Source organism: Taudactylus pleione, unplaced genomic scaffold, assembly GCF_031769625.1.
Source record: "Taudactylus pleione unplaced genomic scaffold, aTauple2 ptg000032l, whole genome shotgun sequence".
NCBI lineage: Eukaryota > Metazoa > Chordata > Amphibia > Anura > Myobatrachidae > Taudactylus > Taudactylus pleione.
In genome coordinates this window covers 49250072-49322160 of record NW_028284434.1, presented here as the reverse complement: position 1 = coordinate 49322160, position 72089 = coordinate 49250072, and positions in this window count along the sequence as shown.

Sequence of the window (72089 nt, the reverse complement as noted above, 5' to 3'; positions counted from 1 at the left end):
GGGAAATGTGAGTGCAATGCTGTTTAGTACTTTGACACCCAAGCCCAATATCTACATAAAAACAGGAAGAGTGAACCCATTAAATATCCTGCACAGAAAAAGAGACAGAAAGGAACTAATGACACTAAAAAATAAAGGCAAATCACTGCTGCCCACTAGAAAAAAACATGGTATTTCAAAAAAAGAAAGTTACACACACATATGTAATTATACAGACATATACACAGACACAAATATACAGTTACAGAAACCTATATACACATACACATTTGTACAGTTACACAGAAACAAATATAGGTACACAGACATACAGTATATACAGTTACATAAAAACATGTACAAACACATATACAGTTACACAAACACATATACAGACAGATATTTACAGTTACACAGACACATATAAACTGTAGGTACACAGAAACATTTATCCAGTGACAGGCACATACACAGATATATATATACTGTATATATATATAATCCTTAGACAAAAAACCTTACTGTTTCACATGTCCCATTAAGGCTTCCTAGATATGATCTGAAATTTCACAAAACCTACTGAATTTGTGCCACTCAAACTAAAAAAAAGGAATGACATTCCGATCACCTTAATAGAAGTGTTCCTTGCACAAAAAAAACATGGTATGCCATCACACCCTGTGGTTAACTGCAGATTCAGCACTCTCACAGAGTGAAATTGCTGTCACTCACAAAATGGTGGAGCTGCTAATTCACAAAATTGTGTGCTCATTGGAATACACACATGCAGTCTATGCAGCGAATTTAGACTTGGGGTTTGTTTTATTAGGTAGCTATTGTTCAGGGTATGCCCCCCCCAAAAAAAAAACAACAAGCACTGGGCTTTGGAGACCCAGTACTGGTTGTGCTAAATACAGGGGACAAATGACTTAAGGGTCCCCCATATTAAGCACAACCAGCACCAGGCTTTTCAGAACCAGTCCTGGTTGCCAAAATACAGGGGACAATTGATGTAGGGGTCCCCCATGTTGAGCGTAACCAGCACTGGGCTTTGAGCCGGTCCAGGAAATACAGGGGAAAAACATGCATAGGGTCCCCAAGTATTTACCAGAACCAGCACCGGAATTTTTGTAGCGGGGGGGTTAATGCCACAGCCAGGAAAGCCCTTTCACTGGGCTCCCTGGCCGAAGCATCAACCCTGACCGCTAGTCAGCCCAGGCTGGGTATTCCTGGGGACTCCCCCCAATAAAGCGGTCCCCCTCTCCAGAGCACCCCAAGCCCAGGCTGGTGGGTGCTGAGTTGATTATGTAATGTTTAGTGCATAATAAAGACCTAATTTATTGTCTTTTGCAGAAGCACTACAGGCCCCAGCAAGCCTTCCCCACATGCTGGTACTTGGAGAACCACAAGTACCAACAAGCAAGGCATAAAGCGCTCTGCTGATAGCTATAGTACTTCTGTAAAAGAAATTTATAGAAAAAACACAGACACTGATTGTTTTAAAATTTAATTTTTCAGTACCATCACCAGTGGGACAGCAGCCTTTAAGCTCTTTTTCATGGCTGCAGCTTCCCCCAGGACTTCTCCGGCATCATCACATGGAGGGCGGCGGCTGTTAAGCTCTTTTTCATGGCCGCCACCCATCCAGGACTTCCCTGGCATCTTCTTTCTTTGGCAGGTCTTCTCTGCTGCCAAAGGGCTCCCCTGGCTATGGCATTAGCCCCCTCTAGAAAGGGTCCAGTGCTGGTTCTGGTAAATATAGCAGGACCTTACGCCTTTTCCACCCCCAGTATTTACAGAACCAGAACCGACTCAGAGCCCTGTGCTGGTTACGCTGAATATGAGGGACCCCTTCATCATTTGTCCCCTGTACTTTGGCAACCAGGACTGGTTCTGGAAAAGCATGGTGCTGGTTGTGCTTAATATGGAGGACCCCTACATTGTTTGTCCCCTGTATTGATTAGCACAACCAGTAGTGGGTTTCCAAAGCCCGGTGCTGGTTGTTGTTTTTTTTTTGGAGGGGGGGAAGGGGGCATGCCATATTTTTTTTACATAGGTTTTCTTTTTTCTTTTTAAACAAAGAAGCACAGACAGGTCTCACGGATCCCGTCTGTGCTTCTGTGTTTGTTTATTTATACACAAATGCAGGTATCATGGATCTTTCAGATCCGAGCCTGCATCTGTCTGCTGCTAGCTCCCCCAGGTCCTGCCACATGCACCACCGCAGCCCGCACTGCCGCTGCACTTCTGCCACTAATACCCGCTACCGTCCCTGGGTCCCAACCGCAGCTAACGACTGCTACTCCGCCTCCCCTGAGTCCAGGCTGCAGCTAGCGGCCACTTTCTTCCCCCAAGCCCACAGCCGCTACCGCCCGCACTGGCCAGCCATCTTGGTGCACCCAAGTGAAGCCACAGGGAGTACACCTGCTGGAGGCTCCTTCTAAGGCTGCAGAACAAGTTGAAACTCCCTATCTCTACAATGGCGGATTCGTGAGGTAATACGGTAACTTTCTCATTTACCTAAACCCCAAAAGCACCTACTCTGGAACTAAAGCTATTTAATAAAACAAACCCAAGTCTAAATTCACCCCCTACCCTGAGTTATGCCTTCCCGAAAATTCCCCATAGAGAATAGCAGAAAAGTGGTCCTAATTAAGAGTATCAGAAAAAACTGACATTTGGGAATTTAGGCCCTCATTCAGAGCCGTACGCTCTGAGCAGAGCGCACGCTTTGAATGAGGGCCGGGCTCCATTTTCATGGAGCGTCCTCCTGGACGCTCGTATAGCTGTGGGTCACCACCCACAGCCTATACGAGCGTGCTTTGTGATGGCCGCGATGGTCGAGACCATCGCGACCATCGAAATTGCGAGCCGGAGCCTGCGGTTGAGGTTTTCAACCGCAAGCTCCGGAGTGATTTTGGCTCTATCAGAGCCAAAATCACTCCCACTGACATCACTAGTGATGTCAGTGGGCCGGCTTCTGACGGGAGGCGTTCCCGTGGGAACGCCCCCATCAGGGAGGCACGCCCCCGGCACGCCCACCAAAGGGGGCGTGCTGTCAATCAACATTGACAGCACGCCCCCTTTGATCGGACACAACGAGCGAAGGACTTTCCTTTGCTCGTCGCGTCTGGCGCATGCGCACGACGGAGCTCCCTCCGTCGTGCGCATGCTCAGTGCATAACATCGACCCACTTGCGAGCGGACAGCCGCTCACGAGTGGGTCTGAATCAGGCCCTTAGGTCACTTCAAAATCCCTATTTTTATGTTTTTGCCCTGAAATTTTGAATGCAGCACTGAGCGACAGTTCTACCCGCCCATGCCAAATTTCAGCACAGTACCTCCAATAGCTTTTGAGGTGTAGCCCCTTAAACACCATGCCCTCCCTCGGTTCCATTTTTTGAAATTCAGCCTTAATATAAGGGCATGACTGTGCCCTTATAATATACATAGTGACATGGAAACGTATACACAGACAGATATATACAGTTACAAAGACATATATAGGTACATAGAACATATATAGTTACACAGACACATGTATGCAGTTACAGACAGATATAGTTACAGTGATACATACAGTATATACAGACACATTTATATATATACAGTAACTCAGACATATATTGTTACAGACACATAACTACAGTTACACAGATACATATAAACAGTTACATAGATACATATATATAAATACACCAGTTTGTGGAGGGTAGCCTCCACTCTTCTGATTCTGCTGCCCTCAGCCAGACTGCTGCTGCATAATCACACTCAGGTGAAGGTTTAGCATGTGTTCCTGGCATACCTTTACTCAGTCTGTCTCAGTCTCTGGTCTATGACTACCTGTACAATTACCTGCCTCAGGTTACTATACTGCCCGTTGCTTCTCCAGCTTAACTCTCTGCGGCCACCTTGTTTCTTACTTAAGCTCCTACTATCTTGAGTTTAAGTCTTGGGGGGCATCTAAGTACTTGTGAGAATATAAATCTCTATGGGAATGGCAGCTGCTATAGGTGAAGACCTCTAGCTTGATCCTAGGAGTTCATGTGGTTTCCTAGGTGAGCCCTAACAGTATGAATGTATAGCAGTAACATATTATCACACCTCTGCAGGTCTAGAACAAGGGTCCAGCCTGGGAGTTACCAGTAATTAATAAAAATTAATTACCTGTCCTGTGTCTTCTACTCTTGTGCTTCTCATTCAGGTCCAAGCTTTGCTCCTGTGGTGTCAGCAGAGGCAGGTGACTCAACTTGTTTCTTTAGTATATGTTTTGTGGTAAAGATGACCTCACAGTTGTCCCAAGTAGACGTTTGGACTGAAGGTGACCTTCTAATAGTCCAGCAATGTAGTATGCTTGGCTGTTGACTCCACATTTTGTTTCATGGAGAAGGCCCACCTGGAAAAAGATAGAGGTGTGATAATATGTTCCTGCTATACACTATACATGCACATATACAGGTAGTTTTGCCTAAGTAAAAATGTCCATACCTAACATAAATATTTTACTTCACCCTATCTTGAGTAACCATTTTGTGGTAAAGACAACTTCACAGTTGTCCTAAAGTGAAATTACGGGTGAATAATCCATAAATGAATATTGCTGGGCTGTTGACCTCACTTATTAATGGATGGAATGGTCCCATTTGGAGAAACCTAGAGTTTTAATAATGTTCCTGCGATGCAGTAAAATGCATATATATCACATTACACCTCTCTCTGTTTGCAGGTTGATTTAATACCGATACTGGAAGTAGACAAAATAGATTTTGTACTATAAGATTGGGGACAAACCGCCAAATCACAAATAGCCACATTTCCCACCTCAATCCACAAGTGTCTTTAAACACCCACAGGTCTCATGGTTGGGAAATGTGAGTGCAATGCTGTTTAGTACTTTGACACCCAAGCCCAATATCTACATAAAAACAGGGAGAGTGAACCCATTAAATATCCTGCACAGAAAAAAAGAGACAGAAAGGAACTAATGACACTAAAAAATAAAGGCAAATCACTGCTGCCCACTAGAAAAAAACATGGTATTTCAAAAAAAGAAAGTTACACACACATATGTAATTATACAGACATATACACAGACACAAATATACAGTTACAGAAACCTATATACACATACACATTTGTACAGTTACACAGAAACAAATATAGGTACACAGACATACAGTATATACAGTTACATAAAAACATGTACAAACACATATACAGTTACACAAAAACATATACAGACAGATATTTACAGTTACACAGACACATATAAACTGTAGGTACACAGAAACATTTATCCAGTGACAGGCACATACACAGATATATATATACTGTATATATATATATAATCCTTAGACAAAAAACCTTACTGTTTCACATGTCCCATTAAGGCTTCCTAGATATGATCTGAAATTTCACAAAACCTACTGAATTTGTGCCACTCAAACTAAAAAAAAGGAATGACATTCCGATCACCTTAATAGAAGTGTTCCTTGCACAAAAAAAACATGGTATGCCATCACACCCTGTGGTTAACTGCAGATTCAGCACTCTCACAGAGTGAAATTGCTGTCACTCACAAAATGGTGGAGCTGCTAATTCACAAAATTGTGTGCTCATTGGAATACACACATGCAGTCTATGCAGCGAATTTAGACTTGGGGTTTGTTTTATTAGGTAGCTATTGTTCAGGGTATGCCCCCCCCCCAATAAAAACAACAAGCACTGGGCTTTGGAGACCCAGTACTGGTTGTGCTAAATACAGGGGACAAACGACTTAAGGGTCCCCCATATTAAGCACAACCAGCACCAGGCTTTTCAGAACCAGTCCTGGTTGCCAAAATACAGGGGACAATTGATGTAGGGGTCCCCCATGTTGAGCGTTACCAGCACTGGGCTTTGAGCCGGTCCAGGAAATACAGGGGAAAAACATGCGTAGGGTCCCCAAGTATTTACCAGAACCAGCACCGGAATTTTTGTAGCGGGGGGGTTAATGCCACAGCCAGGAAAGCCCTTTCACTGGGCTCCCTGGCCGAAGCATCAACCCTGACCGCTAGTCAGCCCAGGCTGGGTATTCCTGGGGACTCCCCCCAATAAAGCGGTCCCCCTCTCCAGAGCACCCCAAGCCCAGGCTGGTGGGTGCTGAGTTGATTATGTAATGTTTAGTGCATAATAAAGACCTAATTTATTGTCTTTTGCAGAAGCACTACAGGCCCCAGCAAGCCTTCCCCACATGCTGGTACTTGGAGAACCACAAGTACCAACAAGCAAGGCATAAAGCGCTCTGCTGATAGCTATAGTACTTCTGTAAAAGAAATTTATAGAAAAAACACAGACACTGATTGTTTTAAAATTTAATTTTTCAGTACCATCACCAGTGGGACAGCAGCCTTTAAGCTCTTTTTCATGGCTGCAGCTTCCCCCAGGACTTCTCCGGCATCATCACATGGAGGGCGGCGGCTGTTAAGCTCTTTTTCATGGCCGCCACCCATCCAGGACTTCCCTGGCATCTTCTTTCTTTGGCAGGTCTTCTCTGCTGCCAAAGGGCTCCCCTGGCTATGGCATTAGCCCCCTCTAGAAAGGGTCCAGTGCTGGTTCTGGTAAATATAGCAGGACCTTACACCTTTTCCACCCCCAGTATTTACAGAACCAGAACCGACTCAGAGCCCTGTGCTGGTTACGCTGAATATGAGGGACCCCTTCATCATTTGTCCCCTGTACTTTGGCAACCAGGACTGGTTCTGGAAAAGCATGGTGCTGGTTGTGCTTAATATGGAGGACCCCTACATTGTTTGTCCCCTGTATTGATTAGCACAACCAGTAGTGGGTTTCCAAAGCCCGGTGCTGGTTGTTGTTTTTTTTTTGGAGGGGGGGAAGGGGGCATGCCATATTTTTTTTACATAGGTTTTCTTTTTTCTTTTTAAACAAAGAAGCACAGACAGGTCTCACGGATCCCGTCTGTGCTTCTGTGTTTGTTTATTTATACACAAATGCAGGTATCATGGATCTTTCAGATCCGAGCCTGCATCTGTCTGCTGCTAGCTCCCCCAGGTCCTGCCGCATGCACCACCGCAGCCCGCACTGCCGCTGCACTTCTGCCACTAATACCCGCTACCGTCCCTGGGTCCCAACCGCAGCTAACAACTGCTACTCCGCCTCCCCTGAGTCCAGGCTGCAGCTAGCGGCCACTTTCTTCCCCCAAGCCCACAGCCGCTACCGCCCGCACTGGCCAGCCATCTTGGTGCACCCAAGTGAAGCCACAGGGAGTACACCTGCTGGAGGCTCCTTCTAAGGCTGCAGAACAAGTTGAAACTCCCTATCTCTACAATGGCGGATTCGTGAGGTAATACGGTAACTTTCTCATTTACCTAAACCCCAAAAGCACCTACTCTGGAACTAAAGCTATTTAATAAAACAAACCCAAGTCTAAATTCACCCCCTACCCTGAGTTATGCCTTCCCGAAAATTCCCCATAGAGAATAGCAGAAAAGTGGTCCTAATTAAGAGTATCAGAAAAAACTGACATTTGGGAATTTAGGCCCTCATTCAGAGCCGTACGCTCTGAGCAGAGCGCACGCTCTGAATGAGGGCCGGGCTCCATTTTCATGGAGCGTCCTCCTGGACGCTCGTATAGCTGTGGGTCACCACCCACAGCCTATACGAGCGTGCTTTGTGATGGCCGCGATGGTCGAGACCATCGCGACCATCGAAATTGCGAGCCGGAGCCTGCGGTTGAGGTTTTCAACCGCAAGCTCCGGAGTGATTTTGGCTCTATCAGAGCCAAAATCACTCCCACTGACATCACTAGTGATGTCAGTGGGCCGGCTTCTGACGGGAGGCGTTCCCGTGGGAACGCCCCCATCAGGGAGGCACGCCCCCGGCACGCCCACCAAAGGGGGTGTGCTGTCAATCAACATTGACAGCACGCCCCCTTTGATCGGACACAATGAGCGAAGGACTTTCCTTCGCTCGTCGCGTCTGGCGCATGCGCACGACGGAGCTCCCTCCGTCGTGCGCATGCTCAGTGCATAACATCGACCCACTTGCGAGCGGACAGCCGCTCGCGAGTGGGTCTGAATCAGGCCCTTAGGTCACTTCAAAATCCCTATTTTTATGTTTTTGCCCTGAAATTTTGAATGCAGCACTGAGCGACAGTTCTACCCGCCCATGCCAAATTTCAGCACAGTACCTCCAATAGCTTTTGAGGTGTAGCCCCTTAAACACCATGCCCTCCCTCGGTTCCATTTTTTGAAATTCAGCCTTAATATAAGGGCATGACTGTGCCCTTATAATATACATAGTGACATGGAAACGTATACACAGACAGATATATACAGTTACAAAGACATATATAGGTACATAGAACATATATAGTTACACAGACACATGTATGCAGTTACAGACAGATATAGTTACAGTGATACATACAGTATATACAGACACATTTATATATATACAGTAACTCAGACATATATTGTTACAGACACATAACTACAGTTACACAGATACATATAAACAGTTACATAGATACATATATATAAATACACCAGTTTGTGGAGGGTAGCCTCCACTCTTCTGATTCTGCTGCCCTCAGCCAGACTGCTGCTGCATAATCACACTCAGGTGAAGGTTTAGCATGTGTTCCTGGCATACCTTTACTCAGTCTGTCTCAGTCTCTGGTCTATGACTACCTGTACAATTACCTGCCTCAGGTTACTATACTGCCCGTTGCTACTCCAGCTTAACTCTCTGCGGCCACCTTGTTTCTTACTTAAGCTCCTACTATCTTGAGTTTAAGTCTTGGGGGGCATCTAAGTACTTGTGAGAATATAAATCTCTATGGGAATGGCAGCTGCTATAGGTGAAGACCTCTAGCTTGATTCTAGGAGTTCATGTGGTTTCCTAGGTGAGCCCTAACAGTATGAATGTATAGCAGTAACATATTATCACACCTCTGCAGGTCTAGCACAAGGGTCCAGCCTGGGAGTTACCAGTAATTAATAAAAATTAATTACCTGTCCTGTGTCTTCTACTCTTGTGCTTCTCATTCAGGTCCAAGCTTTGCTCCTGTGGTGTCAGCAGAGGCAGGTAACTCAACTTGTTTCTTTAGTATATGTTTTGTGGTAAAGATGACCTCACAGTTGTCCCAAGTAGACGTTTGGACTGAAGGTGACCTTCTAATAGTCCAGCAATGTAGTATGCTTGGCTGTTGACTCCACATTTTGTTTCATGGAGAAGGCCCACCTGGAAAAAGATAGAGGTGTGATAATATGTTCCTGCTATACACTATACATGCACATATACAGGTAGTTTTGCCTAAGTAAAAATGTCCATACCTAACATAAATATTTTACTTCACCCTATCTTGAGTAACCATTTTGTGGTAAAGACAACTTCACAGTTGTCCTAAAGTGAAATTACGGGTGAATAATCCATAAATGAATATTGCTGGGCTGTTGACCTCACTTATTAATGGATGGAATGGTCCCACTTGGAGAAACCTAGAGTTTTAATAATGTTCCTGCGATGCAGTAAAATGCATATATATCACATTACACCTCTCTCTGTTTGCAGGTTGATTTAATACCGATACTGGAAGTAGACAAAATAGATTTTGTACTATAAGATTGGGGACAAACCGCCAAATCACAAATAGCCACATTTCCCACCTCAATCCACAAGTGTCTTTAAACACCCACAGGTCTCATGGTTGGGAAATGTGAGTGCAATGCTGTTTAGTACTTTGACACCCAAGCCCAATATCTACATAAAAACAGGGAGAGTGAACCCATTAAATATCCTGCACAGAAAAAAAGAGACAGAAAGGAACTAATGACACTAAAAAATAAAGGCAAATCACTGCTGCCCACTAGAAAAAAACATGGTATTTCAAAAAAAGAAAGTTACACACACATATGTAATTATACAGACATATACACAGACACAAATATACAGTTACAGAAACCTATATACACATACACATTTGTACAGTTACACAGAAACAAATATAGGTACACAGACATACAGTATATACAGTTACATAAAAACATGTACAAACACATATACAGTTACACAAAAACATATACAGACAGATATTTACAGTTACACAGACACATATAAACTGTAGGTACACAGAAACATTTATCCAGTGACAGGCACATACACAGATATATATATACTGTATATATATATATAATCCTTAGACAAAAAACCTTACTGTTTCACATGTCCCATTAAGGCTTCCTAGATATGATCTGAAATTTCACAAAACCTACTGAATTTGTGCCACTCAAACTAAAAAAAAGGAATGACATTCCGATCACCTTAATAGAAGTGTTCCTTGCACAAAAAAAACATGGTATGCCATCACACCCTGTGGTTAACTGCAGATTCAGCACTCTCACAGAGTGAAATTGCTGTCACTCACAAAATGGTGGAGCTGCTAATTCACAAAATTGTGTGCTCATTGGAATACACACATGCAGTCTATGCAGCGAATTTAGACTTGGGGTTTGTTTTATTAGGTAGCTATTGTTCAGGGTATGCCCCCCCCCAATAAAAACAACAAGCACTGGGCTTTGGAGACCCAGTACTGGTTGTGCTAAATACAGGGGACAAACGACTTAAGGGTCCCCCATATTAAGCACAACCAGCACCAGGCTTTTCAGAACCAGTCCTGGTTGCCAAAATACAGGGGACAATTGATGTAGGGGTCCCCCATGTTGAGCGTAACCAGCACTGGGCTTTGAGCCGGTCCAGGAAATACAGGGGAAAAACATGCGTAGGGTCCCCAAGTATTTACCAGAACCAGCACCGGAATTTTTGTAGTGGGGGGGTTAATGCCACAGCCAGGAAAGCCCTTTCACTGGGCTCCCTGGCCGAAGCATCAACCCTGACCGCTAGTCAGCCCAGGCTGGGTATTCCTGGGGACTCCCCCCAATAAAGCGGTCCCCCTCTCCAGAGCACCCCAAGCCCAGGCTGGTGGGTGCTGAGTTGATTATGTAATGTTTAGTGCATAATAAAGACCTAATTTATTGTCTTTTGCAGAAGCACTACAGGCCCCAGCAAGCCTTCCCCACATGCTGGTACTTGGAGAACCACAAGTACCAACAAGCAAGGCATAAAGCGCTCTGCTGATAGCTATAGTACTTCTGTAAAAGAAATTTATAGAAAAAACACAGACACTGATTGTTTTAAAATTTAATTTTTCAGTACCATCACCAGTGGGACAGCAGCCTTTAAGCTCTTTTTCATGGCTGCAGCTTCCCCCAGGACTTCTCCGGCATCATCACATGGAGGGTGGCGGCTGTTAAGCTCTTTTTCATGGCCGCCACCCATCCAGGACTTCCCTGGCGTCTTCTTTCTTTGGCAGGTCTTCTCTGCTGCCAAAGGGCTCCCCTGGCTATGGCATTAGCCCCCTCTAGAAAGGGTCCAGTGCTGGTTCTGGTAAATATAGCAGGACCTTACGCCTTTTCCACCCCCAGTATTTACAGAACCAGAACCGACTCAGAGCCCTGTGCTGGTTACGCTGAATATGAGGGACCCCTTCATCATTTGTCCCCTGTACTTTGGCAACCAGGACTGGTTCTGGAAAAGCATGGTGCTGGTTGTGCTTAATATGGAGGACCCCTACATTGTTTGTCCCCTGTATTGATTAGCACAACCAGTAGTGGGTTTCCAAAGCCCGGTGCTGGTTGTTGTTTTTTTTTTGGAGGGGGGAAGGGGGGATGCCATATTTTTTTTACATAGGTTTTCTTTTTTCTTTTTAAACAAAGAAGCACAGACAGGTCTCACGGATCCCGTCTGTGCTTCTGTGTTTGTTTATTTATACACAAATGCAGGTATCATGGATCTTTCAGATCCGAGCCTGCATCTGTCTGCTGCTAGCTCCCCCAGGTCCTGCCGCATGCACCACCGCAGCCCGCACTGCCGCTGCACTTCTGCCACTAATACCCGCTACCGTCCCTGGGTCCCAACCGCAGCTAACGACTGCTACTCTGCCTCCCCTGAGTCCAGGCTGCAGCTAGCGGCCACTTTCTTCCCCCAAGCCCACAGCCGCTACCGCCCGCACTGGCCAGCCATCTTGGTGCACCCAAGTGAAGCCACAGGGAGTACACCTGCTGGAGGCTCCTTCTAAGGCTGCAGAACAAGTTGAAACTCCCTATCTCTACAATGGCGGATTCGTGAGGTAATACGGTAACTTTCTCATTTACCTAAACCCCAAAAGCACCTACTCTGGAACTAAAGCTATTTAATAAAACAAACCCAAGTCTAAATTCACCCCCTACCCTGAGTTATGCCTTCCCGAAAATTCCCCATAGAGAATAGCAGAAAAGTGGTCCTAATTAAGAGTATCAGAAAAAACTGACATTTGGGAATTTAGGCCCTCATTCAGAGCCGTACGCTCTGAGCAGAGCGCACGCTCTGAATGAGGGCCGGGCTCCATTTTCATGGAGCGTCCTCCTGGACGCTCGTATAGCTGTGGGTCACCACCCACAGCCTATACGAGCGTGCTTTGTGATGGCCGCGATGGTCGAGACCATCGCGACCATCGAAATTGCGAGCCGGAGCCTGCGGTTGAGGTTTTCAACCGCAAGCTCCGGAGTGATTTTGGCTCTATCAGAGCCAAAATCACTCCCACTGACATCACTAGTGATGTCAGTGGGCCGGCTTCTGACGGGAGGCGTTCCCGTGGGAACGCCCCCATCAGGGAGGCACGCCCCCGGCACACCCACCAAAGGGGGTGTGCTGTCAATCAACATTGACAGCACGCCCCCTTTGATCGGACACAACGAGCGAAGGACTTTCCTTCGCTCGTCGCGTCTGGCGCATGCGCACGACGGAGCTCCCTCCGTCGTGCGCATGCTCAGTGCATAACATCGACCCACTTGCGAGCGGACAGCCGCTCGCGAGTGGGTCTGAATCAGGCCCTTAGGTCACTTCAAAATCCCTATTTTTATGTTTTTGCCCTGAAATTTTGAATGCAGCACTGAGCGACAGTTCTACCCGCCCATGCCAAATTTCAGCACAGTACCTCCAATAGCTTTTGAGGTGTAGCCCCTTAAACACCATGCCCTCCCTCGGTTCCATTTTTTGAAATTCAGCCTTAATATAAGGGCATGACTGTGCCCTTATAATATACATAGTGACATGGAAACGTATACACAGACAGATATATACAGTTACAAAGACATATATAGGTACATAGAACATATATAGTTACACAGACACATGTATGCAGTTACAGACAGATATAGTTACAGTGATACATACAGTATATACAGACACATTTATATATATACAGTAACTCAGACATATATTGTTACAGACACATAACTACAGTTACACAGATACATATAAACAGTTACATAGATACATATATATAAATACACCAGTTTGTGGAGGGTAGCCTCCACTCTTCTGATTCTGCTGCCCTCAGCCAGACTGCTGCTGCATAATCACACTCAGGTGAAGGTTTAGCATGTGTTCCTGGCATACCTTTACTCAGTCTGTCTCAGTCTCTGGTCTATGACTACCTGTACAATTACCTGCCTCAGGTTACTATACTGCCCGTTGCTACTCCAGCTTAACTCTCTGCGGCCACCTTGTTTCTTACTTAAGCTCCTACTATCTTGAGTTTAAGTCTTGGGGGGCATCTAAGTACTTGTGAGAATATAAATCTCTATGGGAATGGCAGCTGCTATAGGTGAAGACCTCTAGCTTGATTCTAGGAGTTCATGTGGTTTCCTAGGTGAGCCCTAACAGTATGAATGTATAGCAGTAACATATTATCACACCTCTGCAGGTCTAGAACAAGGGTCCAGCCTGGGAGTTACCAGTAATTAATAAAAATTAATTACCTGTCCTGTGTCTTCTACTCTTGTGCTTCTCATTCAGGTCCAAGCTTTGCTCCTGTGGTGTCAGCAGAGGCAGGTAACTCAACTTGTTTCTTTAGTATATGTTTTGTGGTAAAGATGACCTCACAGTTGTCCCAAGTAGACGTTTGGACTGAAGGTGACCTTCTAATAGTCCAGCAATGTAGTATGCTTGGCTGTTGACTCCACATTTTGTTTCATGGAGAAGGCCCACCTGGAAAAAGATAGAGGTGTGATAATATGTTCCTGCTATACACTATACATGCACATATACAGGTAGTTTTGCCTAAGTAAAAATGTCCATACCTAACATAAATATTTTACTTCACCCTATCTTGAGTAACCATTTTGTGGTAAAGACAACTTCACAGTTGTCCTAAAGTGAAATTACGGGTGAATAATCCATAAATGAATATTGCTGGGCTGTTGACCTCACTTATTAATGGATGGAATGGTCCCACTTGGAGAAACCTAGAGTTTTAATAATGTTCCTGCGATGCAGTAAAATGCATATATATCACATTACACCTCTCTCTGTTTGCAGGTTGATTTAATACCGATACTGGAAGTAGACAAAATAGATTTTGTACTATAAGATTGGGGACAAACCGCCAAATCACAAATAGCCACATTTCCCACCTCAATCCACAAGTGTCTTTAAACACCCACAGGTCTCATGGTTGGGAAATGTGAGTGCAATGCTGTTTAGTACTTTGACACCCAAGCCCAATATCTACATAAAAACAGGGAGAGTGAACCCATTAAATATCCTGCACAGAAAAAAAGAGACAGAAAGGAACTAATGACACTAAAAAATAAAGGCAAATCACTGCTGCCCACTAGAAAAAAACATGGTATTTCAAAAAAAGAAAGTTACACACACATATGTAATTATACAGACATATACACAGACACAAATATACAGTTACAGAAACCTATATACACATACACATTTGTACAGTTACACAGAAACAAATATAGGTACACAGACATACAGTATATACAGTTACATAAAAACATGTACAAACACATATACAGTTACACAAAAACATATACAGACAGATATTTACAGTTACACAGACACATATAAACTGTAGGTACACAGAAACATTTATCCAGTGACAGGCACATACACAGATATATATATACTGTATATATATATATAATCCTTAGACAAAAAACCTTACTGTTTCACATGTCCCATTAAGGCTTCCTAGATATGATCTGAAATTTCACAAAACCTACTGAATTTGTGCCACTCAAACTAAAAAAAAGGAATGACATTCCGATCACCTTAATAGAAGTGTTCCTTGCACAAAAAAAACATGGTATGCCATCACACCCTGTGGTTAACTGCAGATTCAGCACTCTCACAGAGTGAAATTGCTGTCACTCACAAAATGGTGGAGCTGCTAATTCACAAAATTGTGTGCTCATTGGAATACACACATGCAGTCTATGCAGCGAATTTAGACTTGGGGTTTGTTTTATTAGGTAGCTATTGTTCAGGGTATGCCCCCCCCCCCAATAAAAACAACAAGCACTGGGCTTTGGAGACCCAGTACTGGTTGTGCTAAATACAGGGGACAAACGACTTAAGGGTCCCCCATATTAAGCACAACCAGCACCAGGCTTTTCAGAACCAGTCCTGGTTGCCAAAATACAGGGGACAATTGATGTAGGGGTCCCCCATGTTGAGCGTAACCAGCACTGGGCTTTGAGCCGGTCCAGGAAATACAGGGGAAAAACATGCGTAGGGTCCCCAAGTATTTACCAGAACCAGCACCGGAATTTTTGTAGTGGGGGGGTTAATGCCACAGCCAGGAAAGCCCTTTCACTGGGCTCCCTGGCCGAAGCATCAACCCTGACCGCTAGTCAGCCCAGGCTGGGTATTCCTGGGGACTCCCCCCAATAAAGCGGTCCCCCTCTCCAGAGCACCCCAAGCCCAGGCTGGTGGGTGCTGAGTTGATTATGTAATGTTTAGTGCATAATAAAGACCTAATTTATTGTCTTTTGCAGAAGCACTACAGGCCCCAGCAAGCCTTCCCCACATGCTGGTACTTGGAGAACCACAAGTACCAACAAGCAAGGCATAAAGCGCTCTGCTGATAGCTATAGTACTTCTGTAAAAGAAATTTATAGAAAAAACACAGACACTGATTGTTTTAAAATTTAATTTTTCAGTACCATCACCAGTGGGACAGCAGCCTTTAAGCTCTTTTTCATGGCTGCAGCTTCCCCCAGGACTTCTCCGGCATCATCACATGGAGGGTGGCGGCTGTTAAGCTCTTTTTCATGGCCGCCACCCATCCAGGACTTCCCTGGCGTCTTCTTTCTTTGGCAGGTCTTCTCTGCTGCCAAAGGGCTCCCCTGGCTATGGCATTAGCCCCCTCTAGAAAGGGTCCAGTGCTGGTTCTGGTAAATATAGCAGGACCTTACGCCTTTTCCACCCCCAGTATTTACAGAACCAGAACCGACTCAGAGCCCTGTGCTGGTTACGCTGAATATGAGGGACCCCTTCATCATTTGTCCCCTGTACTTTGGCAACCAGGACTGGTTCTGGAAAAGCATGGTGCTGGTTGTGCTTAATATGGAGGACCCCTACATTGTTTGTCCCCTGTATTGATTAGCACAACCAGTAGTGGGTTTCCAAAGCCCGGTGCTGGTTGTTGTTTTTTTTTTGGAGGGGGGAAGGGGGGATGCCATATTTTTTTTACATAGGTTTTCTTTTTTCTTTTTAAACAAAGAAGCACAGACAGGTCTCACGGATCCCGTCTGTGCTTCTGTGTTTGTTTATTTATACACAAATGCAGGTATCATGGATCTTTCAGATCCGAGCCTGCATCTGTCTGCTGCTAGCTCCCCCAGGTCCTGCCGCATGCACCACCGCAGCCCGCACTGCCGCTGCACTTCTGCCACTAATACCCGCTACCGTCCCTGGGTCCCAACCGCAGCTAACGACTGCTACTCTGCCTCCCCTGAGTCCAGGCTGCAGCTAGCGGCCACTTTCTTCCCCCAAGCCCACAGCCGCTACCGCCCGCACTGGCCAGCCATCTTGGTGCACCCAAGTGAAGCCACAGGGAGTACACCTGCTGGAGGCTCCTTCTAAGGCTGCAGAACAAGTTGAAACTCCCTATCTCTACAATGGCGGATTCGTGAGGTAATACGGTAACTTTCTCATTTACCTAAACCCCAAAAGCACCTACTCTGGAACTAAAGCTATTTAATAAAACAAACCCAAGTCTAAATTCACCCCCTACCCTGAGTTATGCCTTCCCGAAAATTCCCCATAGAGAATAGCAGAAAAGTGGTCCTAATTAAGAGTATCAGAAAAAACTGACATTTGGGAATTTAGGCCCTCATTCAGAGCCGTACGCTCTGAGCAGAGCGCACGCTCTGAATGAGGGCCGGGCTCCATTTTCATGGAGCGTCCTCCTGGACGCTCGTATAGCTGTGGGTCACCACCCACAGCCTATACGAGCGTGCTTTGTGATGGCCGCGATGGTCGAGACCATCGCGACCATCGAAATTGCGAGCCGGAGCCTGCGGTTGAGGTTTTCAACCGCAAGCTCCGGAGTGATTTTGGCTCTATCAGAGCCAAAATCACTCCCACTGACATCACTAGTGATGTCAGTGGGCCGGCTTCTGACGGGAGGCGTTCCCGTGGGAACGCCCCCATCAGGGAGGCACGCCCCCGGCACGCCCACCAAAGGGGGTGTGCTGTCAATCAACATTGACAGCACGCCCCCTTTGATCGGACACAACGAGCGAAGGACTTTCCTTCGCTCGTCGCGTCTGGCGCATGCGCACGACGGAGCTCCCTCCGTCGTGCGCATGCTCAGTGCATAACATCGACCCACTTGCGAGCGGACAGCCGCTCGCGAGTGGGTCTGAATCAGGCCCTTAGGTCACTTCAAAATCCCTATTTTTATGTTTTTGCCCTGAAATTTTGAATGCAGCACTGAGCGACAGTTCTACCCGCCCATGCCAAATTTCAGCACAGTACCTCCAATAGCTTTTGAGGTGTAGCCCCTTAAACACCATGCCCTCCCTCGGTTCCATTTTTTGAAATTCAGCCTTAATATAAGGGCATGACTGTGCCCTTATAATATACATAGTGACATGGAAACGTATACACAGACAGATATATACAGTTACAAAGACATATATAGGTACATAGAACATATATAGTTACACAGACACATGTATGCAGTTACAGACAGATATAGTTACAGTGATACATACAGTATATACAGACACATTTATATATATACAGTAACTCAGACATATATTGTTACAGACACATAACTACAGTTACACAGATACATATAAACAGTTACATAGATACATATATATAAATACACCAGTTTGTGGAGGGTAGCCTCCACTCTTCTGATTCTGCTGCCCTCAGCCAGACTGCTGCTGCATAATCACACTCAGGTGAAGGTTTAGCATGTGTTCCTGGCATACCTTTACTCAGTCTGTCTCAGTCTCTGGTCTATGACTACCTGTACAATTACCTGCCTCAGGTTACTATACTGCCCGTTGCTACTCCAGCTTAACTCTCTGCGGCCACCTTGTTTCTTACTTAAGCTCCTACTATCTTGAGTTTAAGTCTTGGGGGGCATCTAAGTACTTGTGAGAATATAAATCTCTATGGGAATGGCAGCTGCTATAGGTGAAGACCTCTAGCTTGATTCTAGGAGTTCATGTGGTTTCCTAGGTGAGCCCTAACAGTATGAATGTATAGCAGTAACATATTATCACACCTCTGCAGGTCTAGAACAAGGGTCCAGCCTGGGAGTTACCAGTAATTAATAAAAATTAATTACCTGTCCTGTGTCTTCTACTCTTGTGCTTCTCATTCAGGTCCAAGCTTTGCTCCTGTGGTGTCAGCAGAGGCAGGTAACTCAACTTGTTTCTTTAGTATATGTTTTGTGGTAAAGATGACCTCACAGTTGTCCCAAGTAGACGTTTGGACTGAAGGTGACCTTCTAATAGTCCAGCAATGTAGTATGCTTGGCTGTTGACTCCACATTTTGTTTCATGGAGAAGGCCCACCTGGAAAAAGATAGAGGTGTGATAATATGTTCCTGCTATACACTATACATGCACATATACAGGTAGTTTTGCCTAAGTAAAAATGTCCATACCTAACATAAATATTTTACTTCACCCTATCTTGAGTAACCATTTTGTGGTAAAGACAACTTCACAGTTGTCCTAAAGTGAAATTACGGGTGAATAATCCATAAATGAATATTGCTGGGCTGTTGACCTCACTTATTAATGGATGGAATGGTCCCACTTGGAGAAACCTAGAGTTTTAATAATGTTCCTGCGATGCAGTAAAATGCATATATATCACATTACACCTCTCTCTGTTTGCAGGTTGATTTAATACCGATACTGGAAGTAGACAAAATAGATTTTGTACTATAAGATTGGGGACAAACCGCCAAATCACAAATAGCCACATTTCCCACCTCAATCCACAAGTGTCTTTAAACACCCACAGGTCTCATGGTTGGGAAATGTGAGTGCAATGCTGTTTAGTACTTTGACACCCAAGCCCAATATCTACATAAAAACAGGGAGAGTGAACCCATTAAATATCCTGCACAGAAAAAAAGAGACAGAAAGGAACTAATGACACTAAAAAATAAAGGCAAATCACTGCTGCCCACTAGAAAAAAACATGGTATTTCAAAAAAAGAAAGTTACACACACATATGTAATTATACAGACATATACACAGACACAAATATACAGTTACAGAAACCTATATACACATACACATTTGTACAGTTACACAGAAACAAATATAGGTACACAGACATACAGTATATACAGTTACATAAAAACATGTACAAACACATATACAGTTACACAAAAACATATACAGACAGATATTTACAGTTACACAGACACATATAAACTGTAGGTACACAGAAACATTTATCCAGTGACAGGCACATACACAGATATATATATACTGTATATATATATATAATCCTTAGACAAAAAACCTTACTGTTTCACATGTCCCATTAAGGCTTCCTAGATATGATCTGAAATTTCACAAAACCTACTGAATTTGTGCCACTCAAACTAAAAAAAAGGAATGACATTCCGATCACCTTAATAGAAGTGTTCCTTGCACAAAAAAAACATGGTATGCCATCACACCCTGTGGTTAACTGCAGATTCAGCACTCTCACAGAGTGAAATTGCTGTCACTCACAAAATGGTGGAGCTGCTAATTCACAAAATTGTGTGCTCATTGGAATACACACATGCAGTCTATGCAGCGAATTTAGACTTGGGGTTTGTTTTATTAGGTAGCTATTGTTCAGGGTATGCCCCCCCCCCAATAAAAACAACAAGCACTGGGCTTTGGAGACCCAGTACTGGTTGTGCTAAATACAGGGGACAAACGACTTAAGGGTCCCCCATATTAAGCACAACCAGCACCAGGCTTTTCAGAACCAGTCCTGGTTGCCAAAATACAGGGGACAATTGATGTAGGGGTCCCCCATGTTGAGCGTAACCAGCACTGGGCTTTGAGCCGGTCCAGGAAATACAGGGGAAAAACATGCGTAGGGTCCCCAAGTATTTACCAGAACCAGCACCGGAATTTTTGTAGTGGGGGGGTTAATGCCACAGCCAGGAAAGCCCTTTCACTGGGCTCCCTGGCCGAAGCATCAACCCTGACCGCTAGTCAGCCCAGGCTGGGTATTCCTGGGGACTCCCCCCAATAAAGCGGTCCCCCTCTCCAGAGCACCCCAAGCCCAGGCTGGTGGGTGCTGAGTTGATTATGTAATGTTTAGTGCATAATAAAGACCTAATTTATTGTCTTTTGCAGAAGCACTACAGGCCCCAGCAAGCCTTCCCCACATGCTGGTACTTGGAGAACCACAAGTACCAACAAGCAAGGCATAAAGCGCTCTGCTGATAGCTATAGTACTTCTGTAAAAGAAATTTATAGAAAAAACACAGACACTGATTGTTTTAAAATTTAATTTTTCAGTACCATCACCAGTGGGACAGCAGCCTTTAAGCTCTTTTTCATGGCTGCAGCTTCCCCCAGGACTTCTCCGGCATCATCACATGGAGGGTGGCGGCTGTTAAGCTCTTTTTCATGGCCGCCACCCATCCAGGACTTCCCTGGCGTCTTCTTTCTTTGGCAGGTCTTCTCTGCTGCCAAAGGGCTCCCCTGGCTATGGCATTAGCCCCCTCTAGAAAGGGTCCAGTGCTGGTTCTGGTAAATATAGCAGGACCTTACGCCTTTTCCACCCCCAGTATTTACAGAACCAGAACCGACTCAGAGCCCTGTGCTGGTTACGCTGAATATGAGGGACCCCTTCATCATTTGTCCCCTGTACTTTGGCAACCAGGACTGGTTCTGGAAAAGCATGGTGCTGGTTGTGCTTAATATGGAGGACCCCTACATTGTTTGTCCCCTGTATTGATTAGCACAACCAGTAGTGGGTTTCCAAAGCCCGGTGCTGGTTGTTGTTTTTTTTTTGGAGGGGGGAAGGGGGGATGCCATATTTTTTTTACATAGGTTTTCTTTTTTCTTTTTAAACAAAGAAGCACAGACAGGTCTCACGGATCCCGTCTGTGCTTCTGTGTTTGTTTATTTATACACAAATGCAGGTATCATGGATCTTTCAGATCCGAGCCTGCATCTGTCTGCTGCTAGCTCCCCCAGGTCCTGCCACATGCACCACCGCAGCCCGCACTGCCGCTGCACTTCTGCCACTAATACCCGCTACCGTCCCTGGGTCCCAACCGCAGCTAACGACTGCTACTCTGCCTCCCCTGAGTCCAGGCTGCAGCTAGCGGCCACTTTCTTCCCCCAAGCCCACAGCCGCTACCGCCCGCACTGGCCAGCCATCTTGGTGCACCCAAGTGAAGCCACAGGGAGTACACCTGCTGGAGGCTCCTTCTAAGGCTGCAGAACAAGTTGAAACTCCCTATCTCTACAATGGCGGATTCGTGAGGTAATACGGTAACTTTCTCATTTACCTAAACCCCAAAAGCACCTACTCTGGAACTAAAGCTATTTAATAAAACAAACCCAAGTCTAAATTCACCCCCTACCCTGAGTTATGCCTTCCCGAAAATTCCCCATAGAGAATAGCAGAAAAGTGGTCCTAATTAAGAGTATCAGAAAAAACTGACATTTGGGAATTTAGGCCCTCATTCAGAGCCGTACGCTCTGAGCAGAGCGCACGCTCTGAATGAGGGCCGGGCTCCATTTTCATGGAGCGTCCTCCTGGACGCTCGTATAGCTGTGGGTCACCACCCACAGCCTATACGAGCGTGCTTTGTGATGGCCGCGATGGTCGAGACCATCGCGACCATCGAAATTGCGAGCCGGAGCCTGCGGTTGAGGTTTTCAACCGCAAGCTCCGGAGTGATTTTGGCTCTATCAGAGCCAAAATCACTCCCACTGACATCACTAGTGATGTCAGTGGGCCGGCTTCTGACGGGAGGCGTTCCCGTGGGAACGCCCCCATCAGGGAGGCACGCCCCCGGCACGCCCACCAAAGGGGGCGTGCTGTCAATCAACATTGACAGCACGCCCCCTTTGATCGGACACAACGAGCGAAGGACTTTCCTTCGCTCGTCGCGTCTGGCGCATGCGCACGACGGAGCTCCCTCCGTCGTGCGCATGCTCAGTGCATAACATCGACCCACTTGCGAGCGGACAGCCGCTCGCGAGTGGGTCTGAATCAGGCCCTTAGGTCACTTCAAAATCCCTATTTTTATGTTTTTGCCCTGAAATTTTGAATGCAGCACTGAGCGACAGTTCTACCCGCCCATGCCAAATTTCAGCACAGTACCTCCAATAGCTTTTGAGGTGTAGCCCCTTAAACACCATGCCCTCCCTCGGTTCCATTTTTTGAAATTCAGCCTTAATATAAGGGCATGACTGTGCCCTTATAATATACATAGTGACATGGAAACGTATACACAGACAGATATATACAGTTACAAAGACATATATAGGTACATAGAACATATATAGTTACACAGACACATGTATGCAGTTACAGACAGATATAGTTACAGTGATACATACAGTATATACAGACACATTTATATATATACAGTAACTCAGACATATATTGTTACAGACACATAACTACAGTTACACAGATACATATAAACAGTTACATAGATACATATATATAAATACACCAGTTTGTGGAGGGTAGCCTCCACTCTTCTGATTCTGCTGCCCTCAGCCAGACTGCTGCTGCATAATCACACTCAGGTGAAGGTTTAGCATGTGTTCCTGGCATACCTTTACTCAGTCTGTCTCAGTCTCTGGTCTATGACTACCTGTACAATTACCTGCCTCAGGTTACTATACTGCCCGTTGCTACTCCAGCTTAACTCTCTGCGGCCACCTTGTTTCTTACTTAAGCTCCTACTATCTTGAGTTTAAGTCTTGGGGGGCATCTAAGTACTTGTGAGAATATAAATCTCTATGGGAATGGCAGCTGCTATAGGTGAAGACCTCTAGCTTGATTCTAGGAGTTCATGTGGTTTCCTAGGTGAGCCCTAACAGTATGAATGTATAGCAGTAACATATTATCACACCTCTGCAGGTCTAGCACAAGGGTCCAGCCTGGGAGTTACCAGTAATTAATAAAAATTAATTACCTGTCCTGTGTTTTCTACTCTTGTGCTTCTCATTCAGGTCCAAGCTTTGCTCCTGTGGTGTCAGCAGAGGCAGGTGACTCAACTTGTTTCTTTAGTATATGTTTTGTGGTAAAGATGACCTCACAGTTGTCCCAAGTAGACGTTTGGACTGAAGGTAACCTTCTAATAGTCCAGCAATGTAGTATGCTTGGCTGTTGACCTCACATTTTGTTTCATGGAGAAGGCCCACCTGGAAAAAGTTAGAGGTGTGATAATATGTTCCTGCTATACACTATACATGCACATATACAGGTAGTTTTGCCTAAGTAAAAATGTCCATACCTAACATAAATATTTTACTTCACCCTATCTTGAGTAACCATTTTGTGGTAAAGACAACTTCACAGTTGTCCTAAAGTGAAATTACGGGTGAATAATCCATAAATGAATATTGCTGGGCTGTTGACCTCACATATTAATGGATGGAATGGTCCCACTTGGAGAAACCTAGAGTTTTAATAATGTTCCTGCGATGCAGTAAAATGCATATATATCACATTACAACTCTCTCTGTTTGCAGGTTGATTTAATACCGATACTGGAAGTAGACAAAATAGATTTTGTACTATAAGATTGGGGACAAACCACCAAATCACAAATAGCCACATTTCCCACCTCAATCCACAAGTGTCTTTAAACACCCACAGGTCTCATGGTTGGGAAATGTGAGTGCAATGCTGTTTAGTACTTTGACACCCAAGCCCAATATCTACATAAAAACAGGGAGAGTGAACCCATTAAATATCCTGCACAGAAAAAAAGAGACAGAAAGGAACTAATGACACTAAAAAATAAAGGCAAATCACTGCTGCCCACTAGAAAAAAAACATGGTATTTCAAAAAAGAAAGTTACACACACATATGTAATTATACAGACATATACACAGACACAAATATACAGTTACAGAAACCTATATACACATACACATTTGTACAGTTACACAGAAACAAATATAGGTACACAGACATACAGTATATACAGTTACATAAAAACATGTACAAACACATATACAGTTACACAAAAACATATACAGACAGATATTTACAGTTACACAGACACATATAAACTGTAGGTACACAGAAACATTTATCCAGTGACAGGCACATACACAGATATATATATACTGTATATATATATATAATCCTTAGACAAAAAACCTTACTGTTTCACATGTCCCATTAAGGCTTCCTAGATATGATCTGAAATTTCACAAAACCTACTGAATTTGTGCCACTCAAACTAAAAAAAAGGAATGACATTCCGATCACCTTAATAGAAGTGTTCCTTGCACAAAAAAAACATGGTATGCCATCACACCCTGTGGTTAACTGCAGATTCAGCACTCTCACAGAGTGAAATTGCTGTCACTCACAAAATGGTGGAGCTGCTAGTTCACAAAATTGTGTGCTCATTGGAATACACACATGCAATCTATGCAGCGAATTTAGACTTGGGGTTTGTTTTATTAGGTAGCTATTGTTCAGGGTATGCCCCCCCCAAAAAAAAAACAACAACTAGCACTGGGCTTTGGAGACCCAGTACTGGTTGTGCTAAATACAGGGGACAAACGACTTAAGGGTCCCCCATATTAAGCACAACCAGCACCAGGCTTTTCAGAACCAGTCCTGGTTGCCAAAATACAGGGGACAATTGATGTAGGGGTCCCCCATGTTGAGCGTAATCAGCACTGGGCTTTGAGCCGGTCCAGGAAATACAGGGGAAAAACATGCGTAGGGTCCCCAAGTATTTACCAGAACCAGCACCGGAATTTTTGTAGCGGGGGGTTAATGCCACAGCCAGGAAAGCCCTTTCACTGGGCTCCCCGGCCGAAGCATCAACCCTGACCGCTAGTCAGCCCAGGCTGGGTATTCCTGGGGACTCCCCCCAATAAAGCGGTCCCCCTCTCCAGAGCACCCCAAGCCCAGGCTGGTGGGTGCTGAGTTGATTATGTAATGTTTAGTGCATAATAAAGACCTAATTTATTGTCTTTTGCAGAAGCACTACAGGCCCCAGCAAGCCTTCCCCACATGCTGGTACTTGGAGAACCACAAGTACCAACAAGCAAGGCATAAAGCGCTCTGCTGATAGCTATAGTACTTCTGTAAAAGAAATTTATAGAAAAAACACAGACACTGATTGTTTTAAAATTTAATTTTTCAGTACCATCACCAGTGGGACAGCAGCCTTTAAGCTCTTTTTCATGGCTGCAGCTTCCCCCAGGACTTCTCCGGCATCATCACATGGAGGGTGGCGGCTGTTAAGCTCTTTTTCATGGCCGCCACCCATCCAGGACTTCCCTGGCGTCTTCTTTCTTTGGCAGGTCTTCTCTGCTGCCAAAGGGCTCCCCTGGCTATGGCATTAGCCCCCTCTAGAAAGGGTCCAGTGCTGGTTCTGGTAAATATAGCAGGACCTTACGCCTTTTCCACCCCCAGTATTTACAGAACCAGAACCGACTCAGAGCCCTGTGCTGGTTACGCTGAATATGAGGGACCCCTTCATCATTTGTCCCCTGTACTTTGGCAACCAGGACTGGTTCTGGAAAAGCATGGTGCTGGTTGTGCTTAATATGGAGGACCCCTACATTGTTTGTCCCCTGTATTGATTAGCACAACCAGTAGTGGGTTTCCAAAGCCCGGTGCTGGTTGTTGTTTTTTTTTTGGAGGGGGGAAGGGGGATGCCATATTTTTTTTACATAGGTTTTCTTTTTTCTTTTTAAACAAAGAAGCACAGACAGGTCTCACGGATCCCGTCTGTGCTTCTGTGTTTGTTTATTTATACACAAATGCAGGTATCATGGATCTTTCAGATCCGAGCCTGCATCTGTCTGCTGCTAGCTCCCCCAGGTCCTGCCACATGCACCACCGCAGCCCGCACTGCCGCTGCACTTCTGCCACTAATACCCGCTACCGTCCCTGGGTCCCAACCGCAGCTAACGACTGCTACTCTGCCTCCCCTGAGTCCAGGCTGCAGCTAGCGGCCACTTTCTTCCCCCAAGCCCACAGCCGCTACCGCCCGCACTGGCCAGCCATCTTGGTGCACCCAAGTGAAGCCACAGGGAGTACACCTGCTGGAGGCTCCTTCTAAGGCTGCAGAACAAGTTGAAACTCCCTATCTCTACAATGGCGGATTCGTGAGGTAATACGGTAACTTTCTCATTTACCTAAACCCCAAAAGCACCTACTCTGGAACTAAAGCTATTTAATAAAACAAACCCAAGTCTAAATTCACCCCCTACCCTGAGTTATGCCTTCCCGAAAATTCCCCATAGAGAATAGCAGAAAAGTGGTCCTAATTAAGAGTATCAGAAAAAACTGACATTTGGGAATTTAGGCCCTCATTCAGAGCCGTACGCTCTGAGCAGAGCGCACGCTCTGAATGAGGGCCGGGCTCCATTTTCATGGAGCGTCCTCCTGGACGCTCGTATAGCTGTGGGTCACCACCCACAGCCTATACGAGCGTGCTTTGTGATGGCCGCGATGGTCGAGACCATCGCGACCATCGAAATTGCGAGCCGGAGCCTGCGGTTGAGGTTTTCAACCGCAAGCTCCGGAGTGATTTTGGCTCTATCAGAGCCAAAATCACTCCCACTGACATCACTAGTGATGTCAGTGGGCCGGCTTCTGACGGGAGGCGTTCCCGTGGGAATGCCCCCATCAGGGAGGCACGCCCCCGGCACGCCCACCAAAGGGGGCGTGCTGTCAATCAACATTGACAGCACGCCCCCTTTGATCGGACACAACGAGCGAAGGACTTTCCTTCGCTCGTCGCGTCTGGCGCATGCGCACGACGGAGCTCCCTCCGTCGTGCGCATGCTCAGTGCATAACATCGACCCACTTGCGAGCGGACAGCCGCTCGCGAGTGGGTCTGAATCAGGCCCTTAGGTCACTTCAAAATCCCTATTTTTATGTTTTTGCCCTGAAATTTTGAATGCAGCACTGAGCGACAGTTCTACCCGCCCATGCCAAATTTCAGCACAGTACCTCCAATAGCTTTTGAGGTGTAGCCCCTTAAACACCATGCCCTCCCTCGGTTCCATTTTTTGAAATTCAGCCTTAATATAAGGGCATGACTGTGCCCTTATAATATACATAGTGACATGGAAACGTATACACAGACAGATATATACAGTTACAAAGACATATATAGGTACATAGAACATATATAGTTACACAGACACATGTATGCAGTTACAGACAGATATAGTTACAGTGATACATACAGTATATACAGACACATTTATATATATACAGTAACTCAGACATATATTGTTACAGACACATAACTACAGTTACACAGATACATATAAACAGTTACATAGATACATATATATAAATACACCAGTTTGTGGAGGGTAGCCTCCACTCTTCTGATTCTGCTGCCCTCAGCCAGACTGCTGCTGCATAATCACACTCAGGTGAAGGTTTAGCATGTGTTCCTGGCATACCTTTACTCAGTCTGTCTCAGTCTCTGGTCTATGACTACCTGTACAATTACCTGCCTCAGGTTACTATACTGCCCGTTGCTACTCCAGCTTAACTCTCTGCGGCCACCTTGTTTCTTACTTAAGCTCCTACTATCTTGAGTTTAAGTCTTGGGGGGCATCTAAGTACTTGTGAGAATATAAATCTCTATGGGAATGGCAGCTGCTATAGGTGAAGACCTCTAGCTTGATTCTAGGAGTTCATGTGGTTTCCTAGGTGAGCCCTAACAGTATGAATGTATAGCAGTAACATATTATCACACCTCTGCAGGTCTAGCACAAGGGTCCAGCCTGGGAGTTACCAGTAATTAATAAAAATTAATTACCTGTCCTGTGTCTTCTACTCTTGTGCTTCTCATTCAGGTCCAAGCTTTGCTCTTGTGGTGTCAGCAGAGGCAGGTGACTCAACTTGTTTCTTTAGTATATGTTTTGTGGTAAAGATGACCTCACAGTTGTCCCAAGTAGACGTTTGGACTGAAGGTAACCTTCTAATAGTCCAGCAATGTAGTATGCTTGGCTGTTGACCTCACATTTTGTTTCATGGAGAAGGCCCACCTGGAAAAAGTTAGAGGTGTGATAATATGTTCCTGCTATACACTATACATGCACATATACAGGTAGTTTTGCCTAAGTAAAAATGTCCATACCTAACATAAATATTTTACTTCACCCTATCTTGAGTAACCATTTTGTGGTAAAGACAACTTCACAGTTGTCCTAAAGTGAAATTACGGGTGAATAATCCATAAATGAATATTGCTGGCTGTTGACCTCACATATTAATGGATGGAATGGTCCCACTTGGAGAAACCTAGAGTTTTAATAATGTTCCTGCGATGCAGTAAAATGCATATATATCACATTACAACTCTCTCTGTTTGCAGGTTGATTTAATACCGATACTGGAAGTAGACAAAATAGATTTTGTACTATAAGATTGGGGACAAACCACCAAATCACAAATAGCCACATTTCCCACCTCAATCCACAAGTGTCTTTAAACACCCACAGGTCTCATGGTTGGGAAATGTGAGTGCAATGCTGTTTAGTACTTTGACACCCAAGCCCAATATCTACATAAAAACAGGGAGAGTGAACCCATTAAATATCCTGCACAGAAAAAAAGAGACAGAAAGGAACTAATGACACTAAAAAATAAAGGCAAATCACTGCTGCCCACTAGAAAAAAAACATGGTATTTCAAAAAAGAAAGTTACACACACATATGTAATTATACAGACATATACACAGACACAAATATACAGTTACAGAAACCTATATACACATACACATTTGTACAGTTACACAGAAACAAATATAGGTACACAGACATACAGTATATACAGTTACATAAAAACATGTACAAACACATATACAGTTACACAAAAACATATACAGACAGATATTTACAGTTACACAGACACATATAAACTGTAGGTACACAGAAACATTTATCCAGTGACAGGCACATACACAGATATATATATACTGTATATATATATATAATCCTTAGACAAAAAACCTTACTGTTTCACATGTCCCATTAAGGCTTCCTAGATATGATCTGAAATTTCTCAAAACCTACTGAATTTGTGCCACTCAAACTAAAAAAAAGGAATGACATTCCGATCACCTTAATAGAAGTGTTCCTTGCACAAAAAAAACATGGTATGCCATCACACCCTGTGGTTAACTGCAGATTCAGCACTCTCACAGAGTGAAATTGCTGTCACTCACAAAATGGTGGAGCTGCTAATTCACAAAATTGTGTGCTCATTGGAATACACATGCAATCTATGCAGCGAATTTAGACTTGGGGTTTGTTTTATTAGGTAGCTATTGTTCAGGGTATGCCCCCCCCCAAAAAAAAACAACAACTAGCACTGGGCTTTGGAGACCCAGTACTGGTTGTGCTAAATACAGGGGACAAACGACTTAAGGGTCCCCCATATTAAGCACAACCAGCACCAGGCTTTTCAGAACCAGTCCTGGTTGCCAAAATACAGGGGACAATTGATGTAGGGGTCCCCCATGTTGAGCGTAATCAGCACTGGGCTTTGAGCCGGTCCAGGAAATACAGGGGAAAAACATGCGTAGGGTCCCCAAGTATTTACCAGAACCAGCACCGGAATTTTTGTAGCGGGGGGTTAATGCCACAGCCAGGAAAGCCCTTTCACTGGGCTCCCCGGCCGAAGCATCAACCCTGACCGCTAGTCAGCCCAGGCTGGGTATTCCTGGGGACTCCCCCCAATAAAGCGGTCCCCCTCTCCAGAGCACCCCAAGCCCAGGCTGGTGGGTGCCGAGTTGATTATGTAATGTTTAGTGCATAATAAAGACCTAATTTATTGTCTTTTGCAGAAGCACTACAGGCCCCAGCAAGCCTTCCCCATATGCTGGTACTTGGAGAACCACAAGTACCAACAAGCAAGGCATAAAGCGCTCTGCTGATAGCTATAGTACTTCTGTAAAAGAAATTTATAGAAAAAACACAGACACTGATTGTTTTAAAATTTAATTTTTCAGTACCATCACCAGTGGGACAGCAGCCTTTAAGCTCTTTTTCATGGCTGCAGCTTCCCCCAGGACTTCTCCGGCATCATCACCTGGAGGGCGGCGGCTGTTAAGCTCTTTTTCATAGCCGACACCCATCCAGGACTTTCCTGGCATCTTCTTTCTTTGGCAGGTCTTCTCTGCTGCCAAAGGGCTCCCCTGGCTATGGCATTAGCCCCCTCTAGAAAGGGTCCAGTGCTGGTTCTGGTAAATATAGCAGGACCTTACGCCTTTTCCACCCCCAGTATTTACAGAACCAGAACCGACTCAGAGCCCTGTGCTGGTTACGCTGAATATGAGGGACCCCTTCATCATTTGTCCCCTGTACTTTGGCAACCAGGACTGGTTCTGGAAAAGCATGGTGCTGGTTGTGCTTAATATGGAGGACCCCTACATTGTTTGTCCCCTGTATTGATTAGCACAACCAGTAGTGGGTTTCCAAAGCCCGGTGCTGGTTGTTGTTTTTTTTTTGGAGGGGGGGAAGGGGGCATGCCATATTTTTTTTTACATAGGTTTTCTTTTTTCTTTTTAAACAAAGAAGCACAGACAGGTCTCACGGATCCCGTCTGTGCTTCTGTGTTTGTTTATTTATACACAAATGCAGGTATCATGGATCTTTCAGATCCGAGCCTGCATCTGTCTGCTGCTAGCTCCCCCAGGTCCTGCCGCATGCACCACCGCAGCCCACACTGCCGCTGCACTTCTGCCACTAATACCCGCTACCGTCCCTGGGTCCCAACCGCAGCTAACGACTGCTACTCCGCCTCCCCTGAGTCCAGGCTGCAGCTAGCGGCCACTTTCTTCCCCCAAGCCCACAGCCGCTACTGCCCGCACTGGCCAGCCATCTTGGTGCACCCAAGTGAAGCCACAGGGAGTACACCTGCTGGAGACTCCTTCTAAGGCTGCAGAACAAGTTGAAACTCCCTATCTCTACAATGGCGGATTCGTGAGGTAATACGGTAACTTTCTCATTTACCTAAACCCCAAAAGCACCTACTCTGGAACTAAAGCTATTTAATAAAACAAACCCAAGTCTAAATTCACCCCCTACCCTGAGTTATGCCTTCCCGAAAATTCCCCATAGAGAATAGCAGAAAAGTGGTCCTAATTAAGAGTATCAGAAAAAACTGACATTTGGGAATTTAGGCCCTCATTCAGAGCCGTACGCTCTGAGCAGAGCGCACGCTCTGAATGAGGGCCGGGCTCCATTTTCATGGAGCACCCTCCTGGACGCTCGTATAGCTGTGGGTCACCAGCCACAGCCTATACGAGCGTGCTTTGTGATGGCCGCGATGGTCGAGACCATCGCGACCATTGAAATTGCGAGCCGGAGCCTGCGGTTGAGGTTTTCAACCGCAAGCTCCGGAGTGATTTTGGCTCTATCAGAGCCAAAATCACTCCCACTGACATCACTAGTGATGTCAGTGGGCCGGCTTCTGACGGGAGGCGTTCCCGTGGGAACGCCCCCATCAGGGAGGCATGCCCCCGGCACGCCCACCAAAGGGGGCGTGCTGTCAATCAACATTGACAGCACGCCCCCTTTGATCGGACACAACGAGCGAAGGACTTTACTTCGCTCGTCGCGTCTGGCGCATGCGCACGACGGAGCTCCCTCCGTCGTGCGCATGCTCAGTGCATAACATCGAACCACTTGCGAGCGGACAGCCGCTCGCGAGTGGGTCTGAATCAGGCCCTTAGGTCACTTCAAAATCCTTATTTTTATGTTTTTGCCCTGAAATTTTGAATGCAGCACTGAGCGACAGTTCTACCCGCCCATGCCAAATTTCAGCACAGTACCTCCAATAGCTTTTGAGGTGTAGCCCCTTAAACACCATGCCCTCCCTCGGTTCCATTTTTTGAAATTCAGCCTTAATATAAGGGCATGACTGTGCCCTTATAATATACATAGTGACATGGAAACTTATACACAGACAGATATATACAGTTACAAAGACATATATAGGTACATAGAACATATATAGTTACACAGACACATGTATGCAGTTACAGACAGATATAGTTACAGTGATACATACAGTATATACAGACACATTTATATATATATACAGTAACTCAGACATATATTGTTACAGACACATAACTACAGTTACACAGATACATATAAACAGTTACATAGATACATATATATAAATACACCAGTTTGTGGAGGGTAGCCTCCACTCTTCTGATTCTGCTGCCCTCAGCCAGACTGCTGCTGCATAATCACACTCAGGTGAAGGTTTAGCATGTGTTCCTGGCATACCTTTACTCAGTCTGTCTCAGTCTCTGGTCTATGACTACCTGTACAATTACCTGCCTCAGGTTACTATACTGCCCGTTGCTACTCCAGCTTAACTCTCTGCGGCCACCTTATTTCTTACTTAAGCTCCTACTATCTTGAGTTTAAGTCTTGGGGGGCATCTAAGTACTTGTGAGAATATAAATCTCTATGGGAATGGCAGCTGCTATAAGTGAAGGCCTCTAGCTTGATTCTAGGAGTTCATGTGGTTTCCTAGGTGAGCCCTAACAGTATGAATGTATAGCAGTAACATATTATCACACCTCTGCAGGTCTAGAACAAGGGTCCAGCCTGGGAGTTACCAGTAATTAATAAAAATTAATTACCTGTCCTGTGTCTTCTACTCTTGTGCTTCTCATTCAGGTCCAAGCTTTGCTCCTGTTGTGTCAGCAGAGGCAGGTGACTCAACTTGTTTCTTTAGTATATGTTTTGTGGTAAAGATGACCTCACATTTGTCCCAAGTAGACGTTTGGACTGAAGGTGACCTTCTAATAGTCCAGCAATGTAGTATGCTTGGCTGTTGACTCCACATTTTGTTTCATGGAGAAGGCCCACCTGGAAAAAGATAGAGGTGTGATAATATGTTCCTGCTATACACTATACATGCACATATACAGGTAGTTTTGCCTAAGTAAAAATGTCCATACCTAACATAAATATTTTACTTCACCCTATCTTGAGTAACCATTTTGTGGTAAAGACAACTTCACAGTTGTCCTAAAGTGAAATTACGGGTGAATAATCCATAAATGAATATTGCTGGGCTGTTGACCTCACATATTAATGGATGGAATGGTCCCACTTGGAGAAACCTAGAGTTTTAATAATGTTCCTGCGATGCAGTAAAATGCATATATATCACATTACACCTCTCTCTGTTTGCAGGTTGATTTAATACCGATACTGGAAGTAGACAAAATAGATTTTGTACTATAAGATTGGGGACAAACCGCCAAATCACAAATAGCCACATTTCCCACCTCAATCCACAAGTGTCTTTAAACACCCACAGGTCTCATGGTTGGGAAATGTGAGTGCAATGCTGTTTAGTACTTTGACACCCAAGCCCAATATCTACATAAAAACAGGGAGAGTGAACCCATTAAATATCCTGCACAGAAAAAAAGAGACAGAAAGGAACTAATGACACTAAAAAATAAAGGCAAATCACTGCTGCCCACTAGAAAAAAACATGGTATTTCAAAAAAAGAAAGTTAAACACACATATGTAATTATGCAGACATATACACAGACACAAATATACAGTTACAGAAACCTATATACACATACACATTTGTACAGTTACACAGAAACAAATATAGGTACACAGACATACAGTATATACAGTTACATAAAAACATGTACAAACACATATACAGTTACACAAAAACATATACAGACAGATATTTACAGTTACACAGACACATATAAACTGTAGGTACACAGAAACATTTATCCAGTGACAGGCACATACACAGATATATATATACTGTATATATATATAATCCTTAGACAAAAAACCTTACTGTTTCACATGTCCCATTAAGGCTTCCTAGATATGATCTGAAATTTCACAAAACCTACTGAATTTGTGCCACTCAAACTAAAAAAAAGGAATGACATTCCGATCACCTTAATAGAAGTGTTCCTTGCACAAAAAAAACATGGTATGCCATCACACCCTGTGGTTAACTGCAGATTCAGCACTCTCACAGAGTGAAATTGCTGTCACTCACAAAATGGTGGAGCTGCTAATTCACAAAATTGTGTGCTCATTGGAATACACACATGCAGTCTATGCAGCGAATTTAGACTTGGGGTTTGTTTTATTAGGTAGCTATTGTTCAGGGTATGCCCCCCGCCAAAAAAAAAACAACAACTAGCACTGGGCTTTGGAGACCCAGTACTGGTTGTGCTAAATACAGGGGACAAACGACTTAAGGGTCCCCCATATTAAGCACAACCAGCACCAGGCTTTTCAGAACCAGTCCTGGTTGCCAAAATACAGGGGACAATTGATGTAGGGGTCCCCCATGTTGAGCGTAACCAGCACTGGGCTTTGAGCCGGTCCAGGAAATACAGGGGAAAAACATGCGTAGGGTCCCCAAGTATTTACCAGAACCAGCACCGGAATTTTTGTAGCGGGGAGTTAATGCCACAGCCAGGAAAGCCCTTTCACTGGGCTCCCCGGCCGAAGCATCAACCCTGACCGCTAGTCAGCCCAGGCTGGGTATTCCTGGGGACTCCCCCCAATAAAGCGGTCCCCCTCTCCAGAGCACCCCAAGCCCAGGCTGGTGGGTGCCGAGTTGATTATGTAATGTTTAGTGCATAATAAAGACCTAATTTATTGTCTTTTGCAGAAGCACTACAGGCCCCAGCAAGCCTTCCCCACATGCTGGTACTTGGAGAACCACAAGTACCAACAAGCAAGGCATAAAGCGCTCTGCTGATAGCTATAGTACTTCTGTAAAAGAAATTTATAGAAAAAACACAGACACTGATTGTTTTAAAATTTAATTTTTCAGTACCATCACCAGTGGGACAGCAGCCTTTAAGCTCTTTTTCATGGCTGCAGCTTCCCCCAGGACTTCTCCGGCATCATCACATGGAGGGCGGCGGCTGTTAAGCTCTTTTTCATGGCCGCCACCCATCCAGGACTTCCCTGGCATCTTCTTTCTTTGGCAGGTCTTCTCTGCTGCCAAAGGGCTCCCCAGGCTATGGCATTAGCCCCCTCTAGAAAGGGTCCAGTGCTGGTTCTGGTAAATATAGCAGGACCTTACGCCTTTTCCACCCCCAGTATTTACAGAACCAGAACCGACTCAGAGCCCTGTGCTGGTTACGCTGAATATGAGGGACCCCTTCATCATTTGTCCCCTGTACTTTGGCAACCAGGACTGGTTCTGGAAAAGCATGGTGCTGGTTGTGCTTAATATGGAGGACCCCTACATTGTTTGTCCCCTGTATTGATTAGCACAACCAGTAGTGGGTTTCCAAAGCCCGGTGCTGGTTGTTGTTTTTTTTTTTGGAGGGGGGGGAAGGGGGCATGCCATATTTTTTTTACATAGGTTTTCTTTTTTCTTTTTAAACAAAGAAGCACAGACAGGTCTCACGGATCCCATCTGTGCTTCTGTTTGTTTATTTATACACAAATGGAGGTATCATGGATCTTTCAGATCCGAGCCTGCATCTGTCTGCTGCTAGCTCCCCCAGGTCCTGCCGCATGCACCACGGCAGCCCGCACTACCACTGCACTTCTGCCACTAATACCAGCTACCGTCCCTGGGTCCCAACCGCAGCTAACGACTGCTACTCCGCCTCCCCCGAGTCCAGGCTGCAGCTAGCGGCCACTTTCTTCCCCCGAGCCCACAGCCGCTACCGCCCGCACTGGCCAGCCATCTTGGTGCACCCAAGTGAAGCCACAGGGAGTACACCTGCTGGAGGCTCCTTCTAAGGCTGCGGAACAAGTTGAAACTCCCTATCTCTACAATGGCGGATACGTGAGGTAATACGGTAACTTTCTCGTTTACCTAAACCCCAAAAGCACCTACTCTGGAACTAAAGCTATTTAATAAAACAAACCCAAGTCTAAATTCACCCCCTACCCTGAGTTATGCCTTCCCGAAAATTCCCCATAGAGAATAGCAGAAAAGTGGTCCTAATTAAGAGTGTCAGAAAAAACTGACATTTGGGAATTTAGGTCACTTCAAAATCCCTATTTTTATGTTTTTGCCCTGAAATTTTGAATGCAGCACCGAGCGACAGTTCTACCTGCCCGTGCCAAATTTCAGCACAGTACGTCCAATAGCTTTTGAGGTGTAGCCCCTTAAACACCATGCCCTCCCTCGGTTCCATTTTTTGAAATTCAGCCTTAATATAAGGGCATGACTGTGCCCTTATAATATACATAGTGACATGGAAACTTATACACAGACAGATATATACAGTTACAAAGACATATATAGGTACATAGAACATATACAGTTACACAGACACATGTATGCAGTTACAGACAGATATAGTTACAGTGATACATACAGTATATACAGACACATTTATATATATACAGTAACTCAGACATATATTGTTACAGACACATAACTACAGTTACACAGATACATATAAACAGTTACATAGATACATATATATAAATACACCAGTTTGTGGAGGGTAGCCTCCACTCTTCTGATTCTGCTGCCCTCAGCCAGACTGCTGCTGCATAATCACACTCAGGTGAAGGTTTAGCATGTGTTCCTGGCATACCTTTACTCAGTCTGTCTCAGTCTCTGGTCTATGACTACCTGTACAATTACCTGCCTCAGGTTACTATACTGCCCGTTGCTACTCCAGCTTAACTCTCTGCGGCCACCTTGTTTCTTACTTAAGCTCCTACTATCTTGAGTTTAAGTCTTGGGGGGCATCTAAGTACTTGTGAGAATATAAATCTCTATGGGAATGGCAGCTGCTATAGGTGAACACCTCTAGCTTGATTCTAGGAGTTCATGTGGTTTCCTAGGTGAGCCCTAACAGTATGAATGTATAGCAGTAACATATTATCACACCTCTGCAGGTCTAGCACAAGGGTCCAGCCTGGGAGTTACCAGTAATTAATAAAAATTAATTACCTGTCCTGTGTCTTCTACTCTTGTGCTTCTCATTCAGGTCCAAGCTTTGCTCCTGTGGTGTCAGCAGAGGCAGGTGACTCAACTTGTTTCTTTAGTATATGTTTTGTGGTAAAGATGACCTCACAGTTGTCCCAAGTAGACGTTTGGACTGAAGGTGACCTTCTAATAGTCCAGCAATGTAGTATGCTTGGCTGTTGACCTCACATTTTGTTTCATGGAGTAGGCCCACCTGGAAAAAGTTAGAGGTGTGATAATATGTTCCTGCTATACACTATACATGCACATATACAGGTAGTTTTGCCTAAGTAAAAATGTCCATACCTAACATAAATATTTTACTTCACCCTATCTTGAGTAACCATTTTGTGGTAAAGACAACTTCACAGTTGTCCTAAAGTGAAATTACGGGTGAATAATCCATAAATGAATATTGCTGGGCTGTTGACCTCACATATTAATGGATGGAATGGTCCCACTTGGAGAAACCTAGACTTTTAATAATGTTCCTGCGATGCAGTAAAATGCATAAATATATATCACATTACACCTCTCTCTGTTTGCAGGTTGATTTAACACCGATACTGGAAGTAGGCAAAATAGATTTTGTACTATAAGATTGGGGACAAACCGCCAAATCACAAATAGCCACACTTCCCACCTCAATCCACAAGTGTCTTTAAACACCCACAGGTCTCATGGTTGGGAAATGTGAGTGCAATGCTGTTTAGTACTTTGACACCCAAGCCCAATATCTACATAAAAACAGGGAGAGTGAACCCATTAAATATCCTGCACAGAAAAAAAGAGACAGAAATGAACTAATGACACTAAAAAATAAAGGCAAATCACTGCTGCCCACTAGAAAAAAACATGGTATTTCAAAAAAAGGAAGTTACACACACATATGTAATTATACAAACATATACACAGACACAAATATACAGTTACAGAAACCTATATGCACATACACATTTGTACAGTTACACAGAAACAAATATAGGTACACAGACATACAGTATATACAGTTACATAAAAACATGTACAAACACATATACAGTTACACAAAAACATATACAGACAGATATTTACAGTTACACAGACACATATATACTGTAGGTACACAGAAACATTTATCCAGTGACAGGCACATACACAGATATATATATATACTGTATATATATATAATCCTTAGACAAAAAACCTTATTGTTTCACACATCCCATTAAGGCTTCCTAGATATAATCTGAAATTTCACAAAACCTACTGAATTTGTGCCACTCAAACTAAAAAAAAGGAATGAAATTCCGATCACCTTAATAGAAGTGTTCCTTGCACAAAAAAAACATGGTATGCCATCACACCCTGTGGTTAACTGCAGATTCAGCACTCTCACAGAGTGAAATTGCTCTCACTCACAAAATGGTGGAGCTGCTAATTCACAAAATTGTGTGCTCATTGAAATACACACATGCAGTCTATGCAGCGAATTTAGACTTGGGGTTTGTTTTATTAGGTAGCTATTGTTCAGGGTGTGCCCCCCCCCAAAAAAAAACAACAACTAGCACTGGGCTTTGGAGACCCAGTACTGGTTGTGCTAAATACAGGGGACAAACGACTTAAGGGTCCCCCATATTAAGCACAACCAGCACCAGGCTTTTCAGAACCAGTCCTGGTTGCCAAAATATGGGTGACAAATGATGTAGGGGTCCCCCATATTCAGCGTAACCAGCACTGGGCTTTGAGCCGGTCCAGGAAATACAGGGGAAAAACATGCGTAGGGTCCCCAAGTATTTACCAGAACCAGCACCGGAATTTTTGTAGCGGGGGGTTAATGCCACAGCCAGGAAAGCCCTTTCACTGGGCTCCCCAGCCGAAGCATCAACCCTGACCGCTAGTCAGCCCAGGCTGGGTATTCCTGGGGACTCCCCCCAATAAAGCGGTCCCCCTCTCCAGAGCACCCCAAGCCCAGGCTGGTGGGTGCCGGGTTGATTATGTAATGATTAGTGCATAATAAAGACCTAATTTATTGTCTTTTGCAGAAGCACTACAGGCCCCAGCAAGCCTTCCCCACATGCTGGTACTTGGAGAACCACAAGTACCAACAAGCAAGGCATAAAGCGCTCTGCTGATAGCTATAGTACTTCTGTAAAAGAAATTTATAGAAAAAAACACAGACACTGATTGTTTCAAAATTTAATTTTTCAGTACCATCACCTGTGGGACAGGAGCCTTTAAGCTCTTTTTCATGGCTGCAGCTTCCCCCAGGACTTCTCCGGCGTCATCACCTGGAGGGCGGCGGCTGTTAAGCTCTTTTTCATGGCCGCCGCCCATCCAGGACTTCCCTGGCATCTTCTTTCTTTGGCAGGTCTTCTCTGCTGCCAAAGGGCTCCCCTGGCTATGGCATTAGCCCCCTCTAGAAAGGGTCCAGTGCTGGTTCTGGTAAATATAGCCGGACCCTACGCATTTTCCACCCCCAGTATTTACAGAACCAGAACCGACTCAGAGCCCTGTGCTGGTTACGCTGAATATGAGGGACCCCTTCATCACTTGTCCCCTGTACTTTGGCAACCAGGACTGGATCTGAAAAAGCATGGTGCTGGTTGTGCTTAATATGGAGGACCCCTACATTGTTTGTCCCCTGTATTGATTAGCACAACCAGTAGTGGGTTTCCAAAGCCCGTGCTGGTTGTTTTTTTTTTTTTGGAGGGGGGAAGGGGGCATGCCATATTTTTTTTTACATAGGTTTTCTTTTTTCTTTTTAAACAAAGAAGCACAGACAGGTCTCACGGATCCCGTCTGTGCTTCTGTGTTTGTTTATTTATACACAAATTCAGATATCATGGATCTTTCAGATCCGAGCCTGCATCTGTCTGCTGCTAGCTCCCCCAGGTCCTGCCACATGCACCACCGCAGCCCGCACTGCTGCTGCACTTCTGCCACTAATACCCGCTACCGTCCCTAGGTCCCAACTGCAGCTAACAACTGCTACTCCGCCTCCCCCGAGTCCAGGCTGCAGCTAGCGGCCACTTTCTTCCCCCGAGCCCACCGCCGCTACCGCCCGCACTGGCCAGCCATCTTGGTGCACCCAAGTGAAGCCACAGGGAGTACACCTGCTGGAGGCTCCTACTAAGGCTGCAGAACAAGTTGAAACTCCCTATCTCTACAATGGCGGATTCGTGAGGTAATACGGTAACTTTCTCATTTACCTAAACCCCAAAAGCACCTACTCTGGAACTAAAGCTATTTAATAAAACAAACCCAAGTCTAAATTCACCCCCTACCCTGAGTTATGCCTTCCCGAAAATTCCCCATAGAGAATAGCAGAAAAGTGGTCCTAATTAAGTGTCAGAAAAAACTGACATTTGGGAATTTAGGTCACTTCAAAATCCCTATTTTTATGTTTTTGCCCTGAAATTTTGAATGCAGCACCGAGCGACAGTTCTACCCGCCCATGCCAAATTTCAGCACAGTACCTCCAATAGCTTTTGAGGTGTAGCCCCTTAAACACCATGCCCTCCCTCGGTTCCGTTTTTTGAAATTCAGCCTTAATATAAGGGCATGACTGTGCCCTTATAATATACATAGTGACATGGAAACTTATACTCAGACAGATATATACAGTTACAAAGACATATATAGGTACATAGAACATATATAGTTACACAGACACATGTATGCAGTTACAGACAGATATAGTTACAGTGATACATACAGTATATACAGACACATTTATATATATACAGTAACTCAGACATATATATTGTTACAGACACATAACTACAGTTACACAGATACATATAAACAGTTACATAGATACATATATATAGATACACCAGTTGGTGGAGGGTAGCCTCCACTCTTCTGATTCTGCTGCCCTCAGCCAGACTGCTGCTGCATAATCACACTCAGGTGAAGGTTTAGCATGTGTTCCTGGAATACCTTTACTCAGTCTGTCTCAGTCTCTGGTCTATGACTACCTGTACAATTACCTGCCTCAGGTTACTATACTGCCCGTTGCTACTCCAGCTTAACTCTCTGCGGCCACCTCGTTTCTTACTTAAGCTCCTACTATCTTGAGTTTAAGTCTTGGGGGGCATCTAAGTACTTGTGAGAATATAAATCTCTATGGGAATGGCAGCTGCTATAGGTGAAGACCTCTAGCTTGATTCTAGGAGTTCATGTGGTTTCCTAGGTGAGCCCTAACAGTATGAATGTATAGCAGTAACATATTATCACACCTCTGCAGGTCTAGAACAAGGGTCCAGCCTGGGAGTTACCAGTAATTAATAAAAATTAATTACCTGTCCTGTGTCTTCTACTCTTGTGCTTCTCATTCAGGTCCAAGTTTTGCCCCTGTGGTGTCAGCAGAGGCAGGTGACTCAACTTGTTTCTTTAGTATATGTTTTGTGGTAAAGATGACCTCACAGTTGTCCCAAGTAGACGTTTGGACTGACGGTGACCTTCTAATAGTCCAGCAATGTAGTATGCTTGGCTGTTGACCTCACATTTTGTTTCATGGAGAAGGGCCACCTGGAAAAAGTTAGAGGTGTGATAATATGTTCCTGCTATACACTATACATGCACATATACAGATAGTTTTGCCTAAGTAAAAATGTCCATACCTAACATAAATATTTTACTTCACCCTATCTTGAGTAACCGTTTTGTGTTAAAGAGAACTTCACAGTTGTCCTAAAGTGAAATTACGGGTGAATAATCCATAAATGAATATTGCTTGGCTGTTGACCTCACATATTAATGGATGGAATGGTCCCACTTGGAGAAACCTAGAGTTTTAATAATGTACCTGTAATGCAGTAAAATGCATATATATCACATTACACCTCTCTCAGTTAGCAGGTTGATTTAACACTGATACTGGAAGTAGGCAAAAAAGATTTTGTACTATAAGATTGGGGACAAACCGCCAAATCACAAATAGCCACATTTCCCACCTCAATCCACAAGTGTCTTTAAACACCCACAGGTCTCATGGTTGGGAAATGTGAGTGCAATGCTGTTTAGTACTTTGACACCCAAGCCCAATATCTACATAAAAACAGGGAGAGTGAACCCATTAAATATCCTGCAGAGAAAAAAAGAGACAGAAAGGAACTAATGACACTAAAAAATAAAGGCAAATCACTGCTGCCCACTAGAAAACAACATGGTATTTTATAAAAAGAAAGTTACACACACATATGTAATTATGCAGACATATACACAGACACAAATATACAGTTACAGAAACCTATATACACATACACATTTTTACAGTTAAACAGAAACAAATCTAGGTACACAGACATACAGTATATACAGTTACATAAAAACATGTACAAAGTCTATAAACACATATACAGTATACAGTTACACAAAAACATATACAGACAGATATTTACAGTTACACAGACACATATATATTGTAGGTACACAGAAACATTTATCAAGTGACACAGGCACATACACAGATATATATATATATATATATATATACTGTATATCTATATAATCCTTAGACAAAAAAAATCTTCCTGTTTCACATGTCCCATTAAGGCTACCTATATATGATCTGAAATTTCACAAAACCTACTGAATTTGTGCCACTCAAACTAAAAAAAAGCAATGACATTCCGATCACCTTAATAGGAGTGTTCCTTTCCCAAAAAAAAACATGGTATGCCATCACACCCTGTGGTTAACTGCAGATTCAGTACTCTCACAAAGTGAAAATGCTGTCACTCACAAAATGGTGGAGCTGCTAATGCACAAAATTGTTTGCTCATTGGAATACACACATGCAGTCTATGCAGCGAATTTAGACTTGGGGTTTGTTTTATTAGGTAGCTATTGTTCAGGGTATGCCCCCCCCCCAAAAAAAAAACTAGCACTGGGCTTTGGAGACCCAGTACTGGTTGTGCTAAATACAGGGGACAAACGACATAGGAGTCTCCCATATTAAGCACAACCAGCACTAGGCTTTTCAGAACCAGTCCTGGTTGCCAAAATACGGGGGACAAATGATGTAGGGGTCCCCCATATTCAGCGTAACCAGCACTGGCTTTTGAGCCGGTCTGGGAAATACAGGGGAAAAACATGCGCAGGGTCCCCAAGTATTTACCAGAACCAGCACCGGAATTTTTGTAGCGGGGGGTTAATGCCACAGCCAGGAAAGCCCTTTCACTGGGCTCCCCGGACGAAGCATTAACCCTGACCGCTAGTCAGCCCAGGCCAGGGATTCCTGGGGAATCCCCCCAATAAAGCGGTCCCCCTCTCCAGAGCACCCCAAGCCCAAGTTGGTGGGTGCCGGGTTGATTATGTAATGTTTAGTGCATAATAAAGACCTAATTTATTGTCTTTTGCAGAAGCACTACAGGCCCCAGCAAGCCTTCCCCACATGCTGGTACTTGGAGAACCACAAGTACCAGCAAGCAAGGCATAAAGAGCTCCGCTGATAGCTATAGTACTTCTGTAAAAGAAATTTATAGAAAAAACACAGACACTGATTGATTTAAAATTAAATTTTTCAGTACCATCACCTGTGGGATGGCAGCCTTTAAGCTCTTTTTCATGGCTGCAGATTCCCCCAGGACTCCTCCGATGTCATCACCTGGAGGGTGGCGGCTGTTAAGCTCTTTTTTATGGCCGCCACCCATCCAGGACTTCCCCGGCGTCTTCTTTCTTCGGCAGGTCTTCTCTGCTGCCAAAGGGCTCCCCTGGCTATGGCGTTAGCCCCCTCTAGAAAGGGTCCAGTGCTGGTTCTGGTAAATACAGCAGGACCCTATGCATTTTCCACCCCCACTATTTACAGAACCAGAACCGACTCACAAAGCCCAGTGCTGGTTACGCTGAATATGAGGGACCCCTTCGTCATTGGTCCCCCGTACTTTGGCAACCAGGACTGGTTCTGGAAAAGCATGGTGCTGGTTGTGCTTAATATGGAGGACCCCTACATTGTTTGTCCCCTGTAATTATTAGCACAGCCAGTACTGGGTTTCCAAAGCCTGGTGCTGGTTGTTTTTTTTTGGGAGGGAGGGGGGAAAGGGGGCATGCCATATTTTTTTTTACACAGATTTTTTTTTTTTAAACAAAGAAACACAGATGGGTCTCACGGATCCTGTCTGTGCTTCTGTGTTTGTTTATTTATACACAAATGCAGGTATCATGGATCTTTCAGATCCGAGCCTGCATCTGTCTGCTGCTACCTCCCCCGGGTCCTGCCGCATCCCCCACCGCAGCCCACACTGCCGCTGCACTTCCACCACTAATACCCGCTACCGTCTCTGGGTCCCAACCGCAGATAACGGCTGCCACTTCGCCTCCCCCGAGTCCAGGCTGCAGCTAGCGGCAACTTTCTTCCCCCGAGCCCACCGCCGCTACCGCCAACACTGGCCAGCCATCTTGGTGCACCCAAGTGAAGCCACAGTGAGTACACCTGCTGGAGGCTCCTACTGAGGCTGCGCAACAAGTTGAAACTCCCTATCTCTACAATGGTGGATTTGTGAGGTAATACTGTAACTTTCTCAATTACCTAAACCCCAAAAGCACCTACCCTGGAACTAAATTTATCTAATAAAACACACCAAAGTCTAAATTCACCCCCTACCCTGAGTTATGCCTTCCCAAAAATTCCCCATAGAGAACAGCTGAAAAGTGGTCCTAATTAAGAGTATCAGAAAAAACTGACATTTGGAAATTTAGGTTACTTCAAAATCCCTATTTTTTATGTTTTTGCCCTGAAATTTTGAATGCAGCACTGAGCGACAGTTCTACCCGCCCGTGCCAAATTTCAGCACAGTACTTCCAATAGCTTTTGAGGAATAGCCCCTTAAACAGCATGCCCTCCCTCGGGCGTTCTCTATGGGAGAATTCCGTTTTTTTAAATTTACCCTTAATATAAGGGCATGACTGTGCCCTTATAATATATATAGTGACATGGAAACTTATACACAGACAGATATATACAGTTACAAAGACATATATAGGTACATAGAACATATATAGTTATACACAGACACATGTATGCAGTTACAGGCAGATATAGTTACAGTGATACATATATACAGACACATTTATATATATACAATAACAGACATATATATTGTTACAGACACATAACTACAGTTACACAGATACATATAAACAGTTACACAGATACATATATACAGTTACACAGATACACCAGTTGGTGGAGGATAGCCTCCTCTCTTCTGATTCTGATGGCCTCAGCCGGACTGCTGCTGCATAATCACACTCAGGTGAAGGTTTAGCATGTGTTCCTGGCATACCTTTACTCAGTCTGTCTCAAGTCTCTGGTCTATGACTACCTGTACAATTATCTGCCTCAGGTTACTTTACTGCCCGTTGCTACTCCAGCTTAACTCTCTGCAGCCACCTCGTTTCTCACTTAAGCTCCTACTATCTTGAGTTAAATCTTGGGGGGCATATAAGTACTTGTGAGAATATAAATCTCTATGGGAATGGCAGCTGCTATAGGTGAAGACCTCTAGCTTGATTCTAGGAGTTCATGTGGTTTCCTAGGTGAGCCCTAACAGTATGAATGTATAGCAGATACATATTATCACACCTCTGCAGGTCTAGAACAAGGGTCCAGCCTGGGAGTTACCAGTAAATAATAATAATTAATTACCTGTCCTGTGTCTTCTACTCTTGTGCTTCTCATTCAGGTCCAAGCTTTGCTCCTGTGGTGTCAGCAGAGGCAGGTGACTCAACTTGTTTCTTTAGTATATGTTTTGTGATAAAGATGACCTCACAGTTGTCCCAAGTAGACGTTTGGACTGAAGGTGACCTTCTAATAGTCCAGCAATGTAGTATGCTTGGCTGTTGACCTCACAATTTGTTTCATGGAGAAGGCCCACCTGTAAAAAGTTAGAAGCGTGATAATATGTTCCTGCTATACACTATACATGCACATATACAGGTAGTTTTGCCTATGTAAAAATGTCCATACCTAACAAATATTTTACTTCACCCTATCTTGAGTAAATGTTTTGTGGTAAAGACAACTTCACAGTTGTCCTGAGGTGAAGTTACGGGTGAACTAATTGGCAAATGAATATTGCTTGGCTGTGGACCTCACATAATGTTGGATGGAATGGTCCCATTTGGAAAAACCTAGAGTTTTAATAATGTTCCTGTGATGCACTGAAAATGCATATACATCACATTACACATGCCCCTATTTGCAGGTTGATTTAACACCCATACCGGGATTGGGCAAAGAGATTTTATACTATAAGATTTGGAACAAACCGACAAATCACAAATAGTCACATTTCCCACCTCAATCCACAGGTGTCTTCAAAGAGCCACAGGATTCATGGTTGAGATATACGACAGCAATGCTGTTTAGGACTTCAACACCTAAGCACAACATCTGCATAAAAACAAGGAGAGTAAGCCCATGAAATATCCTGCACAAAAAAGAGACAGAAAGGACCTAATGGCACTGAAAAGTAAAGTCAAATCACTGCTGCCAACTATGAAAAAAGCCATGTGGTTTTAGAAAAGAAAGAGAAAATAGAAACAACTATTTAGAGCTAGAAGTGGCCATCCATCCATACATAATCCATCCATGTAGGGTTTCTAGTCACCCTAGGCAAAGCTACGTAAATGCCGCCCTTGCTCCCCCCATTACCCTCCATCCAGCTCCCAACCTTTCAACATACCTTTCCACTCCTGCACCCTAGCCGTACACTTTCGCAATTCAGACTTGCAAATGCTAAAAAAGGTGCAACGAGAAAAGACACACATTCGAACTAAAAAAAAAAATGCAACTCTATCAACCCTAATTCCCTGCACTGAAGTTCATCAGTTTGTACGAGCATAACACAATCCTGATGCCCTGAAATGAATTAAGCATGCTGACACGGTTCTGTGGATTCTGGGCCTAATTCCCTATGGATCGCTATTGTGGTGGCAGCTACGATTACGCACGCAATTCCACTGGGATAATATGCTAATGCATTGCGATCACTATGCCATTGCAGCACTACACAATGACACCCACTTTACCTTACACACATCCGTAATGTTTACAAGACTGCAAAACCATCTGTACAATCGAGTACCATTGCAGCCTCATGCACACTTGCACAAGGTCTGACACTACTCAGAAATTGCTATCTTCAGCGCACGCTGAGACCTCAGGCTGGGTAGAGCATTGCAGTAGATAATTACCGCACGCCCACGAAACAGTGTTGAAACACACTGGCAGGCCTGCATAATGCCGACCACCCCTGCATCAACACCCACAAATGGCACTTCCAGTCAATCACTTTACGATGGGTCTGCGTAGTCACTGCAATCGCAGCCCTGATCGCAGTGGGCGGTTCATGAACGCGCACTGTGATGCATATGCAATACGCAACAATCTGACGATTGCGTGTGTATTAGCAACTGCGATCCTTGCTGAATCAGGCATTGTGTTTGATACATTACACCTTGATGAGGCTGTATAATGGATCTAATTTGCATCCACACACTCTATGTAAGGGAGTTATACCTAAGACAACCGACACATACATACAGAGGTACACAGACTGGGCATCTATATGGATAGCAATTCAATTGCTTCGCTGTTCGGGCGCCATTTAGTAATTATTGCACCTAAAAGCACATGGTTTAGCTGCGCAAAGCTACCAAACCCATCTAAAGATGTGGTTATGGCGCCCAAACAGTAATTTGAGAAGCCTGAAGAAGAGATGCAGCTGAGCGTTCTGGGCTAAATGTCGCGATTCCTGGTAATTATCTTCCAATCCTGCCCACTTACCTGGGAAGTGGGCAGGATGCGGCACGTACACCCACTCTTCCAGGAAAAATCATGAGCCTACCACACCTTCTGAGAGAGTAGGCAAGTGTGAATAGAGCTGTCCAGTATTTGTCACTATACTTACTTACATATGGCTGTCAGGATTCTGTCTGGATGCCGCTGTCGGTAATCTTACCAGCGGCCTCCCGACTGCCGAGAATACATACCCAACACCCCATAGAGTACAGGGCTCATACAGGTGAAATTCCCTGTTAAAAATTATTTGTCCTCTCCTAACCAGTAACATACATTAATGATTACTTACAAAATGCAAATAGTGTGAACTGCCAATGCTTCTTTATATGCACAGTCCGCCTTCTTGTTTGTCTAACACGTTAAGACGTATATATCCACTCATAAATCTTGGAAACATGCACGTAAACACAGTTGGCACGAACATTTGCAGGTTTGCAGATAGGCTTTCAATACGATAACACGTCACATCAAAGTCTAACACGAGACCACTTCGGAAACATTCCCCTTCACATTTTCTCCCGAGAAATAAATACTCAATATAGCAGTGATCTCGCTGAGCGCAACAAATGGTGGATCCCAGGGACTATTACTGGTGTGGTATATGCCAGTGACTACCTCATAGACTATTACTGGTGTATATGCCAGTGACTGCCTCAGGGAAGCGGCAATGCAATACCATACAACTCTTAAGCAAATGCAAATAGACACCTCCTGACTGCATCACAGATCAGAGTTCTGCATCCTAAGAAGCAGCACTGAATAATCTGCAAAACCATTGGAGACCTGAGTAACCCTGAGATTACTCAGATTGCCCCCTGCAGCTCCGGTACCAAGTCCATTAAGTCGCAGACCCAGGTTTTGGCACTCTCAAGAAAATGTTTCTGGGAATGGAGGCTGTCCCCACCCACTAGCTGTCTCCAAACTGCCACACCCTGTTAATCAGGTTGGGGGAACTGCAGAGTTCTTGCAGAGGGAGAGCTGCACATGTGCAGTACAAATCCTGCGCATAATTGTAGTATGTAAACCATTGGGTTTGCGTACTACTCTGAATCAGGCCCTATCTCATGTGCTATTACTGTGATATATACTAGTGACTATCTCATAGCTATCTCATAGACTATTAGTGTTGTGGTATATACCAGTGACTATCTCATAGATTTATTACTGCTGTGGTATATTCCAGTGACTATCTCATAGGTATCTCATAGACTATTACTGTTGTGGTACACACCACTGACTATATCATAGAGTTATTACAGCTGTGGTATATTCCAGTGACTATATCATAGACTAGTACTGTTGTCATATATACCAGTGACTATTTCATAGATTTATTACTGCTGTGGTATAATCCAGTCACTATTTCATAGCTATATCATAGTCTATTAGTGTTGTGGTATATTCCAGTGACTATCTCAGAGCTTTCTCATAGTCTATTAGTGTTGTGGTACATACCAGTGACTATCTTATAGACTATTAGTGTTGTGGTATATACCAGTGACTATCTCATAGCTATCTCATAGACTATTAGTGTTGTGGTACACACCACTGACTATATCATAGAGTTATTACAGCTGTGGTATATTCCAGTGACTATATCATAGACTATTACTGTTGTGGCATTTACCAGTGACTATCTCATAAATTTATACCTGCTGTGGTATATTCCAGTGACTATATCATAGCTATTTCATAGACTATTACTGTTGTGGTATATACCAGTGACTATCTCATAGATTTATTACTGCTGTGGTATATTCCAGTGACTATCTCATAGTTATATCATAGACTATTAGTGTTGTGGTATATACCAGTAACTATCTCTGTGGTTCCCAAACTGTGCACCGTGGCACCCTGGGGGGCATCAGGACACTTGCAGGGGTGCCTCAGGTTGGAGGTAAAGCACCAAATCAAATTATGAATGGTCAATGTAATGTAAATATATGGACAAAGAAGCGTAAACCTGTCCACCACCACATAACTTAACGAAAGGATGACAGGTAAGCACAATTTACCTCGCTTTACTACTTTACTACATATTTTTCTAAATTTCTCAGTAACAAACTTTTGGCTTCGGGGTTCCGTGAAAACTATGCTGATACTGTAGGGTGCCGTGATTCAAAAAAGTTTGTGAACCACTGGACTATCTAATAGATTTATTACTGCTGTGGTATATTCCAGTGACTATCTCATAGCTATACAATGGACTATTACTGTTGTGGTGATATATACCAGTGACTATCTCATAGGGGGAAAGGGTTTTCCAGTGACTATCTCATAGGGGTATGTGGTGGATTTTGGTGGAATAAAGGGGCATGGATGAGTCTGGTGGCATAAAAGTGGCATGTGGAAAAGTGTGATGGCTAACTGTTGCACGGTCTTGTGACCTAAAAAGGAAACATGTTGTAGTCTGGTGGCATAAAGAGCACATTTATAGAATTCTTATGGCATAAAAGTGGCACCAGGAGCGGTCTGGTGACATAAAAGGGGTATGTTGAGTACTGTGATGGCATATTAGGGGCAATTATACAGCAGAAGAGCGTAGACTATTTATGATTTGTTCATCCACCTCAAATTAGCCTAACATGCTAGCCATGTCATCTTTGGTGAAATTCAGTTCAAAGGGGGAGGGTGGGGCGCAGTTACATAGACATTCTCAGGCTGCCATGGCTTCACGCTACACCTCTCGTGGTATATATCACTAACTACCTCTTTACTGATTACCTCAATGCACTATGTGCTATAAATCACTGACTACCGCCTTACACTATGTGGTACTGTATATATAAGGCTGGATTAACAATGGGGCTGATGGAGCGGCAGCTCCAGGTGCACCATCAAAATAGGCTCCACAGCAGCATGACGGAATATTTTTTTTTCTTACTGTTACAGAATACTGCAGAGGTCGCACCCTGCTTCTCTCGGCAGCAGGCTGCGGGTCGCATGCCGCTGGCACAGCGGCGGCGCAGTGGAAGGCTTCACTAGCCCTCCATGCACCGCATACACACAGTCACTCGGCACCTCCTACGCGCCATGAGATGTCATGGCGTTTGACGTCATGGACGTGTTGCCCCACCACCACTGTGCTTTTGAAGCAGCCCGGCCATGTCCACAGTCCGACCAGTATAGGCACAGCAGTACCATGAATGCAGCCTGGCAGCATGTCTGATCCTCCTCATACGTGCACACAGGGAAGGTTTCTGAGTACCTGGAAACCCCCCCTGGCCGCCAATCCATCGCCATGCAGCTAAAGGAATTTTTTTTTTTTCATAATGAGAAGGAGCAGCCGGAGGTCAGACAATTGTCGCTGGCTGGAAGAAAGCTGACTGCACAGTTCCCGCCCACATTGACATGCACCAGGTCCAGCCATCGCAGAGAACAGAAAGGCAGAAGGAGCAGGGTGGGAGGAGCTAGCAGGACAAACTGCATGAAGGCAGATAGCCTGAAGCAAGAGGTCAGACATTGTACAGGGGCTACTGTACTGGGCTACATAGGGGCAGGGGAGATTCTCATGTCCACCATCTGGGTCCGGGGTACATGAAAAAACACATATCAGCTGATGCAGTGTGACTGTACACTGGGGAGTCTTCTGCTGCTGCCTGGCTGTGACACAGAACTGGCTACTATGCCTCTGGAAGCAGCAAATGTAAGTGAAATGTACAAGAGGCTTGAAATTTGATTGTTCCAGTAGCTGCTCCTAATGCACAGGTGAGGCACAGTATGCATAGTCACTAGCAGCAATCCCCTATTCCTACACAATCAGACTCAGACCTCCTCTTCCCAGCCTGTCGCCAAATGCAGAGCAACAACAGGTTCCTGGAGCATTCGCCCAGCAGTCTCAGCCCCATCTATAATATGGAATTGACTCCAGTCCAAAATGTTCTCCATTCAGTTTTTTACTCTCCCAACCCCTGCCCACCTGCATGACATCATTGGGGAAGGGGGAGGGGGGCTGTGACCAGTGTCAGTCTGGGTGTAATTGTCACTTATTATACATGTAACTTATACCCCTTTCAGACATATCGAGAATCCCAGGAATTTGGCCTGCCTCAGCGCTCAGCACTGCCGCTCACCACCCCCGCGCCGGTGCCTGTGTCACTGTACATGGAGTCAGTGACACAGGACTCCAGCCGGATGCTGGCGACACCCACCTGCGCTGGAGACCACCGACTGGTCTCAGCAATAGCGGGCCACCGGCACTCCCGCTGGACCACCAGGGCAATAAAAGAATTAAAACAAATAATTAAATAATAAAATTTAAAAAATTTAAAATGCAGCATTTTGATTGGCCAGCTTCCGGCAGCCCAATGATGACATCGATGACATCATCAGCGGCAGCCAGAGGGGATAGGCTAGGAGGCGCAGATGGAAGAGGAGAGGCAGGTAAGCAGAAAAGCCAGCTTAAGTCTGAAAGGGGTCTACCTGGGAATTCCCGGGTAGACACTGTAGTGTGAAAGGGGGGTCTCGACCAAATACCCGGGGATTTGCACAGGAGAAATTCCCGGGTCTGAGCAGGAAATTTCCCGGGTGGTATGTCTGAAAGGGGTATAACTTACATGAAGCTAAAGGTGGAGACATGTCATAGCCTGCTCCAAAGTGTGTGTGTTCCCCTTTACCAGCTCCCTGACCCCTCCATACCCACCCAATACTAATCTGCATTACCTCCCTGACACTTTCATAGACTCCACTTCTTCTCTGCATAACTTCCCTGACTACTTCATGCTCTCTACAACCTCTCTGCACTACCATCATGACCCCTCCATACCCACCACTATCTCTCTTCACTACCCACTGACCTCTCCATGCCCACCATTACCTCTCTGTATTAACGCCCCTGACATCTCCATGCCCACTTCTACCTCACTGCATTACCCCTTCCCTGACATATTTATGCCCACTACTACCTCTTTGCATTACCCAAATGACCCCTCTATGCCAACCACTACCTCTCTGCCATACTGCTCTAACCTCTCCATACCCAACACTACCTCTCTGCATTACATAATTGATTTTTTACTAACTAGCACTACATCACGTAGCCCTAAATAATTGACCCTCCAACCAAGCACTACAACATAGATCACTCCATATCAAGCAGTGTATATTCTTCTTCCACTTTCCAGATAAAGCAAGGTGCTGGGTCTGCCTCCTGTTTATTCATAAACCAATCATAATTCAGCTTTTCTGCCCAGAAAAGCAAAGTTATCTTCAAGCAGCAATTTTCTATAACTAATTATTACTTGATTCAAAGTGACAAGTTTAAATGATAAAAAAATCAAATTGTGACTATCTTTAGTTGCCATAATGTATTTAGGGCTAAATAGCTTGATGTACACACAACAGCTAGTGTGGTGATGTAGTGTAGTTATGTAGTGTAGGGAGGTAGTCTAGGTATATAGGGCCTGATTCAGACCCACTCGCGAGCGGCTGTCCGCTCGCAAGTGGGTCGATGTTATGGACTGAGCATGCGCACGACGGAGGGAGCTCCGTCGTGCACATGCGCCAGACGCGACGAGCGAAGGAAAGTCCTTCGCTTGTTGTGTCCGATCAAAGGGGGCGTGCTGTTAATGTTGATTGACAGCACGCCCCCTTTGGTGGGCGTGCCGGGGGCGTGCCTCCCTGATGGGGGCGTTCCCACGGGAACGCCTCCCGTCAGAAGCCGGGCCCACTGACATCACTAGTGATGTCAGTGGGAGTGATTTTGGCTCTGATAGAGCCCTCATTCAGAGCGTGCGCTCTGCTCAGAGCGTACGGCTCTGAATGAGGGCCTTAGTCTGGGAAGGCTGTGCAGTGATATAGTGCAGGAATGTATCATAGTGATGTAGTGTGGGGAGAGAGCATAGTGATGTAATGTAGTGTTCACCCTAGCTCCGGCGGCAGGCAGGGCACCATTGTGCGCGCGCCTTAGGCACATGCGTCCGAAAAGGGGGCGTGGCCATTGAAAGGGGGGAGTGTCTATAAGACGCGTCCCATTTTCGTCACTCTTGGGGGTATACCCGGCACTTACGGACCCGCCGTGTAGCCCCCAAGCGCTGCAGACAGGGAAAATAGATGCCGGGCAGTACCCACAGGCTGTAAAGGCAGGGCGCTTTTTGCCCTCCTTCCATGGCACTTGTAAAGTCAGGCTATGCAGCGGAACTTGTAAAGCCAGTAGTGACAGACCCCGTCACATCCCTACTGTGTACAGTACAGTCCGAGCGGCGCCCACAGCACTTGTAAAGCCAGCCGCGGCCACCACTCTGTCAGTGATTGAGACAGTGTGCAGCAGCAGTGCTGTACACTTTCTCCTCATTTCCAGCCCCCCCAGGCTCTCTATACCTCCCCTTTTGCTCCTCCTCTCTTCCTCTCAGAGATGAGGAGCGGGGAATAGATGATGCCCGCGCTGGGAGTGGGACTGTATTTGAGTGGACACATGTGTGATCAGTATGTATGTTTTGTAATATATACAGTCAGGTTCATAAATATTGGGACATTGACAGATTTTTAATATTTTGGCCACTATTCACCACCACAATGGCTTTGAAATAAAACAAACAAGATGTGCTTTAACTGCAGACTTTCAGAATTAATTTGAGGGTAATTACATCCAAATTAGGTGAACGGTGTAGGAATTACAATGGTTTCTATATGTGCTTCCCACTTTTTAAGGGTCCAAAAGTAATGGGACTATCAACTCAAAAGCTATTTCATGGACAGGTGTGGGCTATTACCTCGTTATTTCATTATCAATTAAGCAGGTAAAAGATCTGGAGTTGATTCTAGGTATGACATTTGCATTTGGAATCAGTTGCTGTCGACTCTCAATATGAGATCCAAAGAGCTGTCACTATCAGTGAAGCAAGCCATCATTAGGCTGAAAAATCAAAACAAACCCATCAGAGAGATAGCAAAAACATTAGGTGTGGCCAAATCAACTGTTTGGAACATTCTTAAAAAGAAAGAACGCACCGGAGAGCTCAGCAACACCAAAAGACCCGGAAGACCACGGAAAACAACTGTGGTGGATGACAGAAGAATTATTTCCCTGGTGAAGAAAAACCCCTTCACAACAGTTGGCCAAATCAAGAACACTCTCCAGGAGGTAGGTGTATATGTGTCAAAGTCAAAAATCAAGAGAAGACTTCACAAGAGTGAATATAGAGGGTTCACCACAAGATGTAAAAAATTGGTGAGCCTCAAAAACAGGAAGACCAGATTAGAGTTTGCCAAACAACATCTAATAAAGCTATTACAGTTCTGGAACAAAGATCAACTTGTACCAGAGTGATGGGAAGAGAAGAGTATGGAGAAGGAAAGGAACTGCTCATGATCCAAAACATACCACCTCATCAGTGAAGCATGGTGGTAGTAGTGTCATGGCATGGGCATGTATGGCTGCCAATGGAACTGGTTCCCTTGTATTCATTGATGATGTGACTGCTGACAAAAGCAGCAGAATGAATTCTGAAGTGTTTCGGGCAATATTATATGCTCATATTCAGTCAAATGCTTCAGAACTCATTGGACGGCGCTTCACAGTGCAGATGGACAATGACCCGAAGCATACTGCAAAGGAACCAAGGAGTTCTTTAAGGCTAAAAAGTGGAATATTATGCAATGGCCAAGTCAATCCCCTGACCTGAATCCGATTGAGCATGAATTTCACTTGATGAAGTCAAAACTGAAAGGAAAATGTCCCAAGAACAAGCAGGAACTGAAGACATTTGCAGTAGAGGCCTGGCAGAGCATCACCAGGGATGAAACCCAGCGTCTGGTGATGTCTATGCGTTCCAGACTTTAGGCTGTAATTGCCTGCAAAGGATTTGCAACAAAGTATTAAAAAGTGAAAGTTTGATTTAGGATTGTTTAGTTTGTCCCATTGCTTTTGGCCCCTTAAAAAGTGGGAGGCACATATAGAAACCGTTGTAATTCCTACACCGTTCAACTGATTTGGATGTAATTACCCTCAAATTAAATCTGAAAGTCTGCAGTTAAAGCACATCTTGTTGTTTCATTTCAAAGCCATTGTGGTGGTGAATAGAGGCCAAAATATGAAAATTCTGTCAATGTCCCAATATTTATGCACCTGACTGTATATATATATATATATATATATATACAGGGCCAGTTCTAGACATTGTGGAGCTCAGGGCGAAAGTGCCCAGTTGCACACCCCCCCCCAAAAAAAAAAAAGAAACAACTTTTTTTAGATAACATAACATTATGCCACACGCAGTAATGCCCTGTATAACACATTATGCTACATGCAGTAATAACCTGTATAATACATTGTGCCACACACAGTAATTACCTTTATAATACATTATCCCCAATTCAAATTACACCACACAGTAGTCCCTTATGTTATGACACAAAGTGGTGCCCCTTTGACATAATGCCAAAATTAGTGTACCTTATACACAAGGCCCATAGTAGTAGTGCCCCTAATACAATGCCCACAGTAGTACTGCCCCTTATACAATGCCCACAGCAGTGGTGCCCCCCATGCAGTGCCCCCATTAGTAGTACCCCCAGTGGTAATGCCCCCAGTAGTAATGCCCCCTATAGTAGTTCCCCCAGTAGTAAAGCTCCACAGTAGTAATCCCCCAATTAGTAATGCCCCCTATAGTAGTGCCCACAGTAGTAATGCCCCCATTAGTAGTGCCCACAGTAGTAATGTCCCTTATTGTAGTTTCCTCAGTAGTAATGCCCCCCATTAGTAATGCTCCCCAGTAGTAATCCCCCCATTAGTAATGCCCCCTATAGTTGTGCCCCCATTAGTAATGCTCCCCAGTAGTAATCCCCCCATAAGCAATTCCCCTATTGTAGTGCCCCCATTAGTAATGCTCCCATAGTACTCTCTCTGCCGGAAGCCGGAGCTCAGGAGTGGGCTCCGGCTTTCGGCTGCGCTGCAGGGAGGGAGCTGGGTGATAACAAATATCAGCGGGCGCCTAGCAAATGCAGCCTCCCGGCGGCGGCTGGGGGGGGGTGGCGGGAGTTTGGTGGGTTGGGACTGGCGCATTTTTTTTTCCTTCTAGTTTTTTTTTCGGGGGGGGGGACTCAGTGGCACCCTCCAGGTGTTGGCGCTCCGGGCGACTGCCCTGTTAGCCCGCACTTAGAACCGCCACTGTATATATATATATATATATATATAATCCAGTGCTGAACCGGCACTCAATGCTTTTCCAACACTTGCTGCCATGGTTCCTTCTGAATAAGTTCCAAGAATATATACCAAAAGAATCGGCGGCACTCCCGGTCTTGTATGAATAATTAATGTAGTTTATTGCATGCCACTGTAAGCCGACGTTTCAGAGTCACGTAGGACCCTTTTATCAAGGCTAGCAATGCAATGTAACCACATGAATTATTCATACAAGACCGAGAGTGCTGCTGATTCTTTTGGTATATATATATTTATATATATATATATATATATATATATAGCGTTCCCGCTAGGCTGTTTTAGCGGGGCGCAGCGCCCTGCCGCGCCGGAGCTAGAGTGAACACTATATATATATACATATAAACAAGCAATAGCCTACCTGACAGTGGACTGCAGAGTCACTATGTATGTTAAATTATTTATATATATATATATATATATATATATATATAAAAATGCAAAGTGTCCACACTCACGTTATCCTAAATCCAATGCTGGGGTAGCTGACCCAAATAAGGTAAACACCTTGTCAAAGACAATCTCCAAAAAATTAGGGTGCACTCACCAGACTTTATAGAATGTTCGTTTAAAATATTGTTTTATTTACGTCATCATAAAAGTACAGCCATCGACGTTTCGGTCCAGTCCAAGGACCTTTGTCAAGATGCAAGTACATATAACACTAAGCACATATATATACACATACTAATTACATGATTAAGCAATTACCATGAACAAGTACCTCCCTCCTAGGTCACCTGCATTGTATCAATACATTGCTATATATAATCATAATTGACAATTTGAACAAACAAACAATAGTTGAAACTTCTTAATAATAAATCGTAAGCACATATAAAGCTTGGTGAGCATCTAGAAATCGCTCACCGTTCTCTATATATTATGATCCAGCGTGAAACACCAGCGTGCGTTCCAGCTACTGCTTCTTCCTCCTCCTGGAACGCACACATCCTAGTTACCAAAGGCACTCTAAGGCTGTAACCAGGAAGTAAACCTAAACATGTGACTCAACCAGAGCCATGGTGAGCGGCGCTAGTGACTGGAACGCTGTCCAGTCTTCTAGCAAAGTGCACACCCCTTGTTGCCATGGATACAAGAACAACAAAAAACAATGGTGCTATAATAATCCGCTACTCGCGCGTGCCAGTCATAATGGTTTATGCCAGATTGCACACACGCTAAGCAACCACAGGTGATAATGAGTAATATTATAAAGTTTTAAAACATCTTACACTAAAGCAAAATAATAATCAAATCTAGTAAGCAAAAAAAAAACTATACTAACTCAAAACATGCAAATATGCTGCATGAATAACATAGGATCAATATTTAAATAATACATGTAAAACAGAAAAAATAAAAAATAATAAATAATGAATGATGAAAAAAAAATATATATATATATATGTGGTAGAGACGGCGGCAGCGGCACTCACAGGACTTCCAATGGATGAAATCATAGGATACTAAGACCTTTTATCTGCCGTTTCAATTTCTTTTATTAGAGATTTTCCTTCCCTGAGGAAAATATCTACTATAAGAGATTGAAACATTGGCAGATAAAAGGTCCTAGTATCCTATGATTTAATCCATTGGAAGTCCTGTGAGTGCCGCCTTCTCTACCACAAATACTACACGTAGGACGCATATCCCCCGGGGAGGGCACCAAGGCAAGGTTCAGTGGTTAACGTGGAGTGCCGGTTCTTGTATTTTATTTATATATATATATATATATATATATATATATATAAAAGTGATTTAGAAATGCCAGTTGATGCGCCACTTTTCCTGCCCCTTCGTTATTAAAAAATATATATATATATTTATTAACACGCAATTTATCATACATTGCTTGTTTATATATATATTATAAACAAGCAATGTATGATACACATATATATATATATATATATATATATATATATATATAAAATTACATAACATAAGTTATCCTCATTGAATACAATTTCTATATGAGGGGGGGTTGTGTAGCTTTGCCTGAAGCGCCTGCAAACCTCGCACTGGCCCTCAACGTGGAGAGGTAGCATAGTGCAATTTATCATACACTGCATGATTATATATATATATATATATATATATATATATATATATTATAAACAAGCAATGTATGATATATATATATATATTTATTAACACGCAATTTATCATACATTGCTTGTTTATATATATATATATTATAAACAAGCAATGTATGATACATACATATATATTATAAACAAGCAATGTATGATACATATATATATATATATATAAAATTACATAACATAAGTTATCCTCATTGAATACAATTTCTAAATGGGGGGGGGGTTGTGTAGCTTTACCTGGAGCGTCTGCAAACCTTGCACCGGCCCTCAATGTGGAGAGGTAGCGTAGTGATGTAGTGTGGAGAGGTAGCGTAGTGATGTAGTGTGGAGAGGTAGAGTAGTGATGTAGCGTGGAGAGGTAGCGTAGTGATGTAGTGTAGAGAGGTAGCGTAGTGATGTAGTGTGGAGTGGTAGCGTAGTGATGTAGTGTGGAGAGGTAGCGTAGTGATGTAGTGTGGAGAGGTAGCGTAGTGATGTAGTGTGGAGAGGTAGCGTAGTGATGTAGCGTGGAGAGGTAGCATAGTGATGTAGTGTGGAGAGGTAGCGTAGTGATGTAGCGTGGAGAGGTAGCGTAGTGATGTAGTGTGGAGAGGTAGCGTATTGATGTAGCGTGGAGAGGTAGCGTAGTGATGTAGCGTGGAGAGGTAGCATAGTGATGTAGTGTGGAGAGGTAGCGTAGTGATGTAGTGTGGAGAGGTAGCGTAGTGATGTAGTGTGGAGAGGTAGCGTAGTGATGTAGTGTGGAGAGGTAGCGTAGTGATGTAGCGTGGAGAGGTAGCGTAGTGATGTAGTGTGGAGAGGTAGCTAGTGATGTAGCGTGGAGAGGTAGCGTAGTGATGTAGTGTGGAGAGGTAGCGTATTGATGTAGCGTGGAGAGGTAGCGTAGTGATGTAGCGTGGAGAGGTAGCATAGTGATGTAGTGTGGAGAGGTAGCGTAGTGATGGAGTGTGGAGAGGTAGCGTAGTGATGTAGTGTGGAGAGGTAGCGTAGTGATGTAGTGTAGAGAGGTAGCGTAGTGATGTAGTGTGGAGAGGTAGCGTAGTGATGTAGTGTGGAGAGGTGTGTAGCGTAGTGATGTAGTGTGCCACCACACCCCCAATGCCCGCCCGGGAGAACTTCTCACAATAAACCCTTGATAAAGTTCAGCTCCAGGCAGTGCCAGATTAAGGTTCATATGGGCCTGGAGCTGAAATTTATGAGGGGTCTATTGTGTGCCACTGCGGGGGAGGGGGTGATTGGAGCTGAGGTGGTGGAGACTAGTCATGTGGGGGCGTGACCAGTGCTGTGTGTATGTGGTCTGCATAGGGTATGTGGCTAGTGCCATGGAAAACATAGCTAGCGCCTACCTTTAGCCAGTTTTCTTTATAGTACAGCGACTGTACAACAATTTGTATTGTCTGCCTTTTTTTGAGTGCCAGAATAGTTTAGATTAATAAAAAAGAAAAATATCTAAAATTGTTCACTGATTATCGCCATATTTCTAGAAGTGTTTATCACACAACACTAGCCACTAAAGCAAATGGTAAATGAACTGCTCTCTTAGCTGTAGCCTTTTTCAAAAAATAAATAGCTGCAATGGCAATACTGGTCTAGGGTGTTAAGGGTTAACTTACTGCTTTGCAGATGTGTATGGGTGGAGTACCCTCCCTTGGAGCAGCACTATTAAATTAAATAGCCCGCCATCAGAGAGATATATATATATATATATATATATATTAAATAAGGTAAGTCTTGTAATAAGAACGTAACCTGAAACGAGTTATAGCTCCGAACACACATTTCTGTCACCCTGCAAGGAAAAAGACATGCATACGGCATTACAGGTATATTTCTACAAATACTAAATTGGCTGTACATCCACTTTACAAGTAACAGTCTGTAGCACTATTGTGGGGGTTTGTGCATCTGCAAGTGGTTATGCCACCCTTTGCGACTGTCATCATTAGCATCAGCACTTGCACCAGACCATGCTGAGTGCAAGATCTCCGTCAGTAACAGGTGTACCATACCTGTACATATGACACAGAATCGCATGGAGCCTTAAGGTGCGTATCCACTAGTAGACTGTAAAATGACTGCACGATTACGACATTGTAATCGTGCAGTCGCTTCACAGTCTGTGCTGTGCCTACACTGAACGATCAGTCATTCAGTGTAGGCACCTTCCCTCATCCCCGAACATGGCCAATCTGTCGTTATCGGCAGATTGACCAGCATGTTCGGGCGAAGGCAGAAGTCAAAACCAACTAGCGGGAGCACGCATCGCTGGTCGTTTTTTACATTAAGCTGCCCGATTTGTGCCCGATTAATAAGTAGCGTTCCCGCTAGGCTGTTTTAGCGGGGTGCGGCGCCCTGCCCTCCTTCTGGAGGGCAAAAAGCACCCTGCCCTCCAGGAGGAGGGCAAAAAGCACCCTGCCCTAACAGCCTGCGGGAGCCGTTCTCACCCGCGGGAAGCAGTGTCCCGTGGGTGGACAAACATGCGGTGGCCCGGTCACCGCCGGAGAATAGACGCCGGGCGCATGCGCCCGGCATCTATTCTCCCTTTCTGCAGCACTTGGGGGCTGCCCGGCATGTCCGTAAGCACCGGGCACGCCCCCAAGTATGACAAAAAGGGGAAGCGTCTTATTGACATGCCCCCTTTTCATAACCACGCCCCCTTTTCGGGCGCGCACACAAAATTGCCTTCTCTAGCTCCGGCGCCCTGCCTGCCGCCGGAGCTAGAGGGAACACTAAATAAGCGATTGAACAATATCGATGTCGTTCAATCACTCTCTTTAATCGGGTAGTGGATACCCGCCAGTGTTCTCCCCAGAAATTTTTTCCAGCCGGGTGGCATCCAAAAGTAACCGGGTGGGGGCCTTCGCAATTATGCACGCGCCGGGAAAAGGGATATCTCCCTTACCAATCCAGCCCAACAGGCTGCTTCCCCACTGGCTCTCAGTCAAAAGTGCCCATTATACAGTGCCCCCTGTAGTTTTCCCCTTTATGCATTGCCTCCTGTAGTTTAACTTTGCCCTTATGCATTGCCCCCTGGCTGAAGTAGTGCCCCTATGTAGTGCCCCAGACTGGTCCCTTATGCAATGCCCCCAGGTTTAATAGTGTCCCTTATGCAGTGCCACCAGGCTGGCCCCTTATGCATTGCCCCCAAGTTTAAAAGTGGCCCTTATGCAGTGCCCCCAGACTTAAATAGTGCCCCCAGACTGGTCCTGGCCCCAGGGCCAGGGCTGGCTCGAGACAAATTTTTTAGGTAAGCAAACAAAAAATTTCGGCGCCCCAAGAGGTACCAATGCACGGGCTGAATGCACACGCCCAGAATAAAAAATAAAGGAGCGTGGTCTAGTGGGAAACATAATACACCCCCCCCTACATAATAATACACCCAACACCTCTCAAATAATATTAATAACCCCCATCCCACGATACATCCCCACCCACATAATACATAGCACACCCCTCAAATAACATTAATAATCCCTCACCCAACATAACACACCCACACCCCACATAATACACAGCACACCCCTGAAATAACAATATGCCACCACACCACATAATAAAGCCCCACTCCTCAGATCATATTAATATACCCCCACCCTTCAAAATACATCCCACACCTCTCAAATAATATTAATAATCCCCACCCACATGATACAGCCCAGCACTTACCTTTACTTGCTGGCCACTTCCACTCCCTCTGCCTCGCACTGACTGGATCTAACTAGATCCAGCAGGCGCGCGGGGCTGGCTCCTCACGTCGCGGGTGACGTCATTACGTCACCCGCGTAGTGCATCACTGGGAACGCTGGTCTCTGAAGCCATCAGAGGCTTCTTTAGCCTCCGGTCACTTCAGAGGCCAGTGTTCCACAGCGGGGGACGGCGGGGGTCAGCGGGGAAAGTGCTGGGCGGCAGTCTGTTTCTGCCGGGCGATGCACCCACAGAAAACAGCCTGGGGAGAACACTGCCCGCCTTTAGATATATACCCACAACACGCCCATGAAACTCCCACAAGTGAGGTTGGTTACATGCGATTACATTGTCACCGCCCAGTTCCCGCCCCAAGATGCCTTATTTCACGGAAAGACAGATCCGGAAAAGTTTAGGCTGACTAAGAATAGGACAGAGATACGAAAAATAAACCTTCAATTTACATCTGCGCATGCGCTGCGTGCAAACACTCGCCATCTATGCCCTTGAACAGAGATCTGCCTGTCTCAGAATCAGGCCCATTATGTGTATGGATGGATAGATTGCTGATGCGAACAGTACTCCAAGGTATAGTTCAAAAGGGTTTGATATATTAATTAGAGAGTTACAATGTTGACAATCATCATATAAATTATGTTGACATTGACCATGTTAAAAAGCAGCTAGTTGACACGGATGTTATGTCGACATTGTTATACTGCAGGTTTTCTCTTCCTGTCCCTAACCCTAACGGCAACTCTAACCCTGCTGGAAATGTCACCTTATGACAAAATCAACATTTACAATGTCTATATTCTGATAATGTCGATATTTTTCAGGCAGTACTGTTATTTAGGTTATCAATGCTGTTGACATTGGAAATGTTGACCACCAACTTTGTTTAATTTCTGGCACTCTACCTACATTGGACTACTGGAACTTCCATCTTTTCAAATATATATTTAAAATAAATAAATATATCGGAGCTAGACAGGCAACAGATAAAGAGAGCTCATATATTCACACACACATATACTACACACACATGTATATACTGTACATGTATATATATATATATATATATATATTTATAATATTATATATGTGTGTGTACAGTATATGTATACATAGATAGATATATATATATATACAGAACAGAGTATAAGGTGACACTCAAGCAGACTTGTATAATCAAAATCCTTTATTTTCGGGGACTGCCCCCCGTCTTCAGGGACACATTTGACAAACAATCACAAATACAAAGTATATATAACCACAAAACATCTTACCTAATCAAACATTCATTCCTGGCATCTGTTGATCCCCACCATCTGCCGCACCGGACACCACGCCGACTACCGCGTCGCCCTCAGTGACACCATCCGGCGGAGACCACAGCGTTGAGCTTGCTGGGAATTATGACGCGGTTGCTAAGCAACCCGTGTCACTACAAAACAAATGTAAACACACACTTTAAAACACATGATCATAAGAATAGCTGGACATTGGTACAGTCAACTCAATAAATTATGCTAAATAAGCCTTATCACAGGACAGGTGTAAATATAAACATAACAGGCCTTATGATCATAATAAAAACTAATGCAGACAATGCTATACGTGACAGATGCTAAATAATGCAATTACTTAACAATTCATACATACATAAAAAGAAAATATGAATGCATTAACTCCATATAACGTGATCTATAAGAAACATTGCAGCCCCAATGACTCGTTTAACCCGTTAGGGGACAGAGTATTAAACCTATAGATCCATCTGCTTTCTTTCTGTAATAGTATTCTATTTCTATTGCCACCTCTTTTATTAAGCCGCACATGGTCTATAATGATTGCCCGAATGGTAGCAACTCCATGTTTAGCCAAAATACAGTGCCTAGCCACTGGCTGGTCACTATGGCCAGTTTCCAAAGTGGATCTAATTGCACTGCGATGCAGCGCCATGCGCTCCCTAAATTAGCGCTGAGTTTTTCCTACATAGGCCATACCACACGGACATGTCAACATGTATATTACATATGTAGTTGTGCATGTAACTGCAAAAGGAATACTAAATCTCTTGCCGTATATGGATGGCCAAATGTATTGCCCACAATCAATGAACAACACGTGATGCAACCTAAGCATCTGTAGCATCCTGTTTTTTGTGACAAAAAGTGATGATGCTCTGACCTCTTTCTGTCTAGCCCAGTGATGTCTAGCTTGACAACATAATCCCTTATATTTTTACTTTTGGTATAACTGGGCAACAATCTCTTATTGTGTAAAGAAGGCAAATTCTTATCACTGGTGACAATAGGCCACCAATTTTTAGCTTGTTTAGTGATATAATGACTATTAGGCCTAAATCTGTTTACCCATGGGCATGTTTTTTGCTTGGTTTCCAATGTATGCATTCTAGGAGTATTGAGCACTCTAGCAACAAACTTTTCCAACATATCAGAAAGAGCTGGCTCTACTATCTGTGGATCTGAAGTAATTCTTCTAACTCGCAAAAACTGCAAATAGGGGAGTCCCCTCTGTAAGGGTAGGGGATGGAAGCTTTCATTGCGCAATAATGTATTCATGTCAGTGTCTTTACTATATAAAGAGGTAGTTATTTGATGATTGTTATACACAATATTGACATCTAGACCCACATATGCATATGCTACTGAGGAAGCTGTGGGTCTTACCACAGCGAAACGCGTTTAGCCCCCCTGTCTCACCACCCACATCACTTGGAACTTTTTAGATTGATTTCCGGATCAGCATCATTTCTTCAATTTCCAGCCTCCATTTATATCGTCAGCACGCCAGTGCAGGAATTCTGCATACATCCCGGGCTGTGGACGCTTTTACTGAGTCTGGTAACTAATATATTAGCTGGACATTATTCCGGAGACACCCATAGGCCAGTGACTGTTGGTACTTACCTGGTATTGTCATTTGGACTGAGATTGCTGCTATTTCCTAGAGATTCTCTATAGAATTACAAATCAATTGTCCTACGGACTGAGGACCTCATTCAGAGTCGGTCGTTGCGGCCGCACGGTCGTACGGGAAAAAGGGCCGGATATGCAAATGATGCACTCGCATGTTGCGTCCCTAAGTTCGGATCGTTAGCTGGACGACCAAGGGGAGGAAGCGGTCGGAAGACAAAAAATTCGCCCCCTTCTCGTACGCATTACACGTCATCTCCGGCCATATAAGGATTAATCGAGACCATCGGAACTGGTCGTAGAGCTTAAGGTTGACCATACCCTCTCTTAAGCTCTACGATCATGTCAGTGTAAAACCTCCCATGTCACATGTGCCATGACACTACTTTGTTAATTATGCACTCCCATAAAACGCCGTTCGCATAATTAGGCACGCCTGCGTTCGGATCTCCACTCCCCCGTTTTCAAGCACCTTCCCCTGTTACCACCCACAAATACCTCATCCTGTCACTCAAACTACCGACCTGGCTGTGTTCAAGGAGAGAGAAATTTCTGATCGTAGCGGCTAGATTGCGCACGCGCATTGCGAACTTTACGCATGCGCAGTTTAGCGAACATCGGTGGCATACGACCGTGCGGCCGCAACGACCGACTCTGATTGAGGTCCTGAGTTTGTTGCTTAACATCAAGAGACTTCACATTTGGATTTTTTATCTTTTTTATTGTTTTGTATTCATATTTGACTGTTCCCCAACCAATATATATTGTATAGCCCCAAGAACAAGCAGGAACTGAAGACATTTGCAGTAGAGGCCTGGCAGAGCATCACCAGGGATGAAACCCAGTGTCTGGTGATGTCTATGCATTCCAGACTTCAGGCTGTAATTGCCTGCAAAGGATTTGCAACAAGGTATTATAAAGTGAAAGTTATGGGAGGCATCCACTACACGATTTTAGCAGGCGATTGAACGATAACAACGTCGTTATCGTTCAATCGTTTAAAAATCGTTTATAAATCGTGCAGTGTTTGGCCGTTAACGATCAACGATGCGCGCTCCCGCTGGTCGTTTGATCGTTTCGTCAGTCGACTGAACATGCAGGTCAATTTCACTTGATCTATTAAAGATAGTTTGCAAATCGTTCAGACTGAAAGATAAAATTTCAAGGGAAAAAATCAAGGGAAAATCGTTTAGAGATTGGACAGGGAGTAGATTGTCTAGTGGATGTGCCCCATTAGATTTAGGATTGTTTAGTTTGTCCCATTACTTTTGGCCCCTTAAAAAGTAGGAGGCACATATAGAAACCGTTGTAATTCCTACACCATTCACCTGATTTGGATGTAATTACCCTCAAATTAAATCTGAAAGTCTGCAGTTAAAGCACATCTTGTTTGTTTCATTTCAAAGCCATTGTAGTGGTGAATAGAGGCCAAAATATGAAAATCTGTCAATGTCCCAATATTTATGCACCTGACTGTATGTAGATATAGAGAAAGATAGAGAGATAGGTACATAGATATAGATATATCTTGAGAGAGAGAGAGACAGACAGACATACAGCCCCAGGTTAAGATCACAACAGTCAGAATAGAACCAGACATTACACTGACCTGTTGATTTATGTGACAGCTGCCCTGTGCCTTTGTGTTCCTCAGCATAGTATTTCCACCAGCAGCTCAGCCTGTGCGGCTCCCAGTTCCCATCGGTTGCTGAGAGAGATGGGTGGGGCTTTGGATGGTCGCAGGTCGCCCGGGCTTCGCACTGCGCTGGTGGGTAGGGCTTCTGACTACAGTGGGTGGGCGGAGCTTCAGTAAATATGGGTGAATAGACGGGCGTGGCTAACGACTATCGGAGGAGAGTGGGTGGGGCTTTGTAATGCTGGTGGAGGTAACAGGAAAAAAAATTCCTGGCAGCACTTTCTAGACTACACTACACTAGTTCATGTGGGCCTATTTTCATTGGGGACCTGGAGCTGTAGCTCCACCAGCCCCATTGTAAATCCGACCCTGGCTCCAGGCCCATATGGACCTTAATCTGGCACTGCTTACACTATGTGGTACTGTATATATAACTGACTACCTCCTTAGACTATGTGGTACTGTATATATAGCTGACTACCTCCTTACACTATGTGGTACTGTATATATAACTGACTGCCTCCTTACACTATGTGGTACTGTATATATAACTGACTGCCTCCTTATACTATATGGTACTGTATATATAACTGACTAGCTCCTTAGACTATGTGGTACTATATATATAACTGACTACCTCCTTACACTATATGGTACTGTATATATAACTACCTCCTTACACTATGTGGTACTGTATATATAACTGACTACCTACTTACACTATGCGGTACTGTATATATAACTGACTACCTCCTTATACTATGTGGTACTGTATATATGACTGACTGCCTCCTTACACTGGGGGGGCAATGTACTAAGCTCTAAAAAGTGATAAATTGGAGAGTGATAAACTACTAGCCACTCAGCTCTTGTTATGTTACAGGCTGTGTTTGAAAAAATGACAGTTAGAAGCTGATTAATTCCCGCGGCGCGGGAGAAAGCTATTCAATTAGTCTTTTTCCCGCACCGTAAAATCGGGACTCGCGCGCGGAAACACACTGATTCCGCATAAACTGCGAAACCATGTTTTTTTTCCTCGCGTGCGAGGTCAATTTGGTCGTTTGGACACAGATTTTACCTCGCACCTACATGAGGTAATAACCTGTATAATACATTGTGCCACACACAGTAATTACCTTTATAATACATTATCCCCAATTCAAATTACACCACACAGTAGTCCCTTATGTTATGACACAAAGTGGTGCCCCTTTTACATAATGCCAAAATTAGTGTACCTTATACACAAGGCCCATAGTAGTAGTGCCCCTAATACAATGCCCACAGTAGTAGTGCCCCTTATACAATGCCCACAGCAGTGGTGCCCCCCATGCAGTGCCCCCATTAGTAGTACCCCCAGTGGTAATGCCCCCAGTAGTAATGCCCCCTATAGTAGTTCCCCCAGTAGTAAAGCTCCACAGTAGTAATCCCCCAATTAGTAATGCCCCCTATAGTAGTGCCCACAGTAGTAATGCCCCCATTAGTAGTGCCCACAGTAGTAATGTCCCTTATTGTAGTTTCCTCAGTAGTAATGCCCCCCATTAGTAATGCTCCCCAGTAGTAATCCCCCCATTAGTAATGCCCCCTATAGTTGTGCCCCCATTAGTAATGCTCCCCAGTAGTAATCCCCCCATAAGCAATTCCCCTATTGTAGTGCCCCCATTAGTAATGCTCCCATAGTACTCTCTCTGCCGGAAGCCGGAGCTCAGGAGTGGGCTCCGGCTTTCGGCTGCGCTGCAGGGAGGGAGCTGGGTGATAACAAATATCAGCGGGCGCCTAGCAAATGCAGCCTCCCGGCGGCGGCTGGGGGGGGTGGCGGGAGTTTGGTGGGTTGGGACTGGCGCATTTTTTTTTCCTTCTAGTTTTTTTTTCGGGGGGGGGACTCAGTGGCACCCTCCAGGTGTTGGCGCTCCGGGCGACTGCCCTGTTAGCCCGCACTTAGAACCGCCACTGTATATATATATATATATATATATATAATCCAGTGCTGAACCGGCACTCAATGCTTTTCCAACACTTGCTGCCATGGTTCCTTCTGAATAAGTTCCAAGAATATATACCAAAAGAATCGGCGGCACTCCCGGTCTTGTATGAATAATTAATGTAGTTTATTGCATGCCACTGTAAGCCGACGTTTCAGAGTCACGTAGGACCCTTTTATCAAGGCTAGCAATGCAATGTAACCACATGAATTATTCATACAAGACCGAGAGTGCTGCTGATTCTTTTGGTATATATATATTTATATATATATATATATATATATATAGCGTTCCCGCTAGGCTGTTTTAGCGGGGCGCAGCGCCCTGCCGCACCGGGGCTAGAGTGAACACTATATATATATACATATAAACAAGCAATAGCCTACCTGACAGTGGACTGCAGAGTCACTATGTATGTTAAATTATTTATATATATATATATATATATATATAAAAAAATGCAAAGTGTCCACACTCACGTTATCCTAAATCCAAAGCTGGGGTAGCTGACCCAAATAAGGTAAACACCTTGTCAAAGACAATCTCCAAAAAATTAGGGTGCACTCACCAGACTTTATAGAATGTTCGTTTAAAATATTGTTTTATTTACGTCATCATAAAAGTACAGCCATCGACGTTTCGGTCCAGTCCAAGGACCTTTGTCAAGATGCAAGTACATATAACACTAAGCACATATATATACACATACTAATTACATGATTAAGCAATTACCATGAACAAGTACCTCCCTCCTAGGTCACCTGCATTGTATCAATACATTGCTATATATAATCATAATTGACAATTTGAACAAACAAACAATAGTTGAAACTTCTTAATAATAAATCGTAAGCACATATAAAGCTTGGTGAGCATCTAGAAATCGCTCACCGTTCTCTATATATTATGATCCAGCGTGAAACACCAGCGTGCGTTCCAGCTACTGCTTCTTCCTCCTCCTGGAACGCACACATCCTAGTTACCAAAGGCACTCTAAGGCTGTAACCAGGAAGTAAACCTAAACATGTGACTCAACCAGAGCCATGGTGAGCGGCGCTAGTGACTGGAACGCTGTCCAGTCTTCTAGCAAAGTGCACACCCCTTGTTGCCATGGATACAAGAACAACAAAAAACAATGGTGCTATAATAATCCGCTACTCGCGCGTGCCAGTCATAATGGTTTATGCCAGATTGCACACACGCTAAGCAACCACAGGTGATAATGAGTAATATTATAAAGTTTTAAAACATCTTACACTAAAGCAAAATAATAATCAAATCTAGTAAGCAAAAAAAAAACTATACTAACTCAAAACATGCAAATATGCTGCATGAATAACATAGGATCAATATTTAAATAATACATGTAAAACAGAAAAAATAAAAAATAATAAATAATGAATGATGAAAAAAATATATATATATGTATATGTGGTAGAGACGGCGGCAGCGGCACTCACAGGACTTCCAATGGATGAAATCATAGGATACTAAGACCTTTTATCTGCTGTTTCAATTTCTTTTATTAGAGATTTTCCTTCCCTGAGGAAAATATCTACTATAAGAGATTGAAACATTGGCAGATAAAAGGTCCTAGTATCCTATGATTTAATCCATTGGAAGTCCTGTGAGTGCCGCCTTCTCTACCACAAATACTACACGTAGGACGCATATCCCCCGGGGAGGGCACCAAGGCAAGGTTCAGTGGTTAACGTGGAGTGCCGGTTCTTGTATTTTATATATATATATATATATATATATATATATATATATATATATATAAAAGTGATTTAGAAATGCCAGTTGATGCGCCACTTTTCCTGCCCCTTCGTTATTAAAAAATATATATATATATTTATTAACACGCAATTTATCATACATTGCTTGTTTATATATATATTATAAACAAGCAATGTATGATATATATATATATTTATTAACACGCAATTTATCATACATTGCTTGTTTATATATATATATATATATATATATTATAAACAAGCAATGTATGATACATACATATATATTATAAACAAGCAATGTATGATACATATATATATATATATATATATATATATATATATATAAAATTACATAACATAAGTTATCCTCATTGAATACAATTTCTAAATGGGGGGGGGGGTTGTGTAGCTTTACCTGGAGCGTCTGCAAACCTTGCACCGGCCCTCAATGTGGAGAGGTAGCGTAGTGATGTAGTGTGGAGAGGTAGCGTAGTGATGTAGT